Source organism: Salvia splendens, chromosome 14 (assembly GCF_004379255.2).
Source record: "Salvia splendens isolate huo1 chromosome 14, SspV2, whole genome shotgun sequence".
Lineage (NCBI taxonomy): Eukaryota > Viridiplantae > Streptophyta > Magnoliopsida > Lamiales > Lamiaceae > Salvia > Salvia splendens.
In genome coordinates, this window is record NC_056045.1 from 21,570,762 (window position 1) to 21,642,850 (window position 72,089).

Sequence of the window (72,089 nt, forward strand, 5' to 3'; positions counted from 1 at the left end):
AGCCTTGCCTCTTGTTCTTTCGTAAGGCTGCTGCTAATGATCACCGGGTACGAGTTTTCCTCCCCTAAGAAAGCATACTTCAGTGTTGCTGGCAGTTTCTTCAATTCAACTTGTGGAGGAAGTGTGTCAGCTGGTAGAATGCTCCTTGCAGCATCCCCCTCCTTCTCTAACTCTTCATCTGAAAGTTCATCTGTACTGGCTGGTAGCTGAGCCCCTGCGGCTTCAATAAATTCCGATTTTTGACAGATATCCTTAATTGCTCCCTCTATCTCTTCGTCAGTTAACCCTTGGCTACTGATCAGATCGCACCATGCAGCCGCTTCTACATCAGCCTGCACATACACATCCAACGCTTGGAGTTTTTCCTGTAATAATTCGGTCTCAAGAAAATCTTGGACTAGGGGGTCAATTACATCAACATAGCATAGATTTTCAGAATCAATAGGCTTTTTCATGGCCTCATTGATATCAAATGTGATTTCTCCCCATGAAAATCAATGCAAATTAAGGCTCCATCCAATTGCTTTTTTGTTCTTGCCTAGAACGGTCAGTAGCCTTGCCTCTTGTTCTTTCGTAAGGCTGCTGCTAATGATCACCGGGTACGAGTTTTCCTCCCCTAAGAAAGCATACTTCAGTGTTGCTGGCAGTTTCTTCAATTCAACTTGTGGAGGAAGTGTGTCAGCTGGTAGAATGCTCCTTGCAGCATCCCCCTCCTTCTCTAACTCTTCATCTGAAAGTTCATCTGTACTGGCTGGTAGCTGAGCCCCTGCGGCTTCAATAAATTCCGATTTTTGACAGATATCCTTAATTGCTCCCTCTATCTCTTCGTCAGTTAACCCTTGGCTACTGATCAGATCGCACCATGCAGCCGCTTCTACATCAGCCTGCACATACACATCCAACGCTTGGAGTTTTTCCTGCAATAATTCGGTCTCAAGAAAATCTTGGACTAGGGGGTCAATTACATCAACATAGCATAGATTTTCAGAATCAATAGGCTTTTTCATGGCCTCATTGATATCAAATGTGATTTCTCCCCATGAAAATCAATGCAAATTAAGGCTCCATCCAATTGCTTTTTTGTTCTTGCCTAGAACGGTCAGTAGCCTTGCCTCTTGTTCTTTCGTAAGGCTGCTGCTAATGATCACCGGGTACGAGTTTTCCTCCCCTAAGAAAGCATACTTCAATGTTGCTGGCAGTTTCTTCAATTCAACTTGTGGAGGAAGTGTGTCAGCTGGTAGAATGCTCCTTGCAGCATCCCCCTCCTTCTCTAACTCTTCATCTGAAAGTTCATCTGTACTGGCTGGTAGCTGAGCCCCTGCGGCTTCAATAAATTCCGATTTTTGACAGATATCCTTAATTGCTCCCTCTATCTCTTCGTCAGTTAACCCTTGGCTACTGATCAGATCGCACCATGCAGCCGCTTCTACATCAGCCTGCACATACACATCCAACGCTTGGAGTTTTTCCTGTAATAATTCGGTCTCAAGAAAATCTTGGACTAGGGGGTCAATTACATCAACATAGCATAGATTTTCAGAATCAATAGGCTTTTTCATGGCCTCATTGATATCAAATGTGATTTCTCCCCATGAAAATCAATGCAAATTAAGGCTCCATCCAATTGCTTTTTTGTTCTTGCCTAGAACGGTCAGTAGCCTTGCCTCTTGTTCTTTCGTAAGGCTGCTGCTAATGATCACCGGGTACGAGTTTTCCTCCCCTAAGAAAGCATACTTCAGTGTTGCTGGCAGTTTCTTCAATTCAACTTGTGGAGGAAGTGTGTCAGCTGGTAGAATGCTCCTTGCAGCATCCCCCTCCTTCTCTAACTCTTCATCTGAAAGTTCATCTGTACTGGCTGGTAGCTGAGCCCCTGCGGCTTCAATAAATTCCGATTTTTGACAGATATCCTTAATTGCTCCCTCTATCTCTTCGTCAGTTAACCCTTGGCTACTGATCAGATCGCACCATGCAGCCGCTTCTACATCAGCCTGCACATACACATCCAACGCTTGGAGTTTTTCCTGCAATAATTCGGTCTCAAGAAAATCTTGGACTAGGGGGTCAATTACATCAACATAGCATAGATTTTCAGAATCAATAGGCTTTTTCATGGCCTCATTGATATCAAATGTGATTTCTCCCCATGAAAATCAATGCAAATTAAGGCTCCATCCAATTGCTTTTTTGTTCTTGCCTAGAACGGTCAGTAGCCTTGCCTCTTGTTCTTTCGTAAGGCTGCTGCTAATGATCACCGGGTACGAGTTTTCCTCCCCTAAGAAAGCATACTTCAATGTTGCTGGCAGTTTCTTCAATTCAACTTGTGGAGGAAGTGTGTCAGCTGGTAGAATGCTCCTTGCAGCATCCCCCTCCTTCTCTAACTCTTCATCTGAAAGTTCATCTGTACTGGCTGGTAGCTGAGCCCCTGCGGCTTCAATAAATTCCGATTTTTGACAGATATCCTTAATTGCTCCCTCTATCTCTTCGTCAGTTAACCCTTGGCTACTGATCAGATCGCACCATGCAGCCGCTTCTACATCAGCCTGCACATACACATCCAACGCTTGGAGTTTTTCCTGCAATAATTCGGTCTCAAGAAAATCTTGGACTAGGGGGTCAATTACATCAACATAGCATAGATTTTCAGAATCAATAGGCTTTTTCATGGCCTCATTGATATCAAATGTGATTTCTCCCCATGAAAATCAATGCAAATTGTCCCTTCAGCCATGTCCACTATTGTCTTAGCTGTTCTAAAAAATGGTCTCCCTAGCAAAATACCACTAGATTCCCTAGCTTCAGACTCACTCATCTTGATCACATAAAAGTTAGCAGGATAAGTAAAATCATGCACTCTCACCAACACATTTTCTAACACACCTTCAGGATTTATGCATGACCTATCAGCCAGTTGGATTAATACCCTAGTGCTCGATAATGTTACTCCCTTCAGCCGATTATAAACTGACAATGGCATAACATTTATAGAAGCTTCCAGATCACACATTGCATACTCGATTTTTACATCTCCTATAGTTATAGGCAAAGTGAACATACCTGGATCGGCTCTCTTGGGCGGTAGCTTTTCCTGCACAATTGCTGACGCTATTCCTTCCACCATGATCTTTCCATCCTTTTGGGCCTTCCCGGCTATAAATTCCTTGATAAATTTTCCAAGTGGGAGTAGCTTCACGGCTTGGAGGAATGGTATGGTGACATCCAGCTTTCCAAAAATTGACATGTAATCCACTGGGTTTTCCTTCTTCCTCTTGGTCACGAAACGGTAAGGGAATGGTTTTTTTCCTTTCTCCTCTTCAACCGGTTCCCCAACAGTCTTTCCGGAATCTTTCTTGGGCACATTCTGGGCTGGAGTTTCTTGCATGGATTCTGCTTCTTTAGGCTGGCCTTCCCTGGGTTGTATGCCCTTGGTTTCATCCTTTTCCACTGGTGTTTCGTCCAAGAAAAACGGATCCTGCATCTGGGGCAGAGGTCTGTTGAGCTCTTCTTCCGAGACGACGTCTTTTAGTATATTTGTCCCACTAGGCTCTCCGTTGGACTTCTTCGGTTGGGGCCCCTCATAGGCAGTATCGGACCGCAATGTGACCTTGCTCACGTTTTCCTTTTCGGGTACATGGACTGTAGACGGGAGTTTCCCTGAGTTCCCTTTCAATTCACCCATCGAATTTACCAGCTGGCCAATTGTCTATTCATCATATCGATGTTCGCCTTATGCTCCTTCTGGGCATTCTGCATCCCTTGCACTACTTCATTATTGGACTGCAACTCACCTTTGATACTCTGCTGCGAAGCGAGCAATTCTCTCATCATGTCCTCCATAGATCGCCTTGACCTGTTAGGATATTGGGACTGATTTGGCCCTTGGTGCTGGTTATACTGGGGGTTATGGTTGGGCTGGAAATTTTGGAAGTTTTGCTGGTTCTAGTTAGGTGGGTATTGGTTATACTGGGCAAGAGGATTGTACTGGTCGTGGTGATATTGATTCTGGTTCTGGCCTTGGAAATGGTTCTGGTTTTGGAACTGGTTTTGGTTCTGCTGATGTTGAGAACCTTGATTATGCTGACTCTGGTAATTTTGGAAGTTTCTCTGGTGGGGTGGTACATAGACGGAGTTTGAGTTTTGGTTCTGTGGGTTCTGGTTATGGGTTTGTTGGTTCCTTCCAGACCAGTTGGATTGGTGGTCGGGATTTGCTGGGCCACGGTTGGAATTCTGGTTCGGGTGGGGGTTGTATTGGTTTTGACCTTGACTTTGATTCTGATTTTGGTTTCCATCTCCCCATCAAAAATTTGGATGGTCCCTCCATGGTCCGTCCCTCTGTCTCCCCTGGATCCAATTCCCACTAGAGTTATAGTGCCCTGCAGCATTGACTTGCTCCATGTTGACGAAGTCATTCGGCTGATCGTAGGCTGACCCTTGACTTCCCTGCTCTGCATCCTTATAGCTCCTAGTTGGGGAAGGTGGTGGTGTGTTCTTTTCGATCGCACTCAGGAGTGTCTTTTTCAGCTCTTCCATTTTCAAATCCATCTTCTGCTCTATCTTCTGCTCCTGGTCAGTAGACGAAGCACTCGCAATTCTTTCTCTGCTGTAGCCGTCCCTTGAATTGTCGTATTCCTTCTTTGCGCTCAAAAGCTTCCCTAGGACCCTTTTAGCTTCACTGACCCTTAATTGCGTGAAACTTCCTCCTGACGAGGAGTTTGCCAAGTCTTTTGTTGCCTTGTTCATCCCCTCATAAAACGTATGTTGTATCTCTATATCGGCCATACGATGGTTCGGACATGCATCCAAAAGACTCATATACTTCGCCCAATAATCACTCAAGGGTTAATCGTAACCTTGCTTCACACTGGTTATCTCTCTCTTCAGCGCACTCGTCTTAGATGACGGAAAAAATTCACCTAAGAAGACTGACTTGAAATCGGCCCAACTCTCAATGGAGTCGGGTGGCAGGCGCATAAACCATGTGTTGGCCTCCCCTTTTAGGACGAACGGCAAAGCTTTCAATCTGTAGTCATCCTCGGTTGCCCCCACTGGCATTCTCTGTGCCCTACAAATTTTACAGAACTCATGAAGGAATTCGTAAGGGCCTTCATAGCTCTTGTCACAGTACGTGGGCAGGATTGCAATAACATGGGGCTTGACATCACAAGCCGGCTGTCCTGGGGTGACAACTATAGCTTGCGGCGGTTCTCCTTCGGTATGCACGTTCAGAGACATCTATATGGGCAGCCATTATCCTTGGGTTACCCTCCAACTGTAGCACCTGTTCTGGTATTCCTCCTTCTATTGTGTCTTGCTCTTCGTCACTACTCGTGCCTAGGTCAGACAGGGCTGTCGACAGGTCAGAACGAGTGGTCACGAGTATAGTCCCTCGTTGAAGTATCTTCGGTCTCCAATGGTCAGGAGCCGAACTGCTTCTCATAAACTGAAAGAAAAAGAAAAGAGAAAAGTTATACACAATATATACGCCAAAGTATCACACACAAGAACAGTAAATAACGCCATTCATCCCCGGCAACGGCGCCATTTGAAAGAGCAGGTTTGAGCAGGTGTCGCGTCAAGCAAAGGATGTATCCTACTGATCAGGATGGAAGTCCCAGCTAAGCCTGAACCTGGTATCAATAATTCCTCAACCCACTTCTACTGACTAGTATAGTGGATGTAAGGGTCGAATCCCACAGAGATGAATGCGCTTTGGTAATTGCGATGATATTTTGGAATTGTTGGTTAGCTACCACGCTTTGGGTTGAGATTCTATCTAGATTGGAAATTAAGGTGGTACACTACTGACTAGGAGGTGTGAAAGATGATTAACAAGCAGTTGTGTACGTGAGATTGATGGAACATTATGTTTCAGAAAATATCTGGAGGGTATGGGTTACTATAAAAGGCTAAATGGAATATCAGAGAATAAGTGGTAGTTAGGTGACTAGGATGACAGATCTGTAGGGTACCAGCAGAAAAAGGTAGAGAAAAGTAAAGGACAAAGCAAAAAGTAACTAAAAAGCAAAAGTGGTCTCAAACTTTGATGTAGGTGTTATCTTCTTCCACATGAATAAAATCAGATCAACAAACCCAGAATTCATCAACGAGAGTTTCAAATTAACAACTCACGAAAACAGATCTAACAATTAAAACTCCAAATCAAAAAATTAAACTAGCGAAACTGAAATTACGCTCACTGGGTAGCATGCAAGGTGGCAGAAATCACGTGAACTAAGCCTTCGCACTTAACACTTAAATCTAAATCTAACATCAAACTCAATTCACAAACTCAGAACGATCAACTTAGAAATGAAAATATGCATTCAACACTTGGAAATTACAGTAGCAACTAGATCTACACTATCTAGGCAGAAAGAAACCGATGCACAAAAACAACTTCATAGTAATAAAACATCTGGATCTTAACCAAAGCACTTCAAAGTCAGCAAGTATTGAAAAGTCAACAGATCCAACGTAAGAAAAACAAGTAAGATTAACTACGAAAGCAATTAAAGATTGTTTTGCCACTCCGGGCGATGAAACGACTGTCACTACGCGACGAACTGGCTAGAACGAGATAATGTGGAACTCCGGTGAACTGGTGAACTTCAGGTGACCATGGCTGTGGCGAGGAACGAGAAGATGTAGGACAATGCTGAAAGGAATGATCTACCGATAGAGAATTCTAACTAAGTGTAGAGGTCCTAAAATTGATGTTGTCTTCTCTCTTCAAGTGGCTTCTATGTATATGGAGGCATGCCCTTGATTTTTAGGGTAGACTATCTTCGTGTAATGACTCTTTTGCCCTTGTTTGTGGTTGATCTTCCCAGCAATCCTTCTTCTCTATCTCGAGACTTTTTGACATGCATACTGGTCATTATAGCAACATTCTGATGCCCTTTTCACCTGAGTTGTCCGACTCTTTCCATACTGACTAGAACCATTTCCCTGCACACTTTAACAACTGTTTTGCAGATATAATCCAATTATGCACTACTGACCAGTAACCAAGGCCTAGAATACGACTTATCAATGATGTGGCAGGAGGATTTTTAGTGGTGATAATGTAGCAGAAGGAGTTTGTGGCTAGGCTATGGCTGAGCTATTCTTATTGTGGATGCTCTAAGCAGTTTTTGAGACGAAGAGTAGAGGATATCTCAATAGTTCCAGATCCAACAACGGTAATTAATTCCCCATTGGCCGTTCTAATATAGGATTTATCAACTTCACAACTCAGATCAACAAAATCATTTTTTTCTGGGGCCATAGTATTGGTTGCCCCATAGTAAAAAAATCCACCCCTTCGTATGTGTATCACTCATATTATCAACATAAAATGCAGCGGAAACTTTTTCTAGTGGTGCGGACGGATTTTTAGACAAATAATCACATAGGATTGGGGTTGATTTGCAATTTTCATCACTATAGTGGCTCATGTGGGAATTTAAAATGCAGCTGGGGTCGTTTTCTAATTTATCAGGATCAGTGTCACGACCGCCCAACAAGGGGTACCACAAACGCGGCGATCGTGACCGACATGCATGGATTACAATTTAAAAAGAACAACTTAATTAATTTGAAGAAAGGAAAACACTTAGTTTAAAGATTTTAAGGTTATATTTTTTTTGAAAAGACATAAGATAAAATACTTTTAAAAAGACAATGGGAAAAATTAGACTTAAGAAAAATAATAACTAAAACTAAAGTAGAACAAGCACTTAACTTAAATCTCAGAGAATACCATTTTCAAAAGACAACGTAGATGCACGTTTAAAACCTAACACCACCATACATGTTCCAACACCAAAACGAAAAGCTTAAGGTCTTAAGACATAAATTAAAACATAGCAGCGGATAAATAAGGTTCAAGGAGAGTCAAGGATCACGCCTATGTATGACGACACAACGTATCCTAAGGTCTCTAGCCAGCTCAACATCCACCGCAACATCCCGCTCAACCTGCAAAATTTTTAAAAGAAATTGCAGGGCTGAGTACTTGTTGTACTCAATGGGCTCATGCCGAAAACATTTATCAAGTTATGTCATCCATACCAGTGATCTCGAGTTTTATACGCAGTAATGAAAATATCACGAGAACACAAAAAGTTTCATAGACTGGCCAGTCAAATAATCTCCCCACTTTTCACATCAATCCAACAGTCGCAACCACAGTGCGACGAAAGTGTGGCCACACTATTCGCCCACGAGACCGGCCGACTTGCAAGGACGGCTCACGATCCCACTAGTGTACACAGCCCGATAGGGTTTACGGCCCTACTCGGACCCGAATTCGTTTTACAAAACAGCCATATAGCCTAACGGAGTAAACTCATACGAACTAGGCATCAGACACACAATCTCATAACAAAACAGTCCATGGCATGACATAACAGTTAAACCACCCTTGTATCTCCACATAATATTTTTCGGAAAAGTAAAGAGGTTTGAAAAGAAAGCTCACCTCGTTCTCTTAGCAAAATCACAACCCAACCTAGCAACTCTCGATCCTCGAGTTCATGAAAACACAACACCCTTGTCAACGACAACACAAGTCAGTCTCACACAACAACATATCACTATGCATGTCCTATCGTTTCTCTCTCATCGTTCTCCTCAATCCCAAAACCCAACATACATCACAAGGGTATAAAACACACGTAACACCTTTCAACTTATCGCAAGTGATTTCAACATTTAAACACGTTCCTTGCACATACATGCATCAAATAACACTTTTAAACTTGAAACTAAGTGTCATTTAATCAAGGCAGAATACTGGCAGAATTGCGCGACCGTTTTGTAAAAATCACTTTAAATTCACCCAACCTCAAAACATGCTAAAGTTTGGTCACGATACAGAGGACACATTCAAGTTCATCCATGAAAATTTTCATATCGAATTCGTTCGTTTGATGGGTCGAATACAGATCATAAGTCACTGGTCTAGCATCACAGAATTCTGGTTCAAATTCGAAAATAGGGTTTTTAAATTTCCACAACGAAAACACCGATTCTTCATGCTCGAAAACACATCATCATGCTTACACGTTACTCATACACCTTGTTGCATACAACTCATCTCATCACCACATTTTCGATCCGACACACAAGATTTCAACCAACAAAAGCAAAAAAAAAATCAAACAAGTTCTTACGACACACGATTTTTCCCCCGTTAAAACTTGCGATCTATCAACCTACACTCTCTACATGCATGTAGGACCCAAAACATGGTTCAAAAACGGAAGAGGAGGAGAAGTGTGCGATTATACCTTCCTTTTGACAAAACGAAAACGGTAGAAACGTGGAATGGAGCGATTCGTCGGAGTTTCTCGAAGATAACTTCAACGGAAGCAAGATCAAAGCTTGAATGGAAGGTTTTTGGAGAGGGGAGAGTGATGGAGGAGACAAACCGTGTGGGAGTGAGGGAGAAAGGAGTGGACGATATTTTTGGGGAATGGGGGCTAGGGTTGATGTTATTAATATTTATAGTCTAGGTTAAAATAATCCACACCTCATGAATTAATTAAATTGTGGGAGATAAAAAAAAATAAAATTCCCACAATTAAGTATAGAAGTAGGCGTGTGGTTTGAATGGTGGGGAAGTCAAAATTTGTTAATTTAATTACAAGGAGATATAGCAATATTTACTTGGAGAGAATATTCACAACTTAGGAATTAAAGGTGAATATTCCATAAACAAGGGAACAAAATAAATTAAATCTCCAAGTAGGAATTAATATGGTGGGGCCGAAAATTTCAAGAGGAAATTTGTACAAGGAAATTATTTAAATCCCCAATTAAATAGAATAGGATTTAAATTAGGTAATTTCTTTATGGAAAAAGGCTCCCATAAAAAGGCAACAATTAATTAAATTTCCACAAGGAAAAATAAGCATAAGGGCGTGTGATATGGAGGAAAATAAAAGGAAAATATTCACACCCCAAATTAATTAGACATAGGAATTTATTTGAATAAAAAGGGATTCCACAAATTAGGAAACAAATAAAATATCCCTCCAAAATTTCTTGGAGGAGCCGAAAATTGCTAAGCTCAAATAGCAAAGGAAATATCCCAACTCTCTATCTATTTGGGTGAAGGAATAAATTTTAACATGATTTAATTGGATTAAATTCAAAGGAAAGGAGTCAATAAAGCACCAATTAAATCAAATGAAAATAATTCTTTCTCCTATAGGAGATTTTCGAACACTCCCAAGGAAAATAAAATGGAGTTCGAATTTCATGTAGTACTACTTAGGGGTCATTTGGTTTGGATTTAATTTGGATAAGTATCCCAAAATAATTAATTAAATCCACTAAAAGAAGTACTATTTCAATAATTAGGAAGGGCCGAATATTTCAATGAATCGACTCGAGAAAGGACAAATGCATGATCCTATTAATCTTTTCCCCACATTGGAAAAACGATAAAATCTCAAGCTCATCATTCCACAATTACCACGGCAATTTTTCACACAAAGCACTTAATCACATAGAATCAAACGTTTCAGAAATCCCCAAAATTCCAATTACTTAAAAAGAAGTCACAAAAGTTTGGGATGTTACATCCTTCCCCTCTAAACAGAAATTTCGTCCCGAAATTTGATCGTCTCACACAAACAGCTCGGGAAACTTTTCTTTCATCTTATCTTCTAACTCCCACGTAGCTTCCTCGGGACCATGGTGCTTCCACAACACCTTCACGGACGCTATCACCTTGTTCCGTAGCTCTTGTACCTTCCGATCTAGGATTGCTTCGGGCCTTTCCTCGTAGCTCATGTCGGGGGTTAGGATCACTTCCTCTTGATGAATCACATGCTTGGGGTCGAACACGTACTTGCGCAACTGCGACACGTGGAACACGTTGTGCACGTTCCCAAAGCTGGGAGGTAACGCCAAACGATACGCTACAGGACCTACTTCGTCAATGATCTCGTATGGTCCCACTAAACGCGGTTTCAGCTTGCCTTTCACTCCAAATCTCACAACTCCTCTCGTCGGGGACACTTTCAAGAACACTTTGTCACCAACGTCGAATTTGATTTCCGTTCGACGCACGTCAGCATACGATTTCTGCCTATCTTGAGCTTCCTTGATCCTTGCACGGATTTGATGCACAATTTCAGTCATCTCCTTTATGGCGTCGGGTCCTAACATCTTCCTCTCTCCGACCTCATCCCAGTAAAGTGGGGATTGACACTTCCTGCCATACAAAGCTTCGTACGGAGCCATGTCGATCGTCGCTTGATAGCTATTGTTGTAGGCGAATTCAACCAATGGTAGAACCGTTTCCCATCTTTCCCCTCGATCTAAGACAACTGCTCGCAACATATCTTCAAGTGTTTGAATCGTCCTCTCGGACTGCCCATCCGATTGCGGGTGATATGCAGTGCTGAAGTTCAGATGTGTGCCCAATTCGCGTTGCATACTCATCCAAAACTTTGATGTGAACTTCATATCGCGGTAGGATACAATGGTCTTTGGCACTCCGTGCAATCGCACAATCTCGTTCACGTAGAGCTTTGCTAGTTTGTCCGCGCCATAAGTAATCTTAATCGGTAAGAAGTGCGCGCTTTTAGTAAGTCGATCAACGATTACCCAGATTGCGGTGTTGCCCCTTTGTGACCTTGGAAAACCCGTCACGAAATCCATAGCTAGATGCTCCCACTTCTATTCGAGAATCTCAAGCGGTTGTAACTTTCCATATGGTCGTTGGTGTAAGGCCTTCACTTGTTGGCATGCCAGACATCGTTCCACATATGACGCTACGTCTCCTTTCATTCCATTCCACCAAAACCGTTGCTTCAAATCCCGATACATCTTCGTGCTTCCGGGGTGTGCGGTGTAAGGCGTGTCGTGCGCTTCACTCAAAATCTCCTCTTTTAGCGCCTCCTCGCTCGGCACACACAATCGTCCATCATACGTCAAAGCATTATCCGCCTCCTCACGGTAATGATCAAGCTTCTCGGCTCTCACCTTCACACGTAACTCCTCCAACTTTCCATCACGTCGCTGGGCTTCTATGAGCTTGGTTCTCAAATCTGGCTCAATCACTAGCGACGCCAACCTTGCACCTACTGTCTCGGGCGCTTTTACTATCTCCAAACTCATCTTGTCGAACTCGTGAATCAAAGCTTCCTCTTGCGTTAGGAAATAAGCCAGTTGAGGTTGGTTCTTCCTACTTAAAGCATCGGCGACCACGTTTGCCTTGCCCGGATGGTAATTAATACCACAGTCATAGTCCTTCACGACCTCTAACCAACGTCGTTGTCGCATGTTTAGTTCCTTCTGCTCGAAGAAGTACTTGAGACTCTTGTGATCGGTGTAGATTTCGCATCTCACTCCATAGAGATGATGTCTCCAAATTTTCAGTGCATGCACCACTGCTGCTAACTCCAAATCATGCATCGGAAAATTCAACTCATTCGGTCTCAACTGTCGGGAAGCATATGCTATCACCTTCCCATCTTGCATTAACACACACCCTAGTCCTACTTTCGACGCGTCCGTATAGACGGCGAAGTCCTTGTCGGGTTCTGGTACCGCTAGGACTGGTGCTGTAGTCAATTTCTCTTTCAACAGTTGGAAACTCGCCTCACACTCTGGCGTCCAAACCACTTTGATTCCCTTCTTAAGTAGTTGCGTCATCGGTCTCGCAATTTTAGAGAATCCTTCAATGAAGCGTCGATAATATCCCGCCAATCCCAAGAAACTGCGGATTTCACTTGGCGTTTTTGGCGATTTCCAATTCTGTACGGCCTCGACCTTTGCTGGGTCTACTTGAATCCCATTTGCCGTCACAATATGACCAAGAAAGTTCACTCGAGTCAACCAAAACTCACACTTACTAAACTTGGCATATAGTTTCTCTCTTTGCAACGTTTCCAACACTGTTCGTAGGTGCTGTTCATGCTCCTCCTCGTTCTTCGAGTATACCAACACGTCGTCGATGAAGACTAACACAAACTTGTCAAGATACTCGTGGAAAACTCGGTTCATCAAGTCCATGAAAACGGCTGGGGCATTGGTCAGACCAAACGGCATCACGACGAACTCATAATGGCCATAACGAGTGCGAAAAGCAGTCTTAGGCACATCCTCTCGTCGGACCTTTAGTTGATGATACCCTGATCTCAAATCCATTTTCGAGAATACGCCCGCCCCTCGAAGTTGGTCAAACAAGTCGTCAATCCTTGGCAGTGGGTACTTATTCTTCAAAGTCATCTTGTTAAGCTCACGATAGTCGATGCACATTCTCATCGTTCCGTCCTTCTTCTTAACGAACAGAACTGGCGCTCCCCATGGTGACACACTGGGTCGAATGAAACCCAAGTCCAACAGTTCCTGCAACTGGACCTTCAACTCGGCCAACTCCTTAGGGGCCATTCGGTATGGCGCCTTTGATACTGACGCTGATCCTGGTTCTAAATCAACGGTGAACTCCACCTGTCTGTCGGGTGGCGGTCCTGGTAAAGCTTCGGGGAACACCTCGGGAAAATCTCGCACCACTGCCACGTCTTCCACCCTCAATTCTTTCTTTTCTTCCCCATTCAAGTATACCAGATACGCCGGACGTCCTTTCCTTATCATCGTAGTTGCTTGCAATGCGGAGATTATGGAGGTTCGTCGGTTCATGGAGATCCCGTACAAGATAGTCGGCTCTTCGCCCGGGGCTTGAAAGGAAATCTGCCTCTCTTTACAGTAAATCGTTGCGTGGTTCTCGGTAAGTCAATCCATTCCCAAGATTATGTCCACATTCTCCAAAGGCATAACGTGCAAAAGTTGGGCCACTACCCCTAGTTCTCCTAACACAAACTCTATGTTCGAGCAAGTTCTCACAATATCAATCAATCCTCCAACCGGTGAAGATACATTCAATTTCGATTCAAGCATAGCAGTAGGGAGTTCTAAGGCATTCACACATGACATGGAAATAAAAGAGTGCGAAGCACCCGTATCAAACAGCACAATAATAGGCAGTTGTTGGAGCGTTCCCATACCTGCCAAATTCTCCTTGCCCTTGCTGGCTTGGGGTCCCTGCCCTTGATTCCCTTTGAGTGCATATGCCCTTGCTGGTTGTGGGGCCACTTGCCGAATTGGTTGAGGCTGCTGTGGTGGTCTTTGTCCTTGCCCGTTCTTCACTCCACCTTTGTTGTTGTTTGGGCACTCTCGAGACATGTGCCCGTTTCCACCTCAGGCATAACACTGAATGCCTCCAACTCGGCACTCCCCAACATGATGCTTGGAGCACCGATTACAGTAGGGTGTTCTCTGTGGGTTTCCCCTCTGCTGTGGCACAATTTGGCGCCCATGATTCTGCGGTTGCCGAAAAGTGGAGAAACGCCTCTTGTTGTCAAAAGGAGCTCGGTTTCCCTCCCATTTCCTCTTGTCTCTAAAGTTCGCTTGGGGTGCAGATGGGGTAGGGTTTGTTGTCCTCTCATTCTTGGGCAGTGCTTCCTCCACATCTAAGGCACAACCCAACACCTCGGAATAAGGAATTCCCCTCCGACTAGCCACTGCGACCCTTATCTCTGTCCTAAGGCCAGAACGGAACTTCGCAGCCATCTTCTCGTCTGTATCCACCAATTCTGGCGCATAACGAGTCATCTCACATAGGGCGCGGTCGTACTCTGTGACCGTCATACTTCCTTGCTTCAACGTGTGGAACTCCACTACCTTCGCCCGCCGATAACTTTCCGGAACATACTTGTTGTACACCTCTTCCTTAAAATCCTCCCAAGTAAGCGCCTCACGGCGAGCGGGGTCCATGGTTCTCTTCTTTGTTTCCCACCAAAAGTCAGCAGGTCCTGTCAGGTGATAAGTCACGCAGGCCAGACGTTCTCTGTCCGTGCGTCCCATGAACTCAAAGATACGCTCAATATCGCGCACCCATGCCTCCGCCTTCGGGGGCTCTCCCAACCCGTCGAATTTGGGTGGGTTCTCTTTGCGAAAGGCTTTGATATACTCCATTTCGTTTGGTTGGGGTAGAGGTGGTGGTGGAGGCGGGGGTGGATTGCCGACACTTCCTTCTGTCTGCTCCCCCACATTGTTCTCCACACGCGGACCACGTCTACGTCTCGGGGGCATGTTGATCTAAAACACAGGTTAGCACCGTTGTGAGTACATCGTTATTAAAACATCATCGCTTTCATGCACGCGTACGATACGATAAAACACAATTACTTAAAAGCACGTGAAAAGGGAAACTTCCATAAATAACGTGGAAAGGAAAACAAAGCATTTGTTCGGAAAACAAAAAGGTGCTACTTCCACTGTCTTAACAACTTAAGGAAAAGAAAACAACATCACACATCTATCTAGTGCTAATATCCTCTTCCGGGTCTTCTTCCTCTTCCGGGTCCTCTTCCTCTTCTACGTGGTACTCCTCAAGCATACGGAAATATTCTTCGTCATCCATACTATCATCCGTGTTAACATCCACGTAGTCATCTTCGAAACCTGGGACCATGCCTCCTTGTGGTACGGCTTCTCTTACTGCCGTTGGTTTAACCTCGATCACATCTTTGTCTTCCCAAACGGTTTCATCTTCTTCTTTCTCTGTCGATGGTGGTCGCTCGGAACGTGAGTCAATCAAAGCACAGGTTAAGGCCTTTAGAAAACCTTTCATGTCGCCAGCCATCATCTGGTTTCTTGGTTCGTACCACGTGAACCGACTGGCTGTTGTTTCCATCCAAGGCTCCCAATTGTCGGGCATCAACTCGAATTGTCTCCTTATGCCATCATAGGCCGTTACATGGTACCCGCAGACATCTCGCCATAGGGTCTCAAAACGGGCAACAACCTCTCTCAAGGCTTTGCCTTCCTCTCTCTCATAGTGGTCGTAATCGTATATCGCTTGTCGCATTCTGGCACTATACTGACTGCTCTTAAGCGCGGTTCGTTTCGTTCGCACCATCTATGTGAAGACGAAAGTTTCTTTTAAAACCCAAAAGCATTATTGTTTGTTCGAAAAAGTTCTTAAGTTTGTCGCGTAGTTCGAAAGTTTGTCGTTGTCTTAACGTTTCATATCTTTGCATGCTATCGTTGTAGTATTTTCGCGCATAAAACACATTTAGCAACATCACTTAGTTCATACTCACAAGTATTCATGCCATATTGATATCACCTTTGCACATACGATACATGTCTTAATTATCATGTCAATCATACTTGTATTCCACGCAATCATGTTATTACAACATCATGTTTACGCACATAATGCATGCTTAAGTTATCATACTGATCATGCTCATATAATCATTCCATTACAACTCATCCTCATGCATATCATTCATTCACATGCATAAACTTGTCAAATGTCATATCATATTATCATACATTTTAATGCATCAATCTTGCATACTTTCGACAATTTAAACATACCTCACTTTCATCGGTTGAGCGTGATGCTTTGGATGTTGAGCCTTCGTGACACTTCTAGTCAAATAAGGGTTCACTAACTTAGACTTAAAGTGAAAGAAGACTCTCGGACCAGAGCGAAAGAACAAGGCTCTGATACCACTCTGTCACGACCGCCCAACAAGGGGTACCACAAACGCGGCGATCGTGACCGACATGCATGGATTACAATTTAAAAAGAACAACTTAATTAATTTGAAGAAAGGAAAACACTTAGTTTAAAGATTTTAAGGTTATATTTTTTTTGAAAAGACATAAGATAAAATACTTTTAAAAAGACAATGGGAAAAATTAGACTTAAGAAAAATAATAACTAAAAACTAAAGTAGAACAAGCACTTAACTTAAATCTCGGAGAATACCATTTTCAAAAGACAACGTAGATGCACGTTTAAAACCTAACACCACCATACATGTTCCAACACCAAAACGAAAAGCTTAAGGTCTTAAGACATAAATTAAAACATAGCAGCGGATAAATAAGGTTCAAGGAGAGTCAAGGATCACGCCTATGTATAACGACACAACGTATCCTAAGGTCTCTAGCCAGCTCAACATCCACCGCAACATCCCGCTCAACCTGCAAAATTTTTAAAAGAAATTGCAGGGCTGAGTACTTGTTGTACTCAATGGGCTCATGCCGAAAACATTTATCAAGTTATGTCATCCATACCAGTGATCTCGAGTTTTATACGCAGTAATGAAAATATCACGAGAACACAAAAAATGTTTCATAGACTGGCCAGTCAAATAATCTCCCCACTTTTCACATCAATCCAACAGTCACAACCACAGTGCGACGAAAGTGTGGCCACACTATTCGCCCACGAGACCGGCCGACTTGCAAGGACGGCTCACGATCCCACTAGTGTACACAGCCCGATAGGGTTTACGGCCCTACTCGGACCCGAATTCGTTTCACAAAACAGCCATATAGCCTAACGGAGTAAACTCATACGAACTAGGCATCAGGCACACAATCTCATAACAAAACAGTCCATGGCATGACATAACAGTTAAACCACCCTTGTATCTCCACATAATATTTTTCGGAAAAGTAAAGAGGTTTGAAAAGAAAGTCCACCTCGTTCTCTTAGCAAAATCACAACCCAACCTAGCAACTCTCGATCCTCGAGTTCACGAAAACACAACACCCTTGTCAACGACAACACAAGTCAGTCTCACACAACAACATATCACTATGCATGTCCTATCGTTTCTCTCTCATCGTTCTCCTCAATCCCAAAACCCAACATACATCACAAGGGTATAAAACACACGTAACACCTTTCAACTTATTGCAAGTGATTTCAACATTTAAACACGTTCCTTGCACATACATGCATCAAATAACACTTTTAAACTTGAAACTATGTGTCATTTAATCAAGGCAGAAAACTGGCAGAATTGCGCGACCGTTTTGTAAAAATCACTTTAAATTCACCCAACCTCAAAACATGCTAAAGTTTGGTCACGATACAGAGGACACATTCAAGTTCATCCATGAAAATTTTCATATCGAAATCACGTCATTTAGTCAGTCATATCACATATTGAACTCTCTGGTCGGAACATACAATTTCTGACAGTATTACGCAGTTCATTTGAAAAATTCACCATATATTCATACGATGCCCAAAAAGGCTGAAAATTTAACAAAACACAGAAGACACTTCAAATTGTCATATAGTTCAAGAATTACATCAATCGGAGTTCATTTGGTCAGTCAAACAGAAAACGAAACATTCATGGCGAGAACTCACGTTTCTGGCAGATTTGCGCAGTCGACTTCAAATATTTATTAAAAATTCATTTTTCGATAAAACAGGCTGAAATTCACACGAGACACAGAAAACATCTTGAAGTTTACTCATTAAAAATTTCGTAGCAAAATTCGTTCGTTTGATGGGTCGAATACAGATCATAAGTCACTGGTCGAGCATCACAGAATTCTGGTTCAAATTCGAAAATAGGGTTTTTAAATTTCCACAACGAAAACAGCGATTCTTCATGCTCGAAAACACATCATCATGCTTACACGTTACTCATACACCTTGTTGCATACAACTCATCTCATCACCACATTTTCGATCCGACACACAAGATTTCAACCAACAAAAGCAAAAAAAAATCAAACAAGTTCTTACGACACACGATTTTTCCCCCGTTAAAACTTGCGATCTATCAACCTACACTCTCTACATGCATGTAGGACCCAAAACATGGTTCAAAAACGGAAGAGGAGGAGAAGTGTGCGATTATACCTTCCTTTTGACAAAACGAAAACGGTAGAAACGTGGAATGGAGCGATTCGTCGGAGTTTCTCGAAGATAACTTCAACGGAAGCAAGATCAAAGCTTGAATGGAAGGTTTTTGGAGAGGGGAGAGTGATGGAGGAGACAAACCGTGTGGGAGTGAGGGAGAAAGGAGTGGACGATATTTTTGGGGAATGGGGGCTAGGGTTGATGTTATTAATATTTATAGTCTAGGTTAAAATAATCCACACCTCATGAATTAATTAAATTGTGGGAGATAAAAAAAAATAAAATTCCCACAATTAAGTATAGAAGTAGGCGTGTGGTTTGAATGGTGGGGAAGTCAAAATTTGTTAATTTAATTACAAGGAGATATAGCAATATTTACTTGGAGAGAATATTCACAACTTAGGAATTAAAGGTGAATATTCCATAAACAAGGGAACAAAATAAATTAAATCTCCAAGTAGGAATTAATATGGTGGGGGCCGAAAATTTCAAGAGGAAATTTGTACAAGGAAATTATTTAAATCCCCAATTAAATAGAATAGGATTTAAATTAGGTAATTTCTTTATGGAAAAAGGCTCCCATAAAAAGGCAACAATTAATTAAATTCCCACAAGGAAAAATAAGCATAGGGGCGTGTGATATGGAGGAAAATAAAAGGAAAATATTCACACCCCAAATTAATTAGACATAGGAATTTATTTGAATAAAAAGGGATTCCACAAATTAGGAAAAAAATAAAATATCCCTCCAAAATTTCTTGGAGGAGACGAAAATTGCTAAGCTCAAATAGCAAAGGAAATATCCCAACTCTCTATCTATTTGGGTGAAGGAATAAATTTTAACATGATTTAATTGGATTAAATTCAAAGGAAGGGAGTCAATAAAGCACCAATTAAATCAAATGAAAATAATTCTTTCTCCTATAGGAGATTTTCGAACACTCCCAAGGAAAATAAAATGGAGTTCGAATTTCATGTAGTACTACTTAGAGGTCATTTGGTTTGGATTTAATTTGGATAAGTATCCTAAAATAATTAATTAAATCCACTAAAAGAAGTACTATTTCAATAATTAGGAAGGGCCGAATATTTCAATGAATCGACTCGAGAAAGGACAAATGCATGATCCTATTAATCTTTTCCCCACATTGGAAAAACGATAAAATCTCAAGCTCATCATTCCACAATTACCACGGCAATTTTTCACACAAAGCACTTAATCACATAGAATCAAACGTTTCAGAATTCCCCAAAATTCCAATTACTTAAAAAGAAGTCACAAAAGTTTGGGATGTTACAATCAGGGGGGCGAAATTAGATTTATCGAGTCTGTTCTGTAATAAATGAAACTTATGTGGTGGCAGATATAATTTAGGCAAACAATTAGGGTTTGGTATAAAACCAAACCCTTTACCTCCATCCACGCCGCCACCCATTCCGTCTGATCCTCCCATCGTTCCCGCGCGTCCGGCGAAATTGCCGGCTCCCCGCACGTTGCCTCGACCAGGTTGAACTCATGGGTTCGCCGTTGGTCCTGGTCCACCATTTCCCCATGATTACCATTGCCAATTTGCTTCGGTATCCCTTCCTCGTTCACTCCGACGACTAATTTGGCCTGAGATTGAGGTGCTCTCGCCTTCTGCCTCTCTTCCCTCCACTCCGGGTACCCCAATCTCTTGAAGCACGTCTCATACGTGTGTTTTTGCTTGCCAAAATGCGAGCACCAGAGTTTTGACGTATCTTGTCGGTTCCCTGGTCGACCAGTGGCTGCGGGGCGGGTTGGTGGTCCGTGTCGCGATGAGGGGCGTTGGCTCTGGGCAGCGAACCCGCTCCCAATTCTCCCAGATGATGTATCTCCGGCGTAATTGCCGACGGCTTCGGTGGGAGGAGACGACGCCGATGGCATGATGTTCCGTCGAGCCGCCTCCGTCTTCACCCATCGGTAAGCTGCTTCGACTGATGGGTAGGGATCTTCTTTGAGGATCTCTCGTTTGGTTGAATCGTACTCCCCGGTTCAGCCCGGTCAGAAATTTGAACAGCCTCTTCTCATTCGAATGGACTCTGTATTGGTTCACACCCTTATCGCAGCACGTGATGGGTTGTTTCTAGCACCGGTCGATGTTGATCCACAACCCGTTGATTCTTCGGTAATATGTTTCCAAATCTAGATCTCCCTGTCTGATTGTAATTGCTTTCTCCTCTAAATCATAGATTAGGTACTTATCTGCTTTGTTCTCGAATGTGATTGCGAGGCTATCCCATAGCGCCTTGGCTGTCAAGTGGTGTGCGAAGTCGGCAATTATTTCATTCTCAATGTTGTCGACGATCCACGAAAACACCACCAAGTCGTCATAACCCTTTCTCCCGGGTTCTGGGGTTCGTTTCGGATATGTGAATAGGCACCTCGGCCTCTGATCTTGATTTTCATAAGTCGAGACCACAACGGGTAGTTCTTTCCATTAAGCTTGAATGCCACGGTGACATTCTTGTTGTTCTTCAATTTCGCCGATTGGTCTGGTTCTGGATTATTTTTGACGTCTTTTGTATCTGACATGGTTTCGATGTTGTAGGTTTCTGGTGGTTCGGGTAATTTCTGGTTTGGTCGGAAAGGTCGAGATTGGTATACCGGCTATGATGAGAATTCTGAGCCTCCTAAGAGCTTCTTGCTCTGGTACCATGTAGAAATAGGGTATGAAGATCTTTCTTATTGATACCTTTAATGTACAGAGATACTGCAACTCATATAGGCTACAAATCATACAAATAAGGTAAACCTAATTTACATTAATGGCATTCTATCTTTGGTAAATATTCTTTCATATCAATTACATATAATCCTCATGATTTCTTTCCTACATATACAAATCTGTAAAAGATAATAAATCGAAATGGCTCAGTTTCGCACAGATAAAACCTTTTACCTCTGATTTCTTTCCTACATATTCAAATCTGTAAAAGATAATAAATCGAAATGGCTCAGTTTCGCACAGATAAAACCTTTTACCGAATATCTATCTCAATGGAAGGAAATGGTTACAACTCAAGAACCACATGAACACCCTAAGAAGGGCGGGCTACAACCAAAGTTGTTATATTTTCTGTTCACTTAGAAAGAATTTCTATCTGTTTTGCGAACCAGAACACTATAGTACGTAGGTGGATGAGGCAGTTTCTATCCAATGAAATTATAAGAGGGAGCAGACCCTAACGAGACAGTGAGACGGCCTAAAAATGAATACGCTTCACTTATAATGAGACAGAGGGAGTATATCATTGTTTTAAAAACTTTTATCATTGTTTTATACTCCTATTTTGTATGCCATGTAGGTAAAGCGTTAACGACTTTTAAACACATATTGGGGAATGTATCAAATTAAAAATAAGATGAACATTATATATAATTTATTATGCAGCAAATATTTTATACTGATATGAAACAAATGTAAAACATTTTGTATGAATTACATAATTACCTTGAGGATCTACAATTTATGATTTTTGAGAAGGTATATTTTATATTTCTCTTGTGCACGATTAAGTGTCTCAAGTTTCTTTCGTAACAACCCCCACCCGGTCGTCCGCAGGCCAATCAGGTGATGTCACAATTCTGGTACCATAAAGTATGGCAATTTAAAATTTTTAATTTCTGAATTATTCAAAAACAAATCTTTAAATAAATAATTAATATTTACAATTATAGCGGAAGTAGCTTCGTATAATATTTAGTGCTAACATGCCACAACTAACCATTCGAATGACCTATCGGTAATAGAGCTCAGTGACCCGCCAAGGATGCAGTGCTGAGACGGACATGAAGAAACCTCAACTAGTACTCTCCAATGCTAACTAACCTGTCAACACTTTAGCCAAAATTCTCTACAAGTAATAATCATACAACTTAAAATTCTAACAACCCATATTATTGTTTTATTTACCATTTATTACCACACCCATCATATTATTATCATTTTATTTATGTTCAACATAATTTGGGCAGCATCTCCCTTATAACCAACACGTGCCTAAAATCCAATATTAACCAATATCAATCGCAGAACATATCCACAGTCTTCATCATTCCCAATAGGCATCAAGTATATTCCAGATGATATCTTTACTTAATATTGCATACCAGCACATATAATACATATACAATCATCAACGATTTTACGAATCCAAACACATATATAGACAAATATTTTGAATTACCTTTAACTCATTAGCATTTTACTTATCCATTACCTGATCGTATCAATATATTTGTACTAACAGTCAAATCAATCATCCACGACGTCAAATTTCCAAACTATGTCAACAGAAGTGTATAGTAATACGATTCTTCGCATAAGCCATAAACATTGTCTGCAAATTCTTAGGTTTGCAATATTTATATCATAAATCATCATAATCATGTAACGGAATCCATTTAATGTATAAAATATTAGCTTATCAAATTATAACAGAAGTTTCATATCAATTCATATATTATCACACACGTATTGTCACATATATCATCGCATATATTTGATCAACACATCACAGAATTTCACGCATAGCCCCTTTCATGTGCTTAGTGACAGACTAGGGTACGCGGACCAGATCAGAAACTATATCAGATTCAGACGCGGATTTTGTCCTCAAGAGGACTCCGCACAGATCACCCATTTAGGGTGCAGACAGATAATCAGATCACCCGAAATGCATATCAGACAGATCAGATAGGTGCCCATCAGATAACAGACGGTCCTCGCTTCGGTTATCCAGAAGACGAGAGATCACAGATAATGCAGCGCTGCTGTCCTATGGCATGCCAATTATACCCACAGAATACACTCAAGCACGGGGCGTAAACAGAATCAAATCTACTCATTTTCATCTCAATACATATTCTCAACTATTTCCAACATAACACATCAACAACTTATTTTCACACCATTTCATATCGAATTTATGGATTAAATTCCAACACTCTTAAAACCATCCCAGATTCTCATCAACACAGACAGATCAGATCTCATCACAGATAGATAGATCAGACATCATCACATTTAATCATATTTGTATACGTCTCATCATCATATATCATTTATCGTATCCACCTTAAAGCCCATTTCCACATTTATATAACCATCTTCACAGTCACAATCATACTCCCTTTTTATCTTTCATTATCAACTCATTCAACGGTTCATCATATTCTCATATTTTACTACATAAGTCTTTTATCACATAATTACTCATAATCAGTGTTGTTAGGGTCGCGGGGCGCATCGGGTCGATGAGGTAAAAATTCGGGTCGCGAGTCGACGAGTCGACTGGGTCGAGAGACCCACAAATCTAGGCAAATTGTTTTGCCTTTTAATATTAAATAAAATAAATATATTGCTCTAATGTTTATAATATATCAAATAATATAAATGTAGACGCAATTCATGTGAATAGAAATAAAGTGGAAAATAGAAATGATCAAAATATCAAAACAATTCATAAGTCATAACACAATAATTAATTGATACCATTGTCTGAAAATATCAAAACAAAGGAATATATGAAGGGTGACAACAAAAGATCTTTGAATTGTTTATTTGTTTAGGAGTGAAGAGGCCGAATTCTAAAGTGTAGAAAGTAGGTTTGAAAAGTTTGATGTGGTGCATGCATATATATAGAGAATTGTGATTCAGAGAGTCAGAAAACATGTGAGAGATTTGAGAAAATCAGAGATAGCATATGTTTAGGGCGACCCAGACGACCCACTCGACCCAGGAGACCCACTTGACCCAGGCGACCCAACGGCGACCCAGTATCTCGATCAACCCACCCATGTTGGGGCGGTGATGGTCTCGACCCAGGCGACCCGAGCGACCCGAACGACATTTTGACAACACTGCTCATAATTTACCAAGACAATATGTCACATAATAATCACATTAAAACACATAAGAATATTAGGCCATTTAAGTGCTGAGCATGCTACCTGGACGGCGTTTATTTCCAAACCTTTTCATTCGTCGTTTCTTCTTTCGCCGATCTTTTTCCTATCCGTTGCAAATATTTGGATTTAGCTACTTTATAGCATTATAGCACACATAAGTTTATAAGGAAGGGATACTACTACAAACTAAACTCTTTCATTATCCTAAATGTAAAGTAATTCCATGATTCATCATTTAACTTCTAATGTATCGCCTGCACTGGACTGATTTCTCATCAACGTGCTATATTCATTCAAAAGGCTTTAGAGGCGTAAACCCTTGATATTTTCAAATACCTCTGGAAGTCTAGTTTACAATGCAACAAGATTCCCTCGAAAATTCCTAATGGTTCGAGAGATATTCTCCTTTCACCACAGACTACCAAATCGAACAGTTTCTGACAACATATAACAAACAATTTATACATGTAGTAAATGGACTCCTAAATTTTCCATAAAAATTAGGGAACCTTTAGACCCATTCCAGTTATTTTTAAAATTGGTAAATCAAGGTTTTTACTGTTCTAATCTTGCTAAAGAATTCGGAACATGGGACTGAAAAACAGAGGACTTAATCCACTCCAAACTAATGAAAAAAACATGTTTATTACCACATTCCCAAACCATTTCTAACAAACCAACAATAAAATCCTATCATCCCTAACTTATGGTTTGTCCTCTATGACATTTCACAGATAAAGGTTCGATCCATTCGAAGCAAAGCTCAAGCTATAATCAAATATGTCTAAATGCTACTACATATTCAACATTAGTTCAAAGAATAAAGTCAACCAAATGCCCTAAGTCGTGAGGTCCGAAAATTTAATATCTCAAACTAATTGAAATACCAAAATATATGCATCAAAATTGGGATAAAAAGTAGACCTACCTCCAAATATTCCACTTAAGTAATTCCTTCAATAATTCATTGGTAGAAATGTGAGATTTGTGAACAAAATGGTTATAGAGAAAGGAAGAGGGGCTGCCGATTTTTGTGGGAGAAGAAATGAGGAAGAAGAATGCCCATTTTGATGCTTAAAAGTGATCCTCAAACAATTAAAATAATTTGTGGACAATATTTAGCCATTTGTCTCCATTAATTCACTCATTTGTATTTTCAAATTTCTAGACCTTTCTCTTCAAGCTGAATGGAATGTCTCGGCCCTCCACAATTTAGGTAAGGCCATCCATAATAGGAATATCCCAGCAATAGCCCAGCCATAGCCTAGCCACTGCCACATTATCAGCACTAAAAATCCTCCTGCCACATCATCAAAACAAGCAAATAGCCCAGCAATAGGCCAGCCACATACTATCCACATCACTATTAACAAATATATACAAAATGAAATAATTAACAATCACACAATATACGGAATTAAATTTACGACACAAAAACAAGAAAATTCACTAATATTAATAAAATTTTAAAAGTACATTAATTAAAAAAATTACATAATTAAAAAAAACTAACGGCGGGCAATCCTCCGTGCCCATAACTCTTCAATTAAATCCTTTTGGAGTCGAATATGAGCCGTCGTTTGGCGCATGTCGGCATGTGCTTGTAGGAGGCCGGCCACTCCGTACGTTGGGGGCGGCCACGCCGTGGCTTGGACCTGCTTCATTATCGTCGTTGACCCAATTGGTCAGTTCGCCACCTTCATCTTCGACAATCATGTTGTGCATGATAATACAGGTGTACGTTATATCAGCAATGCATTGGACATTCCACAAACGCGTTGGACCCTTAATTGCCGCCCATCAAGACTGGAGCACACCAAATGCGCGCTCCACGTCCTTGCGCGCCGACTCATGCCGTGCCGCAAAGTAGGCCTTCTTCTCATCTCCTGGGCATCGGATCGTCTTCACAAAGACGGGCCACCTAGGGTATATCCCATCCGCCAAGTAGTAGCACATATCATGTTGGTTGCCGTTGGCGACAAAACTGATGGCCGGACCGACGCCCTGGCACTGCTCGTTGAAAAGTGGCGACGAGTTGAGGACGTTGAGGTCGTTGTTCGAACCAGCTATCCCAAAATACGCGTGCCAAATCCAAAGCCGGTAATCAGCTACGGCCTCCAGGATCATCGTGGGATTCTTAGCCGGACGTGTAGAACCCCTTCCAGGCTGCGGGACAGTTCTTCCACTCCCAATGCATACAATCTATGCTGCCTAACTTACCCGGGAACCCATGCTGACTCCCGTGCATCCGCAACAGATCTTGGCAGTCTTCGGGGGTAGGCGCTCGGAGATACTGATCACCGAATACTTCTATCACTCCCAGACGAAATTCTTCAGACATTGCAGGGCAGTCGTCTCACCGATTTGGAGATACTCGTCCCACATGTCTGCCGCGCCTCCGTAGGCCAACTGCCGGATTGCCGCAATGCACTTTTGAATAGGTGTGTGGCCGGGTCTGTCAGCCGCATCGTGCCTGAAGCGGAAATACAGATATCGAGACTCCAATGCGTTGACAATAGGCATAAGCAGGTCCCTACTCATCCTAAAATGACGCCTGAAAAGGTTGGCGTTGAACCAAGGCTCCTGTGCGAAGTAGTCTTCGTATAGGCGCTGATGTGCAGCTACGTGATCCCGATCAATCACACTGCAGCGGTGGACCACTGGGGGAGGTCGAGGTATCGCCGGCTGCAAGGCCCTTTCCATCCATTGGTTTATCGCGTTGGTCGTATATGCATCCAACGCTTCGGCCATTCGACGTTCGTACTCCTCAGCATCCCCTCCGCTACCACCACTACCACCACCAGCGTTACTCATTTCGCGTTGTTGCTCTTGTACAGAAATTAAGATAGAGAGAGTACTCGTTAAAACAAGTGGTGCGAATGAAAATGACGAGCAAAGCGCGTATATATAGTGTTTCGGAAAAAAAAATTTAAATTTCACGCTAGGCGGTGCGCTGAGTTTTCCGGGCGCTGCAATAGCGCCGAGCGGATCGCCCAGCGCCACGCGACCGCTTAGCGCTGCGCGGTTTCTCTCTCCGTTCGCCCGCTGGGCGACTGCAATAGACCGCCCAGCGCCGGCGCTCGGCTGGGCGGTCGGCTGGGCGGCATTGTGGATGATCTAAATAAATTGGTTTATTTTATGTGATTTTACCATTTTCCCGTCAACATTAAATTTTATATTAACGCTAATCTAATCCTTAATTTCTTCTTACTTCTTCTACCCACATTATGCTTGTAAAACTTAATTATAATGGTACAATACCTCTAATTAATTTTCAAGAATAATTCTTAATTAATTTGGCCTTTTTCGCCGTCGAAACACTCACCGAAAATCTGATATACAAGTTTTACACTTCTTAATATATTTCTTCTAATCTCTCCATTTCCAACCTCATATTATTTTCTAACACTTAACTTTTATTTAACCACTTTCTAATCATATACTTTTATATTTCAATTTATTTCCTTCTTGATTTCGAATTAATATGCAAAAACATGTTACAGATAAATTATACTAGTTTCTAATATCATTTCCATTCTTTATAATTCATGTACTATTTCAAAATCTTCACTCTCATAACATTTTAAACATATTATTAATCACCACTACTGTCAATATCGAGTTATTCGACAAGAGTCCTGATTCTCCGTTTTCCTAATCGGAAAATCAATTTCCGACTAAGGTCATTTCTTTGGGGTGTTACATCTTTTTTGTCTTTACATAATTAAATTTCTCATTTACTTTTTTTCTAAATAATTTGGTAATAGATCTAGCATTCCACTACTCATCTGACTCATGTTTTATTTTATAACTAATGCATAAAAACTCACTTTAATAACTTTTTCTATCTATTTTTTTATTACATCTTTAAAAACTCAAGTCAATTTATAAGACATTGACAATTAATCGTGAAGTAACAATTTCCAACCCTATCCAAACATATTTTTTATTGAAAATAAACTAACAAACTACCCAATGAACATACTAGTAAGCACATAAAAATATTCCTTCTTTTTCAATTAAGCTGGGGCTAAACTTTTGCAGATTAAGAAATTGTGTTGAATAAAAATATAAAAGAGGTATAAAATATTCCCCCCGTCCCATAAAAATATGAGTATTGGATGTGACACGGAAATTAAGATAAAATTGGTAAAGTAAGAGAGAGGGGGGAGAATGGTATGATAAAGTAAGAGAGATGGTACTTAAAATAGTGTTAGTGAATAGTATGACCTACATTATTAAATTGATACTCCCTCCGTCCGGCAATAGGAGTCCCGTTTTTCCATTTCGGGACGTCCGCTAATAGGAGTCCCGGTTCCCTTACCATATTTGGCAATAAAAACAACCCCTACTTATTCACATAAATATAAAAAATGCCCCAAATTAATTCCCTAATTTCCAACCCCAATCCCCTCATCTCTACCCTCATTTGTGTGATTCACTTTCTCTCTCTATCTCTCACTCTCTCATTCTCCCTCTCTCTCGGGAAACGTAATCGCCCACCGCGCCTGCCGCCTCCACTGCCTCCATCGCCCGCCGTCTCCACCACCTCCTATCAAAACCCTAATCGCCCGCCTTTTTTCCTCTCTCTGAAATGGAATACAGTCCAAAACATTGCCCTAATCCCCTTGATCTTCTTCCTACCCTTTGGCCACCTGTGCCTTTGGCTGGTGTTACACAGGGCTTGTCCATTATGAAGCTCATCGAGGAAACACTAGACAGAGATGGGGAGTTGGAAAGAATCAGAGATGCATTTTTGATTCATTAATCTGCGTTAGTGTCATGTTGTGTGCCTGATTTGTGAAATTAATTGCTGTATCAAGTGTGATTTTTAGAGTTGTTAATTTTGCAAAATTTGTTCTTGAAAATCAATTCTTGTGTCCTCTGCAGTGTTTGCTCTTTGATTCAAATTCGGTGTCGATTCATTAATTGTTTTTTGAAATCAATTCAAAACGGATTTGAAATTAAAGTGAAAATTTCAGTGTGTGTTTAGCTAGAAATCTGGTTATGTTTAGGTTGTTTAGATCTTAGTATTGTGACTGCAATTAGTGTGATTTGGTGATATACAATTTGAAACTAAAAACAAGAATTCAAAAAATAAGAATATGAAAGTCAGAAAATTTTGGTATAAAAGCTAAATTTATAAATTAAACATTTTAAGTGGGACCCAAATTCCAATATCACACTCTATTTATTACACACTCAAACTCTTTCTTAAAACCCGCGCCACTTGTGAATGGGACTGCTATTGCTGGACGGAGGGAGTATATAACTTTTCAAAAAGGGAATGCACATATTTTTGTGGGATGGACGAAAATGGAAATTGCACATATTTTTATGGGACGAAAAGAGTATGATAGATAAAGAAAAGTAAAATAAATGAAATATTATTTTTACCAAAAGAGTGAACTACCTCAAAAGTCCATAACTTTTCGGTTTGTGACACTGCAAGTCCCTAACAAAAAAAAATATCGTCAGATGACCCTAACGTTAAACATAATCACGAATCATGTTTTTTTAGTCACTTTTCAGACGAAAATGCCCAAATGACTTGAAGGGCATTTTTGGCAATCCTTAAATTCGCTGACATATGAATTCTGTCTCATTTATGTCAACAACTTCTTATGTGATATCCTAATAAGTTCTGATACTTCATACGTGATTAAAGTTTTGTCAATAATTGTACACAAAAAAACTTCTTATATTCCTTTATTTCTAGTTAGTGGTAACAATATACTAGTTATATCATATATGAAATTCATTGAGAAACAACAAAAATATGGAAAAGTGAAGTTGTTTATGAAATAAAATCTGAATCAATAATACACAGAATAAAAAATATTTCACAATTAATTAAATGATACAATATTATTTTCTTGAAACACTGACATTTAAAATATTTTTTCATTATATATCATCGAACTAATTTGTTAATGTAAGCCTAACTTTAAGATGATTTTATATTTATTAATATTTTATTAAGAATTTTAATTTAGCTCAAACTGAAATTTTTAACATCATATGAATATTCAATCTTTATATATAAATTTGCATAGTTTCTTGTCATTCATGATAAAATTGAATCATGAGTAATATTTTGAAAATATTCAAGCATGTGACATAAGCTATTTAATACTTGTAGAATTTTTTTATTAATAATAGTATCTGAAATTAAGACAATGTAAATTTATAAATTAATACTGCAAAATTGGGATACTATCATAATAAATAAAATCGATCGATAAATCAAGGTAAAAAACAAATAAAAAAGTTGTGGAAATAGAAAACATTAAAAAATACCTGAAAATATGTTTTATAAGGAAGAAAAGGTTCTTTGGCGCTATTTTTTGGTCCGAAAAATATAATGGAGTGACAGAAAGGCCCTTTTAGGGCCTGAGGGTATTTTGGTCCGGAAAAATATGATTCGTGATTATATTTAACATTAGGGTCCTCTGGCGCTATTTTTTTTTTGTTAGGGACCTACAGTCTCACAAATCGAAAAGTTAGTGACTTTTGAGGTAGTTCACTGTTATCAAAAAAATGAAAATAATTCGATTAATGTAAAATATTCCGAAAAGATATAGAGTTAAGGCCAAAATTGGTCCTGAACATATGTCTATTTTACGATTTTGATCCTAGACATTATCTTTTGAATTTTTGCATCCCGAACATTTCAACTCGGATCACAATTGGTCCTAAACTAAAAGTTCTGTCAATTTTTAAACGATCAATATTTTTAAGCCGTTTTTGACCAATTAAAGCTTTTAATCCCAAATTATTTTCCACCCCAATATACTCAACCCATCGGTCTTTCTCCTCTTCCAAACTCAAACCTTGCAAAATCCCTAATATAAAGCAGGATGAACTTAGAGCATCCACAATGGCGGCGAGCGGACCGGCTAGCCGATTCCTGGCGCTGGCCGGTCCGCTCGCCGAACCATTGCAGCCGGCGAGCGCACGCCGATTTTTGGGCGCTGGGCGATGCGCTCGCCGATCGGCTGGCCGCCATTGCAGGCTCCCGATCGGCCAACCGATTTTTTATTTTTTATTTATTTAATTTTTTAAAATTAATGTAATTTTTTTTATTAATGTACTTTTTTAAAATTTAATGTTATTATTGAATTTTCCCGTATCTGTGTCGTAAATTTAATTCCGTATTTTGTGTGATTGATAATTATTTATTTTTTATAATTTTGTTTATTGTGACTAGTCTATTGCTTGTCTCGTTGCTTGTCCTGATGATGTGACAGAAGGAGTTTTTAAGTGTTGATGATGTGGCAGGAGGAGTTGTGGCTAGCGCTTGTCTAGAACCACGAGAGACGTTCTTAATTGGGACGGAGGGAATACCAAAAATGCACTCCCTTATTTTCCCGAATACCTGTACTACCCTTGGCTGCAAATCTGAGATGAAATCCACATCACTCCAACCGCCACAGATATCATTGCTTCTCCAATTCATCGGCGACGAGATACGCCATTGACGACTGTTTCCTGACTATCTGAAACCAGAAATCGACCTACGCCACCCTCAATCTCTACCTTTTTCTGTATTCTGGAAATTCCTCGATTTAGGTTTTTCTCAGCGAAGGATTGGAAATTCAGATTCACAATCGGTTTCGTCGTTTTCCATCGGAACTTGTTGCCTCTGCTTCGCCGCGTTGAGTTGCAGTTATCCACTTGAAGTAAGATTTCTTTCTCCAGATTGTTTGATTTCAGCGTAGGCGAATTTTCTTCTGAAAGTTTGTTGATTCTATATATCAGAGAGTTGCGAACATAATTGAGTTAGGAATCATTTCCGAACTTGTTGAATTTATTTTATAAATTTAGAATTCTTTACTATTCTTTCGGATATAGTATGTGTTTAAGTATCACAGACTGAATGTTGGTAGTTTCATTTTTGTTGTCTGTGTAGTTAATGAAGCTCCACATTTATCAGATGTTGGAAAATAATGAGAAAATGCAAAATTGGATTAGACACCACACTAGCTATCTTGCTTTCAGAGGTTGGTGCAATGTAGTTGATTAAAATCATCTTTTAGTGTTAGAATAAGCTGATCTGATCCACTATAATCCACTTAGTCTGACAAAAACTTCGCCCTATATTTATGCATCAAACTCTTGTGTATTAAGATATTGGAGATGGTGATAATCCTTGGCAAGTTTGAAGTAGCTGCCAATTTTTTTGTTCATTTAAGATTATGAATTAGAGGCTATCGCAAGCCAGCCTGAGGCAGAGTGAAAAATACGAGGTTTCAGTCACGTTATGTCTATAATATACTGAGATGTTTCTTATTTGGATAGTAGTTTATGCTTTGAATTTAGATATCAGTGTTTACAATTTATCTGACATTTTACCAAATGATTTGATTACATCGAGATAGATAGGCTCTGTTTTAGTTAAATTGTAATATAACTCAGTTTATTTGTAGAGTTTTAAATTTCAGCAAAACTTCTGGTCAGAGGCAAAAGGGTCCAAGAAAGCTGAGATTCACTGATTGCCGGATGGCACTGCTTCCATCAAAGGGAGTGGTCATTTCAGTTCCCACGCTAGTTCTGTCAGCTGCAGCTTTTGCGATCCTCCTATTCTTCTTGCTCTCAGCCAGCTCACCCGCTTCCGTTCCTTGCTCTTGCTCCACCCCGACTGGGGACTACAGCAGTAAGATAAGTGGAGAGCATGTTTCAACGTCAGCTGAGGACATAGATTGGTTGAAGAGTCGTGTCGAAGCGAATGGATTACATATGCAGCAGAACATTCTACGTAAGGGCATAAACCCACGCACTCGTCAACAGCAGCTCCAGGATCTTCTTCACTTCAAAGGCATATCTCACTATGAAGGAGAAGATGCTAATAACCATACTGCCCTCCCTTGTCCCGGTGAGCTGCTTGTAGAAGAACACCACAGCAATTATGGGGAGCCTTGGGCAGGAGGAAGGGATGTATTTGAATTTCTTGCAGAGTCTGCCCACGTCACACCAAATTCAAAAGTTCTTGAGATCGGGTGTGGCACACTTCGTGTTGGCCTGCATTTCATACGGTACTTAGATCCAGAGCACTACCATTGCCTAGAAAGGGACGAGCTCTCTCTAATGGCTGCACTGCGCTATGAGCTTCCATCACAAGGCTTGCTGTATAAGCGTCCTCTGATTGTAAGAGGCGAAGACATGGATTTCAGTAAGTTTGGTTCTGATACCGTGTACGATTTGATATATGCCAGTGCTGTTTTCCTCCACATGCCCGACAAGCTCGTCTGGACAGGCCTGGAGCGGTTAGTGGGTCACCTGAAGCCTCTAGAAGGTCGAATCTTTGTCTCACACAACGTCAAATTCTGCTCTCGATTGGGAGGTGAAGAATGCACGAAAAGGCTGACTAATCTGGGCCTAGAATATAAAGGCAAGCATACTCATGATAGTTTGCTCTTCAACCACTACGAGATATGGTTCGAGTTCAGGCGATTTAAGGCTTAAGTAGCACGAGGTATCGATCCCCGATTGTTCTTCCATCCATGGTGTGAAGCGAGCAGAAAGTCTTGATAATGTACATTATTGCAGAGGAAGTTAGAACACTATCCAGAGGTTCTGTTGGTGTTGATCTTTTATTGCCCTTCTCATTTTCCAGGTTCTATGCATTTAACCCTTATTCAATTGTATTCTTCAATATATATCTTTAGCCATTACCTCTATTTCTGAAAAATGCTTAAATGAACTTTTCTTTGCGTTGTGCACATAAAGCTTTGGCGAATAAAAACAATAGATTCTAGTTGTAGATAAGTAGTTGCAAACGTGTTAGTGTTAATTATTTAGTTACATTGATATTTCACTGGTTACAATTTCTTTTATTATTCTTTGACTATTCTTGATAGAGAATGGTTTCCACTTACATTAAAAAAGTTTCCTCCAAAACTCCAATTTTTTTTTGGGAGTGATTGGATTTTACGAGATTAGTAGACTAGTAGAGCGTTCATTCACCTAGTCACAAAACATTGATTGAACTAGTTGTTCTTCACTCTTTTTTTTTCTCATCGAATATTAAACAATTCTAGAACACAAATATTTACCCGTGTGGTTTTTTTTTAGTTTTTTTTTTTTTTGTAATTTTTCTTCAATATACATTGAAGTTGAACGAAATTAATAAAATTATCAAAGTTCAAACATGATTTCCTAAGAAAATTTTACAGATGTTTGACTTATTTATATCTGCTGAAAGTAGTATTGCGCTGTCACCCATATTAGAGAAACTTCATACTATTTGAGAGACTTCTGAAAACCTAGAAAGATATTGGCCAACTAAAATCTTTATTTATTATTTTCATATAGATTGAGTAAATTCTTAAGCCAAATTATATTCTGAATAATATGTTCACATATATCACTTTTAGACCTTTTGGAACACCTTTCCACTTGTAAATATTGCTCTGATGAATTTATTTGACAGCTCACAGCAATAATACTTTGACAGACTTGAAGATATATTTCTTCTTTCGTTTTATCTAGTAATTTTTTAATTTTTTGGAAAATCTCTCCATATGATTTGACCTCCACGCAATTACTTGTTGGTTAAACTAAAATGGTCTCTATCATTATCTCGCTTTCATCAAATAGGAGTATAGCACATTGACCAAGTATTTTTTTTAATAAACTATTACAATTGTTTTCTGGATTCACATAATTATAAGAAATATTGGTACATAAATTACTAACTTTAGCCTAATTTTAGGATTTTTTACAAATTTTGAATTGATCTAAAATATCACAGAATTTGCATTTCGTGTTATTTTCCAACCTGACACAAATGAGATATTTTCGGCAAAAACTTATTCTACGTGGACATTGATTTATAATAATTTAAACTATTTTTTTTAAAGTTTGTGGCTAATTGGATAAAAAAACCACGTAGAAAGTCACGTTGATTTAGTTGTGCCAAGTAGAACAAAAAAAGTCACGTACATTAGCAGATATGGTAAAAATGTAAAATTTGTGATATTTTAGATTAATTTTAAAGTTAGTGAAAATTACCAAAATTAGGTCAAAATTCGTGATATTATGGACCAATATCCCCAATTACATATTACAGTAATAATATCATATGGTATTATCAGAATCGATATAACATACTCCCTCCGTCCCATAAAAATATGGGCAATGGATATGACACGGGAATTAAGACAAAATTGGTAAAGTAAGAGAGATGAGAAGAATGATATGGTAAAGTAAGAGAGAAGAAGAGAATAGTAGTTAAGATAGTGTTAGGGGATAGTGAGACCTACATTATTAAATTGATATAACTTTCTAAAAATGGAATGCGCATATTTTTGTGGGACGGACGAAAATGGAAAGTGCACATATTTTTATGGGATGAATGGAGTAATAAATAATTTTTTCTCATCACTCTAATAATAGTATTATAGTACTCATTTTATTTGTTTTCACCACTCTCTACATTTACATATCTATACATAGCATATGTTTTGATAAACGGTTAAATTGGGTAATTATGTATATTTATTATTATAGCTTGAAATAAAAACATAGACTCAAAGTTTGAATGGTGACAAAATGTTCAGTGTTATATCGAAGTTGTGAATAATATTCATCTTGTTTGTGTTTAATGATACAATCATACAATCTTAAAAAATTACTCTTCTTTTGCATGTTTGAGACTCAAAAGCGATTGTCAAGCTCAAAAAGAACGAAAAAGAGCAAAATCAAACTTATTAAATTAAAAAGAGCGAACAAGAGCATAATTAAATTTTTAATTTTTAGAATAATTAAATAGCCACGTATGCTTTTTTGCTTTTGCTTATGAATGCAAGAAATTAAGGTGAGTGGTACAATCCGAAATCCGGACAGCGAGTTGCCCTATATATATATATCGCAATTTATTATTCATTCATTCTATAAGAATATATACTCTTTTCTTTTTAGTTTATTTCATAAGAATATGCATTTTTTAATTTTAGAAACTGTTTTCTCTTTATCAGAACGAGCCTCATTCTCCATTAATAATATTTGAATTACTTTTTCTTTTATCTCTCGATTACTTTATCAATTGTGTATTAAAACTTGTGTCCAGCAAAAAGTGCATTCTCTTTTGAGGCGGAGGAAGTGTAATAAATGGTAATGTAAATAAGTATTAGAACTTTTAATTACTCCACATCCTAATTAAACTACAAACAAAGTAACCGGCCAAGTTCGGATCTCACTTTCCACACAACTAGACTCTTTCTTCTTTTGAAGTATAAATACGTAAATCATATAAAAATCAATGATTCAGACTGAATTTACACTATAAGAGAAAAATGTTTTATATAATCGCTTCTATTACTATATATATGTATGTAGAGGGTGTGATAAAATGAGAATTAAATTTTAAATAAGAATAATAAACTACCCATCATATGATTATAAAATCTAACGATTATAATTAATTCGTATACTCCACTTGATATGTAATCTCTATATTTCAATCATTTATTAAGAAATTCAATTATGGAAGAAATGCAGTTAAACCAAAAACCACTAGCTTCTGGAATTGTCATATTAAAAAATAAAATCTTGTTTGGTAAGTATTCATGTTTACCACGAAAACTGATCAAAAAATGACTTGTCTAAAAGTCACAATCCTACTTGCTCATCAGCACAATATGCATGCAAATTAGACATTTCTACAACTACTATTAATATACATTCTCCCAAACCACACACACACACACACACACACACACATGGCTGCCTGGCTACTATTCTTGCTATTGCTGATCACTATTTTACAGCCTGCAATGGTGCAGTCGGAGGTTCGTCGGTATAAATTCAATGTAAGATGCTGCCTATGTTTGCAATTTCTGTTTATCAGAAAGAAAAATGATTTTTTTGTATGAGCATTTAATCTATCACACATCAAAAAGCAAGATATAGTTATATACACCTCTACTACTCCTATATAACTAGTAAATGTATAATACAAAAAGTTTTTCCTAAAAATATTATGATGACCAAATTCGTACCTTTTTTTGGTTCAAATGCTTGTTATATTTCAAAATAGTATTGTCACTATAAAAATATTGTAGGTGGTGATGAAAAACTCAACAAAACTATGCTCAAGCAAGCAAGTAGTGACCGTTAACGGACGTTTTCCCGGTCCCAACATCTACGCCCGAGAAGGCGACACGATGTTAATCAAAGTCGTCAACCACGTCACTTATAATATGTCTATCCATTGGTGATTTTCTCCTCTACTTGTACTTTAATTTTTTTGTTTTTATATAATTATATTAATTAGTTACAATCTGTGAAATAGTTGTCCAAATTCTTACTCAAAGTATCTTTATTGTTTACTGGTGACAGGCACGGAATAAGGCAACTCCGCACGGGGTGGGCGGATGGACCGGCTTACATAACCCAATGCCCGATCCAGGCGGGGGAGAGCTACGTGTATAATTTCACAATAAGTGAGCAGCGAGGCACGCTTCTTTGGCACGCGCACATACTATGGCTTAGAGCTACCATTCATGGCGCCATTATTATTCTTCCCAAGCATGGCCTGCCTTATCCCTTTCCTAAGCCCCACAAGGAGGAGGTCTTACTACTAGGTGTAGTTACAATTCAAATCTCAAATTTGGGATATTCTGCCTATTAAATCCAATTTTAAAGTAATACAAGTCCCAATTTTCCGATTAACACATAAGCAGGGGAATGGTGGAAATCAGATGTGGAAGCAGTCATAGATGAAGCAATGGCGTCAGGCAATGCCCCCAACGTTTCCGATGCTCACACTATCAACGGTCATCCTGCTCCCAACTCCAATTGTCTAGGAAAAGGTGAATTTTACTAACTTATTTATTATGTTTTATTTAATTAATATTCACTATTTGTCTAAAAATATGAGACATTAACCAAATTAGTCGCCATATTTATGACAAATTTCTCTCTAATAAAGCACTATTTTTTTATAATTTACTAATTTTGCATTAAAACTTGTGTCTCTTCAATTTAAGACGGTTTTAGATTTTTTTGTTTGACGAATGTAGTAATACTTTGGCATGTTGTGAAGGAGGATACACGCTAGTGGTTACGCCCGCCAAAACATATCTCCTTCGGATAATCAACGCAGCTTTGAACACGGAGCTCTTCTTCAAAATCGCCGGCCACAATCTCACCGTGGTGGAGGTGGACGCAACCTATGTCAAGCCATTTGCCATCGACACCATATTGCTCGCCCCAGGCCAAACCACCAACGTCCTTCTCACCACCGATCGCCTTCCTGCAAGGTAGTGTATTTTATATACTTCACGATTAAACTAGAAAGAAAGAAAGAAAAAAAAACCCAACATAGGCGTCAAATATTTCAATTTTCCCGCCAAAAAATGGATTGCAGGTATCAAATCACGGCCTCCCCTTTCAAGTCCTCTCCGGTCACAATCGACAATTCCACCGCAACCGCCACGTTGATCTACGCCGGAGCCCCAGCCTCCGCCGCCACAGTCCTCGCGGACCGGCCAGCGCAGAACGCCACGCTGATCGCCGACACCTTCACGCAGTCCCTCCGCGGCCTCAACTCTGCCGCCTACCCGTCCTTAGTCCCCCTCCAGATCGACCACTCCTTACTCTTCACCATCGCCCTCGGCTTCGCCGACTGCCCCACCTGCGACAACAGCCTCCGCCTCCGCGTGGTGGCGGACATCAACAACGTCACATTCGTGATGCCGCGGATCGCGCTCCTCAACGCTCATTTCTTCGGAATCGGCGGCGTATTCACCGACGATTTCCCCGCGAGGCCGGCGGCGCCGTTCGATTTCACCGGAGCGAAGCAGCCGGAGAATATGCGGACGATGAGCGGGACGAGATTGTACAGGCTGGCGTTCAATTCGACGGTGCAGGTGGTGCTGCAGGGCACCAGCATGATTTTCCCGGAAAATCACCCGATCCATTTGCATGGATCCAATTTCTTCGCTGTGGGTAAGGGTTTGGGAAATTTTGACCCGGATTCGGATCCGAAGAGATTCAACCTTGTTGACCCGGTGGAGAGGAATACTATTGCTGTTCCATCGGGTGGATGGGTTGCCATCAGATTTAGAGCTGATAATCCAGGTACCTTTTAAATTTCGGAATTTGTTGGGAAAAAATGCAAAATTGAATTTATTAATTATAAAAATAATAATGTATTCGTTGCTCAACATTTGTGTAATTTTTTAGTAATGTAGTGATGAAATTTGTAGGGGTATGGTTTTTGCATTGCCACCTAGAAGTGCACACATCATGGGGGCTTAAGATGGCATTTGTAGTGGACAATGGGAAAAGGCCCAATGAGTCTCTTCTACCACCTCCAAATGATTTGCCCAAATGCTAAAAATGTATGAAGTTTCCTTGTATTTGGTTGGAGAATGTTTGTTATGCTTGTAGTTTGATGGCCATTTGTATACTTGTCCAAAATATACATGTAAATATGTAATATTCCAAAGGTGTCTGTCAAAGAAATTGAAAGTGTGATGTGAGAGTTTTCCGTTTTGATCAATTATTTGTGTGGCAGTTTTTCCTTTATAATTGCTCAGCTCTACCTTTTGTTTTGATTCCATTTTTAACATTTGGGGTTCTGTATTGGGCCAGAAATAATTTAATGGACTTGGGCTAATAATGGTTGATTGGCTAGTGACAGTTGAGTTATCCAATATTCCTATGTAAAAGCGACCTTACTCAAGTCAGCAGTGCTATAAATAGACACGAATGTGATAGTATTTGTTGTTTGAATTCAGTGGTCTGTTGAGATGGTGCCCAATCCAATTAATTCTAATTCTAATTCTAATTCTACTCATTCCTTATTCTTTGGGGTTGGATTTGTTATCAAATCAGAGCATAAGTCTCCAGCTGCTATCCACCCTTACTCCAGCTCCTTACTTGGTAAATAATTCTAGTAATTTGAAGGCAACACTTTCAGGGGTGGATCTATTCATACGTTAGGAGGGGCATTTGCCCCATCTCATATTTTCTCCTCTATATAAATATTGTCTATCACATAATTTATTTCTTTTAATTTTCAGTAAATGCCCCTCCTTAACGTCCCTACAAATTCCTGGCCCGCCCTTGAAATCTTTAGAAAGTTATATATTTAAACCGCATAGTTTAACTTATTATCCAATTATCAATCATATAATTACACTAATTAGCTAGGTCAATATTGAGCTTAATCAGTAGTTAGCTAGAAGCACAACAAATATGATTGGTTGGGCATTACCGTGTTTGACAAGTGACCATAAATGGACTTGTGTACATTCAAAATCTTGGAGCAGGAGACAAATTACAGTACCTTTCATTCCATTAACTTTTAATTAAGTATTAGTACCTTCGTTTTATAATATAAGCATTTTGAAATAGAAACATATTTTGAGACAATATTTATCTTCAAAGAATTGCTTATTTTTGGACCGAGAGAGATACGATACTCAAAACATAGATCAATTGCTAAAATTTTGATAAAGAAACTAAGTCTTTTCTTGGTAGGATGGAATAGAATGAGGGTGAAATAGAATAAGAATGAAATAACAATTATTTTATATTTTCAAATCATTCTCTTCTCCACTTTATTACATGAGCATTTCATTTTATTATACCAAGTAAAAGAATAGAATATAACTCATTAGTATTTTATTCACGTCTTCATTCCACACCTAGCTAAGTTGGAGTATAAAAAACATATATCCCTTAAAACATTGACTTTCATAAATATTAACATAGATATACTCATGTAAATAATATCATTTCATAACTTTCAATACAATCAGAATTCAAAAACGTCACATTGAGTAAACATACTTGCACTATTTCTAATACTCCAATAATACTTGATCACAACCAAATACTATAGTGTGTGCATATGCACACACAATGACACAATACACACAATAAACACTATGCATATTGCCATTGTCAATATATACTACAGAATTGGCGTAGGATACGGTGCAATGCCCAAATTAATAGTACTAGTACTTATATTAAACATCTGAGTGATTTGCATTATATTTGAACGAGATTTTGACCATTGCCATTGAAATTGAATTTGAGCTTGAAGCCATCAGCCATGGACATAAATGAGCTACCACTGCCAGCCCCATACCTCCTTAATTAATTTATACTGTTTCTTCTGTTTAAAAAAATATGCATTCTTTTTATTTTTAGTGTTTTATAAAACTACAAATATCTTGAAAACTCTTTTATCTAATAAAATATGATTAACTTTTTAGTAATAATACTTTAATTACTTTTATTATTTCTTTTTATTTTACTATGCATTAGAATTCTTGTGAACTTAAGTGAGTTTTTCCCTTTGATTATTCTTTCAAATAAATATAGACAGGAGAAGTGTGCGTTATAAGAGCATCCGCAATGGCGGACGTCCACGCGGAATTCCCACCGGTGTGTGGAATTCCGTGGCGGACGTCCGCCATTGCGCGTCCCTTCCACGGATACGGAATTCCGTGAAGGAATTCGTTGTTCCGCGGCCATCGGCTGAATTCCGCGCGGACGTCCGCCATTGCGTTGACGCCCGTGGAATTCTCGTTTAATGCATTAAATATTTTTTTTTCGGTTCCTATATATACATCATGTTGAACTTCATTTCATTCGCACCACTTGTATTAACAAGTTTCTCTCTCTCTAAATTTCTTTTATATATTCGTAATGGCCGGTAGTGGTAGTGGTAGTGGTGGTGGTGGTGGACATTATGAACACATGATGCGGATGATACACGCACGTGTGTGGGAGGCCGCTGAGAGGCAGGAACTAGCGGCCGCGGCGCCGGCGGTGCCTCGACCCATCCATCGTCGCACTATAGTCTCCCGGGATCACCTCGCTGCCCACAGGCAGTTGTACGAGGATTACTTTGCGCCGGGGCCACGGTTTGGGGAGAACCTATTCCGGCAACGGTTTAGGATGCATCGACCGCTCTTTATGCGTATCGTGGGCGCTTTGGAGCGTCGATACAGGTATTTTAGGGTGCGGGAGGATGCGGCTGGTAAACCCGGCCACATGCCAATTCAGAAGTGCACTGCCGCAATTAGGCAGTTGGCATATGGAGGTTCGGCCGACATGTTCGACGAGTACCTCCACATCGGCGAGACGACTGCACGCGACTGCCTGAAGTATTTTTGTCAGGGCGTTAGAGAGATTTTCGGGGATAGGTATCTTCGGAAGCCTACCCCCGAAGATTGTCAGACTCTGCTGGATATGCACGAGAATCAGCACAGGTTTCCGGGGATATTAGGCAGCATAGATTGTATGCACTGGGAATGGAAGAACTGCCCCGCTGCCTGGAAAGGGATGTACACTACTGGTTTCAAGGCCAAGAATCCCACGATGATCCTTGAAGCGGTAGCTGACTACCGGTTGTGGATTTGACATGCCTATTTTGGAGTAGCCGGGTCGAACAACGACATCAACGTCCTCCAGTCGTTGCCCCTTTCAACGACCAGTGCATGGGCGTTGGTCCGGCCGTCAACTTCGTCGCCAACGGCAACCAGCACAACATGGGCTATTATTTGGCGGATGGGATATACCCGATGTGGCCCGTCTTTGTGAAGACGATCAGGTGCCCAGCAGATGAAAAGAAGATATAATTTGCGCAACGTCAGGAGGCAGCGCGCAAGGATGTGGAGCGGACATGACATGGTTGATGGGCGGCAGTGAAGGGTCCCGCACGACTGTGGTATGTTGACAGCATCGTCGACATCATGTACGCATGTATTATCATGCACAACATGATTGTCGAAGATAAAGGTCCAGCACTGACTGAGTGGACCAACGAGGACGCTGATGCTGCGGGTCCAAGCCACGGCGTGGCCACTGACAATGTCCGCATGGGGATACCCCACGACGATGTCGATTGAGTCCGTGCATTCGCCGACATGCGCCAAAAACAAGTCAATGTTCGACTCCAGAATGATATTATTGAAGAAGTATGGCAGCGGAGAGGTCGTCGTTGATGTGGGGGTGAAGCATTATTGAAATGTATTTTTTTAATTTGGTGAAAGGTACTTTTCTTTTTTTATTAATGGAATATTTTTCCCTATTTGTGTCGACTATTTAATTCCTTAAATTTCTTACTTTCGGAAATTGTTTAATTTGTGAATTTGTGAATTTTTTTAATTGTGGGAATTCCTTCGAGAATTCCGCCACTGTGCAGTGGGAATTCCTTATGACGTGACAGGAGGTGTTTTTGAGAATTTCGCTGGAAATTCCGCCGGGAATTCCGCACCACGTGGACGCTCTAATATGATGCCTTTAGAGCATCCACAATGGCGCCTAGCACACCGCCTAGCCGAGCGCCGGCGCTAGGCGGTCGCTAGGCGAACCATTGGAGGAGCCGAAAACCGCCGAGCGGTTTTCCGGAAATCAATTTCGCCTAGCGCTAGGCGGTCAAAATCCGCTGGGCTATGCGCTGGGCGATCCGCTCGGCTCCATTGCAGCGCTCGGATCGCCCAGCGCATAGCCCGGCGGATTTTTTATTTTAATATTAAATTTTGTAAAATATTTTTAACTATAATACATATAATAAAAAATATTAAACTTATATTTATTCTTTTATCTACTATAATAAAAGTTATATTGAAATTAAAATTTATAAAGTATTCACAAATTTAATTTTTATTATAGGTAAATTTTTTATTAATTTTAATTTTAATTAATTTTTATAAAATATTTTATAAATTTTAATTTAATTAAATTTTATTAAAGGTAAAAATATCTTATAAATCTTAACATTTAAATAATTACATTAATCTGGTTAATTAGATTCATTATTAAATTATTAATTTGGCCAAAACATATTTGACCGATAAGTTTTACTGAAATATTAATTCTAGATAAAAACATATTGTTTGATACAAAAAATGTAACATACTTTTAATGTGTATAAACAAAAAATTCTTTTATAGAAATGTAAATTATCAAATTTAAAGTTGAGTCTAATAAATTATTTAACCGCAGAATTCATTTTAATTCATTATTTTGGCATGCATACTTCGGTCAAATATGTTTTGGCCAAATTAATAATTTAATAATGAATCTAATTAACCAGATTAATGTAATTATTTAAATGTTAAGATTTATAAGATATTTTTTACCTTTAATAAAATTTAATTAAATTAAAATTTATAAAATATTTTATAAAAATTAATTAAAATTAAAATTAATAAAAAAAATTACCTATAATAAAAATTAAATTTGTGAATACTTTATAAATTTTAATTTCAATATAACTTTTATTATAGTAGATAAAAGAATAAATATAAGTTTAATATTTTTTATTATATGCATAGCCCAGGAGAAGAGATTTCTCTTCACATTGCTCGAGAGCATGAATGACGGTCTGCGTGGAGGCGGCAGCGGAGGCGGCGGTGACAGTGGCGACGGAGGCGGCGGTGGCAGTGCCGACGGCGACGACGGAGGCGAGGGAGTCGGCGAGTGATTTTTTTTAAGTAATGTACTTTTTTGCGATTTTGAATGTCATTTTTTTATTAATGTACTTTTTAAAATTTTTGTGCTTTTTTTAATTTATTGTACTTTTTAAAAAAAATTAAAATAGTATTATTAATGTTTCCCGTATACGTCTCGTAAATTAAATTCTGTATATTGTGTTATTAGTGATATGACTATTGATGTGGCTGGGCTATTTATGATATGTGTAGGCTATGACTGGGCTATTTCTGATGTGGCAGGAGGATTTTTAGTATTGATAATGTGACAGGAGGAGTTTGTAGTTGGGCTATTGTTAGGCTATTGCTGGGCTATAACCACTATGGATGCTCTTATAACGAGTTGCAGTATCCACAATCACCATTCCATCCAATCAAACTTCACCACCTTCCACTACCCCACCCCCCAACAGTCTACACTCCTTTGCGGATGAGGATCTATCTTTCTTCCCCCCTCATTCTCTAGGCCTGTATGGGGTCAGGCAAGTTGAGATTCATTTCTTGAAACCAGCTAAGTAGATTGCTCTCGTTTCTTCCCTGCTCTTACACCAAGCAGGAGGAGAGGAAAAAGCAAGAAAGGAGAAGCCTTTTTCCCACTTTTTTTTTGGGTCACAAAATCCTATAACCCCCCTCTCCCTTTCTCTCTCTCATAATTCAAGAGTTACTCTCTCACTCATCAAGGCTTCCATCATCCAGCTTTTGTGACTGTTCCTCTTCAGATTCTTCCTGCCCCTTCCCCTTTTGCAGCCCTCAGGTTTTCTTTGTTGCCAAATCAGTGACTCCCATCACCCTAGAGAAAATCCCTTTTCCTCAGATCAATGAAACTTCCATCCTCCATTTTCCTATACTCCTCTCTTGCTTCCAAGATTTGATTTTTTTCTTCTGGGTATTCTCAGATCTTATTAGTCAATGGTTTTATTCTATGAAATTCAAGAAAAATCCCATCTTGATTTTAATCTTTAGGTTTAGTACCCCAAATTGAGAGGATTTTTCAATTTAAAAAAAGTGGGTTTTTTTTTCTCTTTCTTTTTGAGATTCCTCCAAGTGAGGTGGATGTGGAGGAAAAAGGTATTCTGATTCCTCCCAACACCAAAATGCTTCTTCCCTGATTTAACATTGATTTATGCCATTCCCAACCTTCCACCTCTCCGCACTTGTCTCTTTTTCTCTCTCAAAGGTGGGACATGGAGATCTTATCACCAAGCTCCTATTTTTCGAATTCAAGCTGGCTTCTTGATGACAGCAGGTGGAGCGCCGCCGAGAACAAGCTCTTTGAGAATGCCCTCGCATTGTTCGACGAGAACACGCCTGACAGGTGGCAGAAGGTGGCGGCGATGGTGCCCGGAAAAACCGTCGGCGATGTTATCAGGCAGTATAAAGAATTGGAGGATGATGTCAGCAGTATTGAGGCAGGGCTCATCCCTGTTCCTGGCTACACCACTTCCTCCCCTTTTACCCTTGAATGGGGCCATGGATATGAGAATTCCTTCTCCGGTGGGAGGAAGGCTCCGCCGCCCGGGAGGCCGTCGGAGCACGAGAGGAAGAAGGGGGTGCCTTGGACAGAGGAGGAGCATAAGTGAGTTTTTTTGGTTTGTTATTTAATTGCAAGTTGGTTTTGCATATGAACTTGGCAAGAAATTTCATTTCAAGATTGGATTTTTTTGCAAGATTATGAAACTTTTGGTACTAATGTTTTGTGTGACATAGTTTTTTGAATTGAATGGATATTTGGGTGTGTGTTCACTTCATTAATGACCCCATTTCAAGATCAAGATCAAGATCACTTTTTTTCTTCTTGGCAAAGCATTTGACACAATTCTTGAATGATATTATTATACAGATTGTTCTTGATGGGGCTGAAGAAGTATGGAAAAGGAGACTGGAGAAACATATCTAGGAATTTTGTGATCACAAGAACTCCAACACAAGTAGCTAGCCACGCCCAAAAATACTTCATCCGGCAGCTCTCGGGCGGCAAGGACAAACGGCGAGCCAGCATTCACGACATCACGACAATGAACCTCAACGACCACCAGGCGCCTTCCCCGGAGAGGAAGAAGCAGCCGTCACAGGAGCAGCCCTTAATTCTTTCCCCCAAGTCGGAGAAGCTGTCGAGCTACCCATGGACTCAGGCTAGCAATGATGCTGTCATAGGGTTCAGCTCACTATGCCATGGGAATATGTTTGCCTCCTCACCTTACAGCATAGGCTCGTTCGGGCACAAGATGCACGGCCAGCACCTGCAACGGGGCGTGGTGCATGATGCGTTCATGGGATCCCAAAACGCGCTGTTTCAGATGCAGCCCGAGCTGCACTACCCCAATGCATGATGATGGATGCATTTGATCTTGTTGGTTTGAGAAATGCATAGTTAAGAATTTTAGCCTATAAGCTTAGCTTTGTTTGTGATTTTTATTGATTTTCCCTTTTTGTGAATATGGTGAGATTTGGCATTTGAGGTAGAACAGTGTTGGTAGGTATGAAGTAAAAAAAGGATTCATAAATATTAATCTCAAAATGCCAAGGATTGAAAGTAAACAATCTTCATGTCAATACTCTTTGTAATTAAAAAAGATCTAAGATCCATCAATCATTGGTGGAATTATATTAGTCCATTTTGCTATATGGCCTACTCTGTTGAGGTTAGTTTGTTTTCAAAGAACAATAACTTCTCATTCATTTTGTTGGAGAGGTTAGTGGTATATACTTGGAGATCATAAATTTCAAATTTGGGTGACTCAGACCATCCACAACGGGACTCGCCGGCGTCTCGCGTCTCGTCTCAGCGAGACGAGACCCCGGCGAGACGCGTTGCAGCCTCCATCTCGTCCCGTCTCGTCGCGCGTCTCGTCGCGCGACTCGTCTCGCCGAGCCAGGAGACGAGCTGGCTCGCCATGCGCCTCGGCGACGTGGCGCAGCCCGGCGTCGTGCGTGACGCCCACTCGCCGGCCCGCGAGTGGGCGTCGTCACGTGCTGACGCAATAAATATTTTTTTTTTAAAAAAAATCGAATTTAAATAAAAAAAAATAATTTTGTAACGGTATTATTACCGTTTTTTTGTTTTTTTTTTATATTTTTTTTTGTTTTTTATTAAATTTTTTACTCTATAAATACTCCTAAACCCATCCTCATTTACACACAACTACACATCTATTCTTCATATCATCTAAATTTTCTCTCAAATTTTCGCTGAAATTTTCATAACCCAACTCAAGATGTCCGGCGACGGCGAGGGCAACTATGGCGGCTCCGGCTCCGGCTCCGGCGGGTGGGATCTCAACTCATTCGGCGATTGGGAGAACATGATCAACACATTGGGCGGTGGAGGTTCGTCAACGCCGGGGACCCAGGGTTCGGCGACGCCGGGGGGGTACCAACCACCCAATTTTGACCTTGATGCATATGTTCGTCCCAACGTCCCGCGGTTTTCGCAGGGATTATCCCAGATCCGGGAGGATTTTCCAGTTGATCCCACGCCGGGAGTAGGCCGAGGCGGTGGAGGTGGCCGAGGCGGTGGAGGTGGCCGAGGCAGTGTACAACCCCAGACGGGCGAGGACGAGGAGGAAGAAGAGGAAGAGGATCTTGGCCGACATCCGTACAACAACCTCGAAACGATGGCGGTGTACAACGCCTGGATCACGGTCTCGTACGATCCCATCGTCGGGAATCAACAAACCCGGAAGTGTTTCTGGGAAAAGGTTGTCGAGGTCTACCACCAAATAAAGCCGAACCGCTCCCGCAAGCGCACAGTTAAAATGATCCGCTGTCACTTTGACCGAGTCGACCGACAGGTCAAAAAATTCTGCGGCATCTACTCGGCGGAAGAGGCGCGCTACCAAAGCGGCGCCACGGCCACCGACATTTTGACGTCCGCTTTGCGCGCCTACTACCAGGACGAGGGACATCAATTCAGATTTGTTGATGTTTGGCGCGCCGTCAAGGACGAGGAACGATGGGCCGGCGGTTTCCGCTCCAGCTCGGGCTCAAACTCGAAGCGCACGAAGCATACGGCGAGTGGCCAATACTCGTCTAGTGCTGGTGCGTCTGGTGGTGACACTGCTGAAGGCATCAGCCAACATGATGCTGAATCCCAGGAGTTTGCGGGTACGGTCGGCGATGCAGGAGGATCCGCGAGTACGCGCCGTCGGCCGCAAGGGACGAAGGCGGCGAAAGCGGCTAGAGCAAGGAAGGGCCGAGGCGAATCAAGCCAGCCGGCCTCAGGATCGGGCTCGCGAGGAGGCTCGGACACACTTATGGTGGCGTACATGACCGCCACAATGGCGGACACTTCCCGCTTCTCGCACTCCCAATACGCGGCCTGGTGGAACGGAATTGTGCATATGGCAGCACAACTTGGCCTTCCGACTCCCCCTCAACCTCGACCGCCTCCGGAGGATGATTAGCCCTTCCGATTAATTTTTTTTATTTTGTGTGTTTTTTTATTTTGTGTGTTTTTTTATTTTGTGTGTTTTTTTTATTTGTGTGTTTTTTTATTTTGTGTGTTTTTTAATTTTGTTTTAATTTTAATAAAGTGTGTTTGTTTAAATTGAATTGGGTTTTAAAAAAAATTATAAATTAAATTGAATGAATAGTAATTAAGAGACGGTATAGAGACGGTTAAGAGACGGAGCGTTGCAGCCTCCGTCTCTTAGTTAAGAGATGGAGGAAAAAAGGACAGTGGGGCCCTCAAATAGTGCTCAAATAGTAGTTAAGAGACGGTTTAAGAGACGGTATAGAGACAGCGTTGTGGATGGCCTCAGAAACCATTCTTTAGAAATTTGCAAAGTACACACAATATGGCATAAATTAGTGTTGTTGGACATGTTGGATTTGACTTCAATGCAAGCTTTTCAGTAGAAGCTGAGTGTGCATCCCAATATTCCCAAGAATCAATCGAAGCTCATTTTACCAACAACAATAAAGAGGAAAACGAAAACAAAAACTGATTTTCTTAAGAGAATGAGATTACTTAGTGATAAGATTCTAGATAGTGTTGCAATCTAGCCCAGTCAACGCAGTTTGACTGGGTCATACGAATGACAAAAGATTTAATTTTATATAATTAAATATTATAGAATCAATCCACGTTACGTTGAGAGTAGATGATTGTTTGTGATATAATATGATTCCTAGTGACTGGGAAATAGTAGTGTATAAAAGTATCTCTCGTTCTTCCCTACTCTCCCCTTCCCACCTCCTGAAACACTACCGCCAATGCCTTGAACAAGATCAACATGATTGTCAATCTTAGTGATGTGAATGTGGGCGGTAAACCACTATCATCCTCGTCAACCTCTACGAAAATTAACTTCAACATCAAAGTTCACGACTTTTCCACACACTTTAAAAAACATGGAAGATACCTTAATAATTTAACCAAAGTCCTTTAATCGGTATTTAGATGAATTTTCTTCCAAATTTATTTCTAAACACCTTTCAAATATCGTACGGGCATGGCCACTGGGTGATTTTTTGTGCCAACCCCACTTTTCAATTTAATTCCAAGATACTGGTCACAAGTTGTGATGGAATATTCAGTACTACTACAAAACCAAATAATTCAATGAAATCTGAAACGAATAAGGCATTTTTACTTTTGCCCTCCCAACGAAATGAAAATGGCCAACTTATATTCCTTCTATCCTTGCAATATTAATTATCATTATAAATTAAAAGTCAAATGATCGTGGCTACCACACACGTGGCAAAACCAGAGTAGAGTTACACTTCCATCTCCAAGAAGCTTACATTTAGAAATAAGACTCACCTCTTTTCTCATCTTTAAAACTATCTATATGAGAATACCCAATTATATGTATGAATGAAAAATAAAGAAATTGCACAAGTTGTAGCACAAAGTAATCAACTTTATTCCAATATATTATCTACTTAACCAGTTCCAACCATATAAATAGTCCTAGAACCTTAAACTTTCGGTTACCCAATTGGTATTTATCTCTATTCTTGGCTAATATTCTGATTCTTCTTTGCTATAATGAATCAAAGTAAAGACCAACTTTGCCCTTTGATTTTTGGGTGAGTTTGGGGTAGGGTAGGGTTGGCTAGTGGTTTATTCTTGATGTTAATTGGTAGTATGGTTTTTTCATACAAATAACAAAAAAATTGCATGATTGACATCTTTTGTCATAAATCAAGGAGACATAAAGAGTAAATAACTTAAATATGAAGGAACGTACGTATGCATTCACACCTCTCCCTTGTGGGTACACTTTTGGTGATTATTACTATCAATATAACAAATATTTGAAATTTATAGAAAAAAAAAGTATTATTATTTTAATTAAAAGCTCCTTTAGACTCGATTTGCTCTGCATAGGTAAGTTTTTGAAGCTCTAGTGCAAATAATTAGATTGCATGAACAAGATAAAGTGAGAGAAGAATGGACTTAGTAATCTAAGCCACTAATATCATGGACGAGTTAGACCTCAAGAGCACCCTCGTTCCTGCTCGCCTCCTTCGCAGCAACGAGGGTGTGCGCTTAATTCAATAGCTGTGGCTCTATAGCCAGAGGCCTACCGGAGATCAAGATCACAAATGTGGGGACTTGATCAGTGACGACACTGGCAAGTTCAGCTCCATTGGAGGGGATCTTGAAGTCTGAACTGTCGCCACCAGATTCCACATATGGACCCTCGCCCACGACCACAATGTCAAAGGAACTTCCAGATGGATTTTCTTCATAGTTTTGGCCCCAACAACTTCCCTTATAGCTTCCAAAATCGTAGTGCCTGTCTTATTCGAAATCGTTAGTAAAATTGCTTCCTTACACTCAAAAACAAAAGCACAGGAAGAATACAAAAAAGAAACAGATCATTAGGCAAAGAATCTTGCTATATTCAAGGTCTTGACATGGTTGCTTACGAGGAAATGACATGACAATTCACCGATATGCAACACATGCACGTGCAGGAGAGAGAGAGAGAGAGAGAGATGGATGAAAAGGAGACGAATGATGGCTTGGTAGGCAAACAAGGTCCCATATTCTGAGAGAAGGAAACGGCTGTATGAAAACGAAATGAACGGCGTCTTTCTAGAAAAAATGAGGTCCCATATTCTGCAATCATAGACATATGTTACAGCTGGAAACTCTAGAAAAAAAAGAAAAAAAAAAGAGGGTATTAAATAGGAGTCGAGATAGATAATAAGCAATAAGTCAAGAAATCACCATAACCAAAACTAGAAATCAACAAGAATAGAACTTGTATTCTAAAATCTACAACAAAATGCTTTGCACATGCAACAAAATTTTCTCTGCAAGTTAACTATTCTAATCAGTCAAACAATCTAAATAAATGGAATTTTGGACTACACAGATTTTGGAAAAAGCATTCCATAAATCAAGCACATGACCATCGAGGTCATCATCATAAAAATTTAAGTTTTATGAATAATGTGTAAAACCAAGTTAGTGGCTTATGCAAATCGTGTTTAGTGGATAGCAACTAAAGTATCAAAGTCGTGAAGGCGATGAATCTGAAGAGAGAACTTAACTTGAAAGGCTGCAGATGAAGCCATTTCAGAGAAAACTTAAGTTGGTTATAGTGTCTTTTCATGATTATATTTGTCTTCGTATGTTGCTTGAATGCTTATATATGATAGATTAATATTTATCCAATTAAATAGGTACAAGTCTTTGCAAATTCCTCTCACAACCAGTAGCATTGCATGTAAGGCTCAATATTCGAATTGCAAATCTTTGCAAATTTGGTTTAATAGGTCCAAATGATTTCCATTTCAAATAGCCAAAGGACTTCCAAAAACAGTGATAGCTCCCTATATTTGGCCATTTTATCCCTCATTATCGTGCTTTTAATACTTTGGTTGGTAACAACTTCTCAACACAAGCGTACATGCATTCCATGACCTCTGGACATATAGAAATACCTTGCATATTTGCATACTCCCAGGTTCAAGTAATGAGCTTAAGCATGTAATAGATCGTTCCATCTAGAATCAATTATATCAAATGCTATCTTAAACTTTTTTTTTCCATTGTATGCCTTGGAAATGGCCTCTTTACACCGATCCATAACATTTCGACAAGAGAACAAGCCAACTTGAGCGCATAAACGACATGCCTCCAATAATTTTCATTCAATTGCATTATTGGTAAGTGTTTTTTTACAACTGGTTATTTCTCCATTCATCACTAGTGAACATTTTTTAGATTTTGCTACTGGTTATGGATAGACCTCAATAGGATGAAAGAAGTAACAAATTTGGCGATGGTCGGCCCTTTTACTTTTATATTTTCTCATCATAACTAGCACACTACTTTTACTATTAATGAAACTAGTCAAACCTATTTTTTATGGCTTCCCTGACAAGTAGTATTTTACCAATATCCTCAAACATCAAATCGATGCAATGGGTTAAACATGGAGACCAAAATAATATAGGTTACTTCATTTGCAACATCAAACCAGTTTTCTTGTATTGGAAACATTCTCTGTTTGGATCACATTTTTCTCTTGAACATAATCAACTATCACTTCAAACATCGACAACAAAGTATTTGCATCTTTCACAATGTCAGTCACATCAATGGACTTGATGAAAACTGAACTTTAGGAGAACTCACTAAGAAGTTCATAATGGCTCTTTGAGAAACTGAGCCATGCCACCTGTCAGATATTGATCAAAAACCCGTAAAGTCTCCACTCACAGATGAGTTTTTAGGATATCGTTCACAACATTTACCTCTTTATTAAGGAAAAAACGCACTCGACTCATAATAACTTGGTGGCTTCATGACTGGACCAAATTGTCCATAAGATTCGATAACACTCTTGAAGAAACATTTATAGTTTGCAACTTTAAATGGTATACCAGCATCATAAAATCATCTAGCATAATTGTTGCAATCCTTATCATGCAATTCTCTTTTGTAGACTTCATTTATTGTATTCTAATTTTTCTTTGCTCAACTTTTGTGCTTGCAATTTTTTTGCTGCATCAGGGTTAAATACACATCTTTTATGTTGGCATAAAATTCACAAAGTACACTAGATTTTGAAGAGTTAGGCTTTTAGGAAGAAGATGTTACTAGTAGATCAACGTAACTAAAAAAGCATCAAAAAAAATGTGCTTTGGATATGTATTTCAACCCTGATCCACCAATGAAGTCTAAACACAAAAGTTGAGCACGAAGAAAACAAAAGACAGAAAAATATTCTGCAAAAAAGAATTGCATGGTAAGTTTGTAGCAATTATGATAGATGGTTTTATGACACTTAATTTATCATTTTATGCTGCAAATTTATGCTGCAAATTTATGCTGGTTTCAAATTATGATGGTTTCAAGATTATTTTTGAATCTTCTGGATAGTTTGGTCCAGGCATAAGGCCACCGAGTTACCACGCGTTAAGAGTGAATTTGCATAACAAAGAAGTCGATGTTGCGATCTATGGGTGCTCGACTATATCTGACGGGTGGCGTGACTCAGTTTTTCAAAGTGACATTATCAACTTCATGGTGAGCTCTCCTAATGGTTCAGTTTTCATCAGGTCCAATAATGTTTCTGATATTGTGAAAGATGCAAATGCTTTGTTGCCGATGCTCGAAGAGATGGTTGATTATGTCGAAGAGCATACTATGATCCAGATTGTGCAGATAATGCTTCCAATTACAAGAAAGCTGGATTGATGTTGCAAGTGAAGAAGCCCAATTTGTTTTGATCTCCACATGCAACACATTGCATTGATTTGATGCTTGAGAATTTTGGTAAAATACCACTTGTCAAGTAAGTCATAAGAAAATTTATAGTTTTGACTTGTTTCATTTACAATAATAGTGTGCTAGATATGATGAGATGATATACAATTTGCCACTTCTTTCATCCCATAGAGGACCATACATAAAAAAAAATGTTCATTAGTAATAAATGGAGAAATAGTTGGTGTTCAGAAGAGATACCTAGCACAAATGCAACAGCTACTAGCCTACTATGCAATCATATATGAAAATTACTTGAGGCATGTCGTCTACGCACTCAAATTGATTTGTCCTCTTGTCGAAGTGCTGAGAATGGTTGATATTGCGGGTAAGCCCGCTGGGGTACATTTATGAGGCTATAGATCAGTGAGGCCATTTCCAAACATTCAATGGAATAGAAGAGAATTTTAAGAGAACATTTGATATAATTGATTCAAGACAAAAGGATCAATTACGCAGACCATTATATCTAGTCATTACTAGAACTCAAGAGTCCTTTATGCATATGTGCAAGGTATTTCAACATATCCATTACATCATGGAATGCATGTCTGTCGAGAAGTTAGTTCCCGACCTAAGTATTCAAGGCAAGATAATGAGGAATGAAATGGCCATATATAGGGAGTTGTCCTTGTTTTAGGAAGTCCTTTGGCTACCTGAAACATAAATCAAATGGCATCGGGTAATTATTCATTATTTTCTTATATATTATTAATCTAAATGGTAATGATAAATTATATTTTTTGTCTCTTTCAATTGAATGGTGGATCTATTACACCAAATTTGCAAAGATTTGTAATTCGAATATTGAGCCTAATATGCAGTGCTACCATTTGTGAGAGGAAATGGAGTGTTTTTTACACGGTTATCCCCCACAGCCAGACGGAGCAGCCCAACATCGCCGGAGAGGAAGAGGAGCCGAAGGAGCTACAGGCCCCGGATCTGAACTATGAGACCGTGGAGCGCGGACGGCCGTCGCCGAGGGAAAGGAGGGATCAGAGGAAGTCAGCCAGGAGAGCCAAGCCGCCTGTAAGGTTCGGGGATTATGTTCCCAAGTAAGGCGCGATGAAAGGCCTCGTAGAATAGGATCTTCTATTTTTTTTAACTCTGTTATTCGGTTTTTATTATTATTTTTGAGCAATTGGGTCGAGCAATTTATAAGCTCCGTTCCGGGTTTTCTTTGTTGGTTCTTTCCCGGGCCGTAAGTCGAACCAACCCTACGGTCCTTAGATTATAAATAGGCGCGGAAATCAATAAAAAGACATCAGAAAATTTCGCCTACTTCTTATTGTTTATTTTTACGTTCTCGCAAACCCTAGTTGTCGACGGGATTTCGCCTCCCGGGACTTCTAATCTTTATCGCGACATCACGTTAGGGAGATTATCCTTAACAAATTGGTGCTTTCACTGAACTCATGGACCTTGTCACGTCTGATGCCGTACGTTCTGAGGGGTTACCAGTGAGCCAGTTCTCCGCTCCACCGATCAGCGTGGGGTTGCCGTCAGGGTCGATCGTTCAGGGATCGGAGCCGGTGGCCACGATGTTTGAGCATATACTGGCCTCTTCAGCACGATTTGAAACGCGGATGGATGATTTTGATCGCCGTTTGGTGCCACCACGATCGGACCCAGCGCAGAGCTTGAGTCTCCCCTCTCATTGGTTTACCGATGCCATGCCTCGCTCGGTACCGCTTTCCATTCCTACTCAATCGGTCGTGACGACCATCCCAACTATGCTGGCTTTTCGCTCAGGGGAGCAGCCGCGGTTGCTAGCAGGGATAAGTGGAGGCTTTTCCCCTATTAGTTCAATGCCTACCCCTTTCTCGATGCCGGGTCAGATGGGTGTTTTGGAGGCCGGATCACAGGCGGGGTCGGGTTTGTTGCCCTCGTGGGAGCCACCGGGAACCTGCCACGTATCGTCTGTCTACCTAGTGGGATAACCCAGCGTGGCATAATAACGGGGGTCACCGAGCATGGGACGAACTGCGGGACGTGAAGATGAAGCCCCCGCGTTTCAATGGGTCGGATGCGGTGAATTGGATTGCTAGAATTCAATACTATTTTGATCATCTGATGATGCCTGAGGCGTATCGTCTCCACTATGTGGTCATGCTTTTTGACAACCAGGCAGCGAAATGGGTATTTAACTATCGTGCCAGCAACCCGGTTGTTCTCTGGAGCGATTTTTTGGAGGATGTGCGGGGACGTTTTGATCCGCAGTGTTTTGAGGATTACCTTGGCTTGATTGCAAAACTGGTTCTGACGGGTTCGCTGGCTGAGTACAATGCGACTTATGAATCTATGCGGAATCGAATCCCTAATGTCCCTGAGTCCACTTTTTTACCTATCTATGTAGCGGGTCTTCAACAACCAGTGTGAAGCCAGGTCAAACACCACCATCCGAGATCAGTAGCGGCCGCGATGGCTCTTGCTATAGAGTTTGACGGCAGCAGTGAGAAGCCCGTACCTCAATCAGGTTCCCAGCGCCGCCCTTGGCCGCCCAGAGATCAGAAAGGGCCGACGTCGGCTGTCCCACAACAGCAGCATCAGTCCCAGCCGGCGACGAAGCCTGTTTACGCTAGGGGCCTGAATATTCGAAGCTTCCAGTTATCCACATGACTGCAGCTTGGCAGGCAAATCGTACCCGCCGCGGCGTATGTATTTCTTGCGAGGAGAAGTGGATGCCATCTCACGCTTGTCCTTCTTGGCTTATATGGGTGGCGATGCAGAGTGAGGTGGAGGAACCGGATACATCTGATGATCAGCCGGAACCACCAGAGGTGATAACGGCAGATCTTTTGCATATCTATGCGCTAGACGGCAAGCAGCGGTCGGAGGCGATGGAGCTGCGAGGTACAATCGGGGCTGATCCGGTGGTCATTCTGGTCGAGACAGACAGCTCTCATGATTTCTTGCATCCCAGAGTGGCGCAGAGGCTCGCGCTTCCGCTTACGGCAGTTAAGCCATTCCGTGTATATGTGGGAAATGGTGCTTCGTTGGTATGTTCGCACGCTAGCTTGCAAACTCGTGTGCTGATTCAGTCACACGTGTTCTTGATTGATTTGCACATCCTTCCGATTCATGGGCCAGATGTAATTCTCGGCTCGGCTTGGCTTGGCTAAAATCTATGCGACGCGTCCCTAGTGATTTTGTGGATGGGACTTTGGAGTTTGTATGCAATGGGGTGCCTATTTGTTTGAAAGTATCTTCACCAAATGCGCAGCAGGTTTCGCTCAAGACCGTCGCCAGCCTACTGTCGTTGAGAAGAGAGGCTATGATGTCTGAGTTGGTAGCGGTTCCCGGAAATGAGGACCAGGAGGCGGGTCACGTCCAGTCCCAATTTCCGCCTGACCTGGGTCCCAATTTCCGCCTGACCTGGGACCCATGATTCTCTCGGTTTTGCGATCGCATGAGGCCGTCTTTCACTCCCCGACGGGCATGCTACCAACCCGCCCCTTCGACCACCGCATTCACCTACTTCCGAACTCAAAACCGGTTAATGTGCGTCCATACCGCTACCCATATTTCCATAAGAATGAAAACGAATGCCAGGTGAAGGAAATGCTAGCTTCGGGCGTCATCCGGCCTAGCCAGTGCCCGTTCTCATCTCCTGTTTTGCTTATTCGGAAGAAGGATGGAACGTTTCGATTCTGCATTGACTACAAGGCCCTAAACACTGCTACGGTGCCTGATCATTGTCCTATACCCACCTCGGATGAGTTGTTTGACGAGCTGGGGTTTGCACGATTTTTCACCAAGCTGGATCTGCGTTCAGGGTACCATCAGATTCGGATGCACACGGATGACGTCTTCAAAACGGCCTTTCGAACTCACGACGGCCAATTTGAGTTCATCGGCATGCCGTTCGGATTGACTAATGCTCCGTCCACATTCCAGTCGGCCATGAATGCCATTTTTAGACCACTGCTGCGCACCTTTGTTATCGTTTTTTTGACGATATCTTAGTCTGTAGCCCGACGCTGGAATCTCATGTGCGCCACCTGCACGAGGTACTTACCATTCTGAAGTCTAATCAGTTTTTTGTTAAATTGTCCAAATGTGTTTTCTGCAGTACTACAGTTGAGTATTTGGGGCATTTAATTGCGGAGGGACACTTGATGGCTGACCCGGAGAAAATTACAGCCATGGTCGCGTGGCTGGTGCCAAGCTCCATTAAACAGTTGCGAGGTTTTTTGGGACTTACAGGTTATTATCGGAGGTTTATCGCGCATTATGCGACTCTAGCAGGCCCTTTGACGGAATTACTGAAAAAGGACGCCTTCGCTTTGTCCCCCGCGGCAGGAGATAATTTTCTGGCCCTCAAAGCAGCTATGACATCGGCTCCGGTGTTGCGCCTACCAGATTTCTCTAAAGTATTTTATATTGAGACAGGCGCGTCAGATTTCAGGATGGGCGCTGTCCTCCTTCAAGAGGGTCATCCTTTGGCCTACTTCAGCAAGAAATTGGGGCCGCGGCGTCGGGTGTCATCAACATATCATAAGGAGTTATACGCCATCGTCGAGGCGGTTCAGAAGTGGCGCCAGTACTTATTAGGGCGCGAATTTGTGATCCGAAGTGATCAAAATAGTTTAAAGGAATTATTGCAGCAGGTTATTCAGACTTTGGATCAGCAATTCTATGCCCGAAAGTTAATGGGCTATAAATTTCGCATTGAATACAAGACAGGGGCCTCCAACAGGGTGCGGGTGCAGGCTCAGACCGCGCTGCTGACCCTGGCAGCTCATCTAGTACCGGATATCTTTGAGCTATTGCGGGCAGAGGTCGATTCCTTGACAGAATTGATGGAGCTGAAGGCGTTAATCGAGAAGGGCAAGGCGGCCAGTCCCTGTCGTTTGTCGGGGGCCTGGTCTATCATAGTCGTCGCATTTATGTAGGTGAGGGGTCGGCGGCGAAGTTGCCTTTGATCGCGGAGCATCATTCTACTCGCAAGCTGGTCATCCAGGAGTTGACAGGACTCTTCGCCGACTGGCTGCCCAATTTTATTGGAAGAGCGTGCAGAAAGATGTGAAGTAGTTCGTGGAGGCTTGTGTGGAGTGTCAAACGACTAAGTATTATACACAAAAAGTCTCGGGGTTTTACTACAATCATGGTGGTGGTTGATAGGTTGACCAAGTATGCGCATTACGCGCCGCTACCGCCACATTTCAATGCTCTGAGAGTGGCAAACCTTTTCATTGAAACGATGGTGAAGCATCATGGTTTTCCAAAAACCTTGGTGTCGGACAGGGATTCCGTGTTCCTAAACTGTGTGTGGGAGGATATGCTGCGTCTGAGCGGTACTAAGCCGCGTTTCACAACTGCGTATCACCCTCAATCTGACGGTCAAACGGAGGTGCGAAATCGTGTTCTGGAGCAGTATTTACGGGCATTCGTGGCAGATAAGCCGAACAAATGGGTCAATTTCTTGCCTTGGGCGGAGTTATCTTTGATTGCTTCTTTCACGAGGGGCTAGGTACGTCGCCGTTCAAAGCCTTGTACGGGCGAGATCCCCCTCCGTTGGTGGCGGCAGAACCGTCGCAATCCACTCCGTCCGATGTGGCGTCTTTGATCAGGGCGAATTGATTGTATCCCTGCGCGCTAATCTGGAAAGAGCGATGCGCGCGGCAGCGAATAAGCACCGGCGACATGTGGAGTTTGAGGTCGGGGATAGGGTCCTGTTGAAACTGCAGCAGTATCGACAATATTCGGTTGCCAAGCCTCTGTCCTCAAAATTGGCGCGAAGGTTCTTTGGTCCGTATGAGGTTTTGGAGCGAATTGGTCAGGTTGCTTACCGCCTTCGATTGCCAGAGGGAAGTCGCGTACATAACGTGTTTCATGTTAGTCTGCTTCGACTGTTTGTGCAAGGTGGGTCTTCGGGGGCCGTGGGGTTACCACCTTTATTCGCGCGTGGTCGTCCTGTTTCGCGACCTCTGAAGTGGGTGTGGAACCGCATGGTGTGGCGTGATGGAGCGACAGTGGAGGAGGCGTTGATCCAGTGGGATGATGACGTAGGAGAAACTCCGACGTGGGAGCCGCTGGTGATTGTCCGCAGGCGCTATCCAAACCTCATCCTTGAGGACAAGGATGCTCTTATCGGGGGGAGTTGATATGGTTATCCCCCACATCCAGACGGAGCAGCCCAACATCGCCGGAGAGGAAGAGGGTCCGGAGGAACTACAGGCCCCGGATCTGAACTATGAGACGGTGGAGCGCGGACGGCCGTCGCGGAGGGAACGGAGGGATCAGAGGAAGTCAGCCAGGAGAGCCAAGCCGCCTGTAAGGTTCGGGGATTATGTTCCCAAGTAAGGCGCGATGAAAGGCCTCGTAGAATAGGATCTTCTATTTTTTTTAACTCGGTTATTCGGTTTTTATTATTATTTTGAGCAATTGGGTCGAGCGATTTATAAGCTCCGTTCCGGGTTTTCTTTGTTGGTTCTTTCCCGGGCCGTAAGTCGAACCAACCCTAGGGTCCTTAGATTATAAATAGGCGCGGAAATCAATAAAAAGACATCAGAAATTTCGCCTACTTCTTATTGTTTATTTTTACGTTCTCGCAAACCCTAGTTGTCGACGGGATTTCGCCTCTCGGGACTTCTAATCTTTATCGCGGCATCACGTTAGGGAGATTATCCTTAACAGTTTTCCAACATAATTAATTAGAATTTGGATAATCTCTAGTGTGAATGAATGATATTCTTATTTATATATTTGATGAAATAAACACATTCTTTATTTTCCTTTACATTTTTAGATTCACAGCAAAAATAGGTATTATCTAGCACAAGAATGATTAAATGACTTATTATCATTTTAGAAAAATGATAATAAATAGTTAAGTAGAGAAATAGTAGAGTAAGATAGAGAATATGGTAGATAATACTCTTCTCTATCTTACTTTACTTTTTCTCTACTTTAACCATTTATTATCATTTTTTTAAAACGAGTGCTCAAAATGAAATGCCTCTATTACTATGGAACGGAGGGAGTATAATATAATAGAGCACTTGATAGGCTAGTTTTTGTCACTCGGAAATGATCACTTTTCGCACTTATTAGTTGAATATTTGCATGAAAAAAGATGCTTTTTGGCAGGGTATAGATCATTAAGTTCGGAAGCTGCTTAATGAAGGCACGAAGAGGAAAGCATGCAAGAAAGAGGGCAAAATGACATGAAATGGAAGAATGTGAAGGAAGAAGGCAAAGAAGACTCAAACTGCCCAAGCTGTTGGACTGGCCAGTTTGAACCTGACGGGAAAATGATTAAAGCCACTTCCACACACTTATCAAGGACAAATCCCACTTGCTACACTCACCCATATCTGCCCTTGGAGAGTAAAAAAGAAGGGAAAATATCTTTTATTGGATATATGTATTAAAAGTACTTAACTTCCCAAGAACAACTCATCACTCACCACTTAGCTTTAGTTTAGTTTTAGTTTATTCTCTCTCTAGGAAACTTTCCTCTCTTCCTTAAGAAGAGAGATTTCAACTTCAAGGCTGCCAAAATCTTTGTTCACCATGGGTTGAAGTAGTAGTAATTTAGCTGTAGTGTTTATTTTCTATAGTTGCTTGTTCTTAACTTTTGGAGTTCTTTTGCATCAATCTCACTCTTAGTTATTGTTGTGGTTCTTGTTTTAAAAGCTCATTTCAAGTAGTAATTTCTCTAAGTGTTTGTGTTTAATGTGCTTTAAGTTTAGCTCTTGTTTAGCTTGTTGTTTAGTTTTAGGGTTGGTTATGTTCTTGTTTAGTTAAAACTTCTTTCAAGCTTTTAAAATCAGTTTCTCAAACATTTTCTTAGTTAGTTTATGGTTAAAAAAACGTTGATAAGGAGTTAGAAAAGTCTCAAAAAAATCAGCCATGTGTTGTGTGTTTTCGGCACCTTGTCGGGTGTGATTTTCGTATGATTTGGCATGAGTTTGATGAGCTCGGTTTTTGAGTGTTCTTCCACCATGTTTAAGTGTTCTTAAGCTTTCTTTATCTTCCTCAATGATTCTTTAAGTTTCAGCTTTTAATTTGGTGTTTTCAATGCATGATTAGCTAGTTTACTTGTTGATTTTGTGTTTCTCTTGCTTAGTTAGTTGTGTGGAAGCCAATTAGTCATTCCTCTCACTTAATTTTCGTGCCTTATGGTGTGGATTTAGAGGAGATATCAGCTTTTAGAAGTTAAGTGAAAGGACCATTAGTTGTAGGTTTTTATCCAATGGTTTTACACCTTGGGTAATAGAAGTTGGGAGACAACAAGTACATGCTTTCATTTCACTTTGGCAGCCATTTAGCTTAGTTAAGTTCTGCACTCCACCTCCCATTTACATGTGATTTAGTTTAGCTTTTAGGACTTAATTAGTTTAGCTACTTTTAAAGGTCACATTCCTAGTTTCTAGGCTTTGTTTAGTAGCTAACACTTAGTTTATTTTCCTTAGCTTTTAACTTAGTTTCTTTTGCTTTCTAAACTTAGGAATGTTCATGCAAGTTGCTGCTCTATTTTCATTTCCGAAATGTTCTTATTTTCACCAAGTGTTAATTGCTCTCGTTGCTGCATTTATTTCTGTCAACTTGGCCAGTTTGTCAAATTGCCCAGTCTGCGTTCCAGTTTAAATGCTTTGTTTCACTTGCATGTTATTTTCTCTTTTAGTTCCCAATCTTAGCTCAAGTGTAATTTGCATTTTGTAGTTTAGTTCCCACCCTCAATTTAGAGCGTGGCGGCATCACCAAAACCTTTCTAAGTGTGGAAATACATAACGGATACTACCGTTCCTCGTGGGTTCGACACCCTAACTTACCATATGCTAATTAATAGTATTTTGGAAAGTGGAAACTTATAAATATTGTTGAATAGGAAGGGACACGCGCCTACGACACGCGTGCGAAACCCCGTTCCTTTCAGCACTCATTCGTAGATTCAACATAAATGAGATACTTGGTGAATTATGTCATTCTTGAGCATAGACGTTCCATCTCAACCTCTCAGGTAAGTGTGAATGCTCGGGTCTCAAAATTGAGCTCGAAGATTCAGCTTGGTACATGCCAAAGAAAACTCCGAGAAATTGGTTGTCCTTGAGATCAAGAAGTTGCAAGAGGTTGGATTCAAATGTTGTGATTTAATCCGAATAAAACGAATAAATCACAAGCGGCATCATCGCTAAAACGAATCAAGAGCTCTTGCGCAAATTGATACCACACAATGGACGAATAACGATGGCGGAATATTTGAAACCACGGTAATGCGGGTCTAGCTAAGGCGATGAGTGCAAGGTCCATTCATTGTGCATCGAGGGCTTTGTTCTCCATAAAAAACTTACTAGTGCGGGCTAGCCATCCCAACACATTAGGTACCGTGAAACGACAAAAGGGCCATCGTTGGGGGAAGGTAAACTTGAAGCAAGGGGGGCTAGAGGCATTTGTCGCATCCGAGGCCAGTGTTGCAGGAATGATTGGAGGGACAGTTGAGAGATCGACAGATCCGCACTAGATCTAAGTTTGACGTCCAGGAGCAGGAGTGATTCTTGCAGGCGTTGGGTGAAGTGGTCATCAAAAGACTCCTAATTAAAAAAAGCCTTGAAAAGGGAAACCTAATCTGAAACTGACTTCGAAAGCTGAATAAAACCTAATGGGAAACCAACTGACTTGGAACGAAATCCTAACCCTAATCCTCATGCCTCTTGTCGCTTTCCTTGCCGCTAATCTGAAAACTGACTTGTTTTTTCTTTTCAATTTTTTGGTTTTTGTTCATTTGTTTTTTCTTTTCAATCTTTCTCCAGTTACTAAAGGATAGAACAAGAAGTTAAAATACTAGATAGAAAAATTGAGTACAAGAAATAATCCTCGAATTGAGGCACTAAGGTCTAAGGCTAGCCTAAACAACCATCCTACGATTAACTATCGTCCTATTATAATTTTCCCCAGACACAACCTTTCTAATGAAGAGCTGTTTGTAACAATTATACAAAGACTCCAATTTTACTAAACTCGACTACATTATCCTATATGTAAGACTCCACTAACAAAAAGACTTTATTGCAACTACAAAATAACAAACAATAAAGAAAGAAAACAGGGAAGGTTAGGTTGTCATCCTCTCGATATCAGTACTTTCCGCTGTCAAAACATCCTTGAGGGCAAGGCTGGAGTGGAAATCGAACAGAGGGTTCATACTCATGTGTTATAGAATCAGTATCCCACAATGGTCACTTGTCCTAGTCAGACTTAGTCTCTTGAACTATATATATGTACTTTATGAAAGTAATGAAATATACCTATTACTTCTCTCTACTATGTCTATATACTTTTCCACATATGTTTATGCTTTATTGTTCTACATCATGCTTTAGAGAAAATGTCAGCATGCAAAACAGAGGACCACACAAAATATGAAAGGAGGGTAACAATTTTAACCCACAGAATCTAGAAGCACTGTACTGAACGAAGAGTTCCCAAAAAACTGTTCTCTTCTTGCTCAAGTTTATGGCCATGAATTGCTTCTTGGGCAGCGAATGCAATGCCTCATTACAACGAGAATGGCTGACGGACAACCGGGTTGAGACAGAGGCTGCTGCCGGCCGAGGAACAACAACGATAGCCACGACAGGGGCTGACGCAGACTGTCGGACAAGTTCTATGGTCTGTAGAGGCTGCTGCTGGGGCAAGGGTGGGAGCAGTGGTTGGCTGCTACTTGTGGATTATCCACTGGCTGCTGGAGGGAAAGGGCAGGATGGGGCCCCTGTCGCAAGCAGGGGCCAGTGGCAGAGGGTTGGCTGAAAGTAGGAATACCAAATACCAATGCATAACTAGAGCCTGCACTGAATGGAAGGCTGCTAGCAAGTCTGCTGGATCTTCAACTGCCTTTCCGAATTCCAGGTTGGAAACAATCGTTCATGCACCAAATTGATAGAGATAATATGGTTTGCTATTGGAAACTAACCGAAATAGGAAGAGAAAGAGAAAGAACAGATACCAAAAATAAACGATAGAACAAGAAGAAGAAATGTACTAGATAAGAAAACTGAATACAAGAAATAATCCTCAAATTTGAGGCCCTACAGCTAGCCTAAACTAGTTTCCTACGATTATCGTCCTATTCTAATTTTCCCCAAAGACACATTGCTCTTTCAATGAAGAGCTATTTATAACAATTACAAAGACTCCACTTCTACTAAAACTCTACTAGATAGACTATCTCTAAGACTCCACTTACAACAAGCCTTTATCATGACCAAATACCAATGCATAACAATAGTACTAATAAAGATAAAGGAAGGAAAGCAGGGAACGTTCAGGCTATCATCCTATCGATGTCATAAACAGCTATGGACAAAGCCTCATGCAGAAAACTAAAGGCAATTTTCTTACAACATTTATATTTCTCCAAGTTATAAATTTACCAACTATTAAAATCAGTTTTATAAAAGGAAAGATGCAGTCATAAGAACTAATTCAATAGCAATATAAAGAGCGAAAACGCAGATGGTTACAGAAGGAAAACTCACAGCAACACATGGAGCAAAAGTGTAGTGAATTCCGCTAGCTGCACCACCAATCCTCCGGATCAAGTCAGCATCACTACAAGCACACAATCCATGTAAAATTCAAGATGTTGCTTTTATAGTCAATCTGGTAGCTCCAAGGCTTATGTTGTGAAGAAATAAGGTAGCCACATAGACATTGCTGTTACCATCAACGATTGATAGGGCATTGGGATCTCAAGCCGCGACAGCAGCGCACCCTTCTGGAAAGTGTCGGCCAAGGCCACCCGATCTGAGGACTTGGCATTGTCAAAAGGCCCACTCCCACCAACACTCAGTACACACCCTGTACAGATCCAAACACAAAAATGCAATCAAAATCGTTTACCTTTGCACAAACCCTAAACCTTATACCAAGACCTTCAATTGAAAACTGAAAATTCAACCTAATTTGAATGAATAATCTGAAATCCCAGACATAAAGGAGCAAACAAGAATCAAAATCGTTTGACGAAATTAACTAAATTTTTCCAAGGCGGAGCAGAGCATCAAAAATCCAGAGCGAAGTGTCATTACGGACAAACAATTTCTTCTAATTAGGTTACGTAACTAATGAAAGATATTAGAAATTTTGGGATAGCTGGTATCAGTTGAAACTGACCTATGGAGGGGTCTTTAATGGCGGAAGGAGTGGCAACACGCGCTCAATCTGAGTCATTTTTCCGATTTTCTCGTTGAGCATCATTTGAGAGAGGATGTCCTTGATTCGTTCACCATTCAAGAATTTGAGCTAGCCGAGATGAGCGAATAATGAAGATTTGGGAGTGATAGATTTCAAATTTTAACGGCAATAATGAAGATTTGGGAAAGAATTTTTCTAATTGAAACGACAATAATGAAGATTTGGAAGAGTTGTTTTCCAAAGCTAACCTCCATTTTTTTTTAAAAAAAGTCAATAACAATTGAAATTATTGTCGAATTGATCTTTTTTTATGGTTTCATAAAAAACTGATGTCATGTCACTGTGCAATTAGCTTTGACCGTAACGAAACTATAAAAAAAGACTACTTCGTCCACATTTTCATTTGTTATGGACCTGTTTTACAAAAGGTGAATATTTTGGACCAAATTTATATTTTGATCGTATATTTTGGACCAAAATTGACATTTACTCTTTCAAATTTCAACGCAATACCGAATCATACATGGTCGCTGAACAATCTTTATGTAAAAATAAAGTTTTGTTAAGAAAATATTTCTATGGCGATACCATACTTCTTATGACCTAATAGGAGTCACCTTTGACGTGGGTATTAGTTTTAAGAAAGGTGACTTTTATTGTGGGACGGACGAAAGGATAAATATAACTCCTATATTATGGGACGGAGGTAGTTATATGCAATAAAATAAGGAAAATAATTTTAATGATATCTCAAAATCTATTCTATTTTAGATTTTTTATAAGCGTTTATTTTTGTGCCAGCATTATAATAAATTATAATTATAATATAAAAGATCACCACAACATTTTTTTTATATTTCCTAATACTAAACCGCCATTATAATATATCAAAACGGTTGTATTTAATGATATTCCAGTGATATTAATACACCTCAAAAGTAACAATTATTTTATTAATATTATACCCTGAAATTTAAAATAGATTTGTTTTATCTAATAGTAGTAGTATTTACCCACATTTTAATGTGTCGTCTATAATGATCTATAACTATATAAAATGTGAATTTTGACTTTAATTTTTAATATTTATAAATTTTGGATATCAGTTTAAATATTTATAAATATAGGGTATGAAATTGAATATTTGTTATCCATAGCTATATTCAACATTTGATTATTAAGTAACGCTAATAAAACTTAGGGTAACCGCTAATATATAAAGATGAATACAATATAACCTCTATTGTCTTAATTTTATAATTTATTTTATTTTAATTTTATAATCACTCGTGTCCTAATTTTGCACTAATAAAAGGTATAGAGTTGTGGATGAATTACACACCAACAAAAGCATTCTCCATTTTCTCTCATACTCTCAACATTTTCTTGCACATTTTAGGAACATTGTATTGCTCAATTTTTGGAGTCCCATCAAGTTCAAAAGTGCCTAACGGGTTTGAGATGTTATATTCCCTCCGTTCCATGTTAATTGAGTAATTTTTCTATTATAGGAAGTTTGAAGATAATTGAGTCATTTAGTGAGTGAAGAATTATAACAATCTTAACTCGAAACATACATAGTAGTAATATTTATCTCCATTTACACAATTTATTACTTTTTGTATATTTATATTGTCACTTACGTTATAAATATATTAAGTGGTGTCACAAAAAATAATATTTGATCACTTATGATGAATTAATAAATTCATGTATATATGTATATTTGCAATGAGATAATTAACCTACAAAATCGAGTTGATCGAACAAGTAGTCGTTCAAACAAAATAAAATAGTCCACTACCAAATTTTGGTTTACTAATAGTACTATTGTTGAAATTAAGATTTAGCATTTAATTGTTATGGATACAACTGATTTTATATGGAGAATCTAAATATCTTACCTATAGGTGATCATGTTGGGTAAAATATATATTATAATTAATAAATACTATTAAGTACTTGGTGTGAATCAAATTGTAGTCCTATATTGCATTGTCTTAAAATACTTTTTAAGGTGAAAAATGGACTTATTTTGATATATTGTAGGACAAAAGACCAAGCTCAAAGACAGAGAGGAGAAAGGAAAAAGGTCTGAATCTGATTAGTAATCAGCCATTCAGATTAATTTAAAATGTTTCTACAAGTCCACCATTGAATTCACCTTCGAAAGATCTTCGCGTGGATACCTCGCACGCCTCAATCGGAGCTCGATAGAAGAAGATACAACTGTTTTACGAAGACAGCGCAATGTAGTGAAAAACGCGCGACCGGGCGTCTAAATGCCCAACCTGTGTCGAGAGTCAGAAAAACGCCCGACCGGGCGTTTTCTAAGTCGCAGATCGCCTGACCGGGCAAATGTTACTGGACCTGTTTTTTGAGCCCTAACTATTTAAATAGATAGGGCATAACTTCCAAAGAAGGGATGGAGCCATTTTTGGAACGAGAGAAAAGATCAAGCCCCCTTCCACCTAAAATCAAGCCTCATATGGTAGCATTTACTCCTCATCTTGTATTGTTGCCTACTATGAGTGGCTAGATTTTAGGTAGGGGTGAGCAAAAAAACCGGAAACCGAATATCCGAACCGAACCAAACCGAAATTTTGAAATTCGGTTCGGTTTTTTCGGTTTTCGGTTCGGTTTTAAAAATAAAAAAATTTCGGTTTTTCGGTTCGGTTCGGTTCGGGCGAAGAAAAAAATCGAAAAACCGAAAAAACAAATTATATATATATTCTATTAATTTAATATATTATAGTATATATAATATATATTCTTTTAATATATTCTACTATATAATATATATTATATGTATTATTAATTTTATATTATATATAAATATTCTATTAGTATATATAAAATAAAATAAAATACACATATATAAATATATATTTATATTATATTTATTTTTTTTCAAGTTTTTCGGGTTTTTTTCGGGTTGGTTTTTCGGTTTTGTTCGGGTTTTTTCAGTTTTTTAAGTTCGGTTTTCGGTTTTTCGGTTTTGATTTTTTCGGTTTTTTGGGTTCGGTTCGGTTTTAGATTTTGAACTAAATTCGGTTTTTCGGTTTTGGCAAAAAACCGAACCGAAACCCGAATGCACACCCCTAATTTTAGGGATTGCTTCTAGTTTGTTAGGGGAGCTTGTAAATATGACTCGCTGACTATGTTTTGATAGATTTCCATGTTTTGGTTCTTATCTATGTCTTTATTTCTATCCGTGTTGGGTTTTACTAGTAAACTTAATCCGGTAAAACATTAACTTCTATGTCTCTTTAACTTGGAGTAGGGAGCTAACATAGATAAGAAACCCTAAGCTAAAACTGATAAGGGGATAGCTCGGGGTGGATCTTGTGTGTTGAATGTGTTTAGAAGCCAAACCCGAGCTTACTATGCGATTGTAGGAGTGAGGGGTTGGTGAGAAGAGCCTAGGAGACGTGATCAGCTTATCCTAGGCGTAAAATTACAAGATCAATGATCAGCTGCGTGAGAGCGTAAAATCAACACGATCCTGATAAATAATGGAAAGTGATTAGACTTCTCCCTCTGTCCCATTAAAAATGAAACGTTTTCCTTTTTGAGTTGTCCCACTAAAAATAAAACGTTTCCTAAAATGGGGCGGAGGGAGTATATTTTTACCAAAAAAAAAACACTGCATAAAATCTCATGCCGGAAACCAAATGTTTCATATTTATTGAGACAGAGGGAGTATATTTTTACAAAAAAAGAAAATTTGCATTATTGAGAATTGTAAAGTAGCATAAAAAGTAGAATAGATGTTTTATGTTTCAACAAGCCAAATTTAAAAGTGCAATAAATAGAGAGATAAACGCTCCAACATTGAAAGGGCTATCATTAATGTAATAATGTTAATTCAACCAATTAATGTAATGTTATTTTTGTGTAGTTTATCAATTGAATTTTGTTATGGTCATAATTTTGATATTTTGAATATTATGAGTTATCGATTCATTATTTTTCTAAAAGTGTGATTTACTTTTTTTTAGTAGAGAGATATGAAGGATTGTTTTAAACATATTTTTCAAAAGTGTCAACACTTGATATACTCTTCATTGTTGTCCAAATAAGTGTGTTTGTCTTGATTCCATTTAAATACGTTTTAATTTTAGTCTTTAGGTTTAAAATGAATTGAGAAGTACTCCCTCATTCCATGTTAATATAGTCATTTTTATATTTTGGGAAGTTCCAAGTTAATTGAGTCATTTCTACTTTTGGCAAAAAGTAATTCTCTCTATTACTTTATTTTCTCTTACTTTATTCACCATCCATTTAATACATTATTCTTAAACTCATGCCGAAAAGAAATGACTATATTAACAAGGAACATAAGGAGTATATATTTATGAGTAAATGCTAATTTTGGTCCTAAACATATGATCAAAATACGAATTTGGTCTAAAACATTCACTTTTTGAAAAACGACCTATTGACAAATGAAATCCTTGTCGATAAATGTCATACTAGTCCATCATATTCATAAGCAAGATCAAATAGTATCTAAACATTTTACAATTGAATTCAAGGCCATTGCCTAATGATGTCAAAAAATCCTCGTCGATTTCTGGAAAATTGAACGACGGAGCTCGACGGTCATAGTTGGAAGAACTACAGTTCGTCATTGCCTTCCTTGTGTCATCTTCTTTCGGGGGACTTCGTCATCAGGCTCGACTTCTGCTATTGGAGAAAGCTCGACTTCCGCGTCACAACTAGGGTTCGCCGACAGACTTCTTCCATTTGCTTCGGAGGAGGAATGGTGTCCGTCAGAATCGGGCTCCAGCCGCCTTTCAATTTCACTTTTGAATTGGGGAGTCGATTGGTTTCTGATTTTGGAGTGTGGAATGATCGCGCTATTTTGATTTTGTTAGGAATGGAAAAAAATTAGAAAATAATTTAATTAGCAAAATAATTAGAAAATAATTAGGTGACTAATAATCTCCGATTAAGCCTAATCGGGTCAAAAAATCGCTAATCGACGTTTGACCATCAGAAATTGACGGAACCATAAAAAAGGACCGAATCGGCAAGGATTTCATTTGTTATGGGGGCGTTTTCCAAAAAATTAATGTTTTAAACTAATTCGTACTTGGTGATATGTTTAGGACCAAAATCGACATTTACCCT

The 72,089-nt window shown here is 40.0% G+C and overlaps 4 protein-coding genes and 1 long non-coding RNA gene across 7 annotated transcripts; 3 read left to right on the plus strand and 2 right to left on the minus strand.

Moving 5' to 3' along the window:
* Positions 1-14,193: 14,193 nt before the first annotated feature.
* LOC121764338 lies at positions 14,194-15,087 on the minus strand. The gene is made up of 2 exons (XM_042160375.1): positions 14,485-15,087; positions 14,194-14,316 (listed from the first exon to the last, which is right to left on the minus strand). The coding sequence occupies exons 1-2, from the start codon at positions 15,085-15,087 to the stop codon at positions 14,194-14,196; spliced, it is 726 nt and encodes a 241-aa protein (XP_042016309.1).
* A 16,905-nt stretch (positions 15,088-31,992) lies between these two features.
* LOC121763525 lies at positions 31,993-34,288 on the plus strand. 3 transcript variants are annotated; one of them, XM_042159558.1, is made up of 2 exons: positions 31,993-32,296; positions 33,044-34,288. In XM_042159558.1, the coding sequence occupies exon 2, from the start codon at positions 33,117-33,119 to the stop codon at positions 34,077-34,079; it is 963 nt and encodes a 320-aa protein (XP_042015492.1). In that variant the 5' UTR covers positions 31,993-32,296; positions 33,044-33,116; the 3' UTR covers positions 34,080-34,288. The 3 variants fall into 3 exon arrangements, with proteins under 3 accessions (XP_042015492.1, XP_042015493.1, XP_042015494.1); XM_042159559.1 differs by having other exon boundaries at positions 33,059-34,288; XM_042159560.1 differs by having other exon boundaries at positions 33,075-34,288.
* Positions 34,289-37,269: 2,981 nt separating this feature from the next.
* On the plus strand, positions 37,270-40,015 carry LOC121763651 (laccase-4-like). Its single transcript, XM_042159717.1, has 7 exons — positions 37,270-37,426; positions 37,679-37,830; positions 37,956-38,200; positions 38,300-38,428; positions 38,662-38,878; positions 38,986-39,698; positions 39,827-40,015. Exons 1-7 carry the CDS (start codon positions 37,337-37,339, stop codon positions 39,955-39,957), a joined length of 1,677 nt encoding a protein of 558 aa, XP_042015651.1. The 5' UTR covers positions 37,270-37,336; the 3' UTR covers positions 39,958-40,015.
* Positions 40,016-45,451: 5,436 nt separating this feature from the next.
* Positions 45,452-47,686, plus strand: LOC121765531 (transcription factor DIVARICATA-like). The gene is made up of 2 exons (XM_042161719.1): positions 45,452-46,652; positions 46,917-47,686. Exons 1-2 carry the CDS (start codon positions 46,261-46,263, stop codon positions 47,404-47,406), a joined length of 882 nt encoding a protein of 293 aa, XP_042017653.1. The 5' UTR covers positions 45,452-46,260; the 3' UTR covers positions 47,407-47,686.
* A 3,574-nt stretch (positions 47,687-51,260) lies between these two features.
* LOC121764650 lies at positions 51,261-67,165 on the minus strand. Its single transcript, XR_006042581.1, has 4 exons — positions 66,933-67,165; positions 66,481-66,617; positions 66,296-66,368; positions 51,261-51,825 (listed from the first exon to the last, which is right to left on the minus strand). It is a non-coding gene; the product is annotated as an uncharacterized LOC121764650 (long non-coding RNA).
* Between the last annotated feature and the right edge of the window lie 4,924 nt (positions 67,166-72,089).

Bases quoted from the DNA above. Each gene is read 5' to 3' on its own strand.
- LOC121764338 (XM_042160375.1), bottom strand. From the start codon at position 15,087: ATGCCCCCGAGACGTAGACGTGGTCCGCGTGTGGAGAACAATGTGGGG. The intron at 14,317-14,484 runs GTGTTGGGTTGT...CGGCAACCGCAG, and splicing joins GGGGAATTCCTTATTCCGAG to AATCATGGGCGCCAAATTGT.
- LOC121763525 (XM_042159558.1), top strand. From the start codon at position 33,117: ATGGCACTGCTTCCATCAAAGGGAGTGGTCATTTCAGTTCCCACGCTA.
- LOC121763651 (XM_042159717.1), top strand. From the start codon at position 37,337: ATGGCTGCCTGGCTACTATTCTTGCTATTGCTGATCACTATTTTACAG. The intron at 37,427-37,678 runs GTAAGATGCTGC...AAAATATTGTAG, and splicing joins TTCGTCGGTATAAATTCAAT to GTGGTGATGAAAAACTCAAC. The intron at 37,831-37,955 runs GTGATTTTCTCC...TACTGGTGACAG, and splicing joins TATAATATGTCTATCCATTG to GCACGGAATAAGGCAACTCC.
- LOC121765531 (XM_042161719.1), top strand. From the start codon at position 46,261: ATGGAGATCTTATCACCAAGCTCCTATTTTTCGAATTCAAGCTGGCTT. The intron at 46,653-46,916 runs GTGAGTTTTTTT...ATTATTATACAG, and splicing joins TGGACAGAGGAGGAGCATAA to ATTGTTCTTGATGGGGCTGA.